Raw genomic sequence first — 71,664 nt, 5'->3', positions numbered from 1 at the left:
CCTAGTACAGACCATGGCGTACATCAAACTCCCTACTGCATTAGAGTACGGGACTCGAGACATGTACTCCTTCTCAACTTCGGATTTTCGGTGCAAGATCAGATGACAAATGAATGTTTGTGGCACTTGGAGTATCAATAGCCTTAGATGAAGACATGCCAAATCTTGACAAAATCTTCTCAATGTAGCTCTTCTGTGACAGAGAAAGCTTTTTCTTTTCTCTATCTCTAGAAATCTCCATGCCCAAAATTTTCTTCGCAACACCCAAATCCTTCATATCAAACTCAGCACTAAGCTGAGCTTTCAACTTCTGTACTTCAGACTTCGACTTCGCAGCTATGAGCATATCATCCACATATAGAATAAGATAGACCATAGAACTATCGTCAGCTTTGTTGTGATAGACACAACAATCATACGGACTCCTGCTGAATCTCAGCTTGATCATGTAACTGTCAAACCTCTTATACCACTGCCTCGGAGACTGCTTTAGTCCATACAAGGACTTCTTCAACTTGCACACATAATCCTCCTTGCCCAGAACCACAAATCCCTCTGGCTGAGTCATGTAGATATCTTCCTCAGCAATCCGTGTAGGAAAGCCATCTTCACGTCTAGTTGCTCAAGCTCCAAATCATAATGTGCAACTATCGCAAGTAACACTCTGATGGAAGTGTGTCTGACCACTGGTGAGAATATCTCATTATAGTCAACTCCCTCCTTTTGCGTGAACCCTCTTGCAACTAGACGAGCCTTGTATCTAATGCCCTCATCTGGTGTAGTGCCTTCCTTCTTCTTGAAAATCCATTTGCAAGTGACAATCTTTATCCCCTTAGGCCGTGGAACCAATTCCCAAGTCAGGTTCTTCAAAAGTGATTATATCTCTTCTTGCATTGCAGCGAGCCACTTGGCACGCTCACTGCCTGAAATAGCTTCCTTGTAGGTAGGTGGTTCATCTGCCGAAGGCTCATCTTCGACCTCATTGGCAACCTGCAATGCATATGCCATCATATCCTCAAAACCATACCTCAACGGAGGCTTCACATTTGTCCTCCTAGCTCTGTCAATAGCAATGCTTCTCTGACGAGCTTGTGGATGAACATCCGAACTAGAAGTATCGACGGCTTCAGCAGTAGTGTGTTGATCTTCTCCACCTTGGAGTAGTGATTCACTCACATCGTGAGTGACTTGCAGCTCCACCTGTTCATCAACACCATCCAAATCCTCTGTAGCAATAGACTTCATAGTAGAGTTAAGCATAGAATTTTCATCAAATACCACATTCCAACTGAGAATAATTCTAACCTCTGAAAATGGCCAAATTCTGTACCCCTTAACTCCATCTCCATAACCAACAAATACTCCCTTCTTAGCTCTTGGCTCCAATTTACCTTCACTCACATGATAGTAAACAGTACTCCCAAAAACTCTCAACATAGAGTAATCTGCAGGTGAATCAGACCATACCTCGTACGGTGTCTTGCAGTCAATGCCAGTGTGAGGTCCACGGTTGATCAAATAACAAGCCGTGTTTACTGCCTCTGCCCAAAACTTCCTAGTCAAACCGGCTTGGAAGAGCATGCATCTTGCTCTCTCCAATAACGTCTGATTCATGCGTTCTGCCACACCATTCTGATGTGGTGTATGTCTAACGGTGTGATGGCGAACGATCCCTTCACTCCTACAAAACTCATCGAACTCAGACGAACAAAATTCCAGACCGTTATTTGTTCTCAATCGCTTGATTTTCTTCCCAGTCTGGTTTTCAATTAGAGTCTTCCACTCTTTGAACTTCTTGAATGCCTCACCTTTATGCTTCATCATAAACACCCAAGTCATTCTTGAGTAGTCATCAATCATCGACACAAAATACTTGTGTCCTCCAATAGACTCAACACGTGAGGGACCCCAACAATCCATATGAATGTAGTCAAATGTCCCCTTCGTTCGATGAACACCCTTCTTTGGAAACTTGATGCGATGAAGCTTCCCCAACACACAGTGTTCGCAGAAATCAAGTTTCTGCACCTTATGGCCCGAAAGAAAATCACGATTCGACATGATTCTCATGCCACGTTCTCCCATATGACCGAGCCTCATATGCCACAGCTTGGTCATATCCTTGGTTGCAACCTCGGATGATGCAATATCAGCAGAATTTGCCACGATGGAACCTCTCAGAACATACAAGGTACCTCGTTTCAAAGCTGTCAGAACCACCTTCGAACCTTTCAAAATACGCATTACTCCACCTTCACATTTGAAACTGAACCCCTTACTATCAAATGTACTCAGGGATATCAGATTCTTCGTAATCTGTGGAACATGCCTAACATCGTTCAAGGTGCAGAAGACCCCATCATGAGTCCTAATCCTGATTGAGCCGATGCCAACCACCTTGCAGACAGCACTGTTGGCCATGGTAACGTTGCCCCCATCTATCTGCTCATAAGTGTTGAAATACTCCCTGTGAGGACAGAGATGATATGACGCTCCAGAATCCAAAATCCACACATCATTACAGTGTGGCTGTTCATCCGCAACCAAGGCCAATTCTTCTTCTGAATTTGTGTCATCAGCTTCTGCCACAGTCGCAGAACCGTTAGCATCTTCTTTCTTACCCAATTTCTTCTTTATCCTTGGACAATCAGCCTTCCAATGCCCTGGTTCTTTACAATATCTGCAGATGTCATCTGGCTTAGGGCCTTTAGGACCTTTTGAACCTTTTGAGTTCTGCTTCTTTTTGTCCGAATTTCTTCTTTCCTTTACCCGTAACAGATAATCCCGATGGCAGATCTTCTGTGGCTGAACTCGTTGCCTGTTGACGATCCTCTCTGATGTGGAGAGCAGATCGAACATCCTCCAACGAAAGAGTTTTCTTGCCAGTCATAAAAGACTCAACAAAATTTTCGTAGGATTCAGGCAGAGACACAAGCAAAATTAAAGCAGCATCCTCGTCTTCTACTTTAACTTCAACATTACGCAAATCTAGCAAAATTTTATTCAAATTTTCCAGATGATTCCGAAGGGGCGTACCTTCCTGCATGCGTAACCGAAACAAACGTTGCTTCAAGAGCAACTTGTTGGTTAGAGACTTCGTCATGTATAGACTCTCCAACTTCGCCCAAAGAGCAGCAGCCTTCTCCTGATCCGCAACTTCGATGATAACATCGTCAGACAGGCTCAATATGATGGTCGAGTGGGCCTTTTCGTCTAGGGTTGTCCACTCCTTATCATCCTCCGTAGCCTTATTTGTTTTGAGCGGCTCCCACAAACCCTGTTGCTTCAGCAGAGATCGCATCTTGATCTGCCATAAACCAAAACTATTTCTCCCGGTGAATTTGTCAACCTTCACGTTTAGAGCAAACATCTTCAATTTACCAGAAAACCCTTGCAGCGGAATTCAAAACCCTAATTCGAAAACCAAGGCTCTAGATACCAGTTTGTTATGACAAATAGGGCAATTGTGAATCGAGAAACAAAAGAACGTAAATAGACACAGAATTTACGTGGTTCACCAACGTTGTGTTGGCTACGTCCACGGGCAAAAACGGAGAACAAATTGTATTATGACTGCAGTTTTTAGATACAGATTTATGTGCTCTACTCCCATATATATAGACACACATTAGACAGACTGAGCCTAGAAAACATAATCCTATCCCAATCAGGAAACCTAATCCTATACAAATTCAAGGCATACTTAACATCATGGGTATCCTATAAATAGTTTATGACATAATTTAGTTAATTTTCCAAATTTTCTGATAACTGGCAGAAGAGTGTGCTATGATCATATGCTTAACTTGATACATAACCTGTTGTACAAATACTTGTTCCAGTTCAAGGAGGTTGTTTGATACTTACTCAATCTGCTTATGCCTTGTTTAATTAAAGACATAAATGATTATTACTGTCCTTACATCTTTATATAACCAAGTTAGATAATCATCTTCAAATCTTGAAACTCACTTGTGACATTTTCTCTGTGCCACCATATATGGCTGTAGACTTCTAGTTAACATGTTGTGAAGTTTACTTCTCTCCCTTTCCCTCTGAAAATTCCATACTTTTTAGGCACTTTGAGATGGAAATGGAATGTGTGGAGCCAGTGAAAAAGTTGGATCCAATATTGTTTGACACTGATTGAGTATGTATGAAGTGAGAAAAGTGGACAGTGTCAATAATGAAGCTCATCAGTTGCTTCAAATAAAAGGATCCAATCAAATAAAACAGTAGGGCAGCAATCATCTTGTGCTTTTGACCCATGGCCATCACCCTCTCTTTCACCAATTTCAATTCTTCCTAAAGCTTTAAAGAATGAAAGAAATTATATAGGGGCATTTATATTCATAGCTCTAATAGATGTACTCCATTACTTTACCTTATAATCCCCAAATTAATTTTTAATAAATGAATTATCATCAAGCAAGAAATTGTTATACTATAAAAATAAGAGTTTGAACAAGAGCAAATAAATTTATACTCTGTAGTTGATACTATTATTGAGGTCTAGTCATGATATATTGCTCATATGCTACTTAGTCTTAGATATAGGGTATGTAATATATTAACGCATGCCTGTACCAAAATAATATATTTAATAATATATCATACTAAGAAGAGCTGCTGTAGCCTGTAGGCGCTCTATTTCCTACGCACAACAACAGCGCTGTAACAATAATAATAATAATAATACTCTAAAAGTCTAAACCCTGTAATTAATGGCAGTTAATGGACGCTCGCCTACGCAAACATTTGTCTATTTAAATCATCTCCAAAAATATACTAAAACCTAAAATCGGATAAGTATTTAGCTACTATAGTACTTAAAAACCAATCTTATTTTTTGTTTTTAAGAAAAAAAATATCTATCTTTAGATTTACACTAAACCAATACCTAAAAGTTTTTCAAATTTTGTGAGTAAAAAAGGCATAATATAGAGAATATTCTTTTAAGTTTGAGTTTAGTGTAAATGATTGGAGTAAAATCAATATTTAGTGTGAGATTTACACTAAAATAAGTTTGAGTTTAGTGAAATGGCTGGAGATGCTCTTATGCAGTGAACCGTTCGCAATTACTAGGTACTACAGTTTATTGATATTAATTTAATAATTTAATAACAATATTTTTTATATAATTTCTAGGTAACAATAACATTACAAAGGGTGGTTGTACTAGTTGCAATTTCAATATTTCTATTTCTTTTTCCCCCTTTTTCTATCGTAGTGTAGAGCTATGGGGGCCATAAATTTATTACTAATATTTTAGCATTTTAAATGTAATATATAGTGAGTAAATAGGAATTATAAATATAATAATTTTTATAATTAAGAGAATGTGTGAGTGAAGGAAATAATCAAGGTTAATCAGAGTTTATTCAACAAAGAAAGAAATTAATTCAGATTAAAAAAATAATTTAAGTTAAAAGTTGCTTTTATACTTTCATTGTTAATGTATAATTGAACTCTAGACAAAGAGTTGGACTTAATAGAGTTGATGAACTTACAAGTCTTCCAGTTTTTTTTCATTAGTTTTTATAGTTTCTCCATTTTATTTTCTATCATGGTATTACAACATCTAACTATCCATAAATGATTGTTAATCATATACTTTTCTAATTGAAGGGGCTCATTACTTTGAGTAAAACTGCCTGATTGAAAATTGAAAATGATGAAAAATTGAAAATTGAAGTAATCCTTAATACTACGAGTTAAAACTGTCATCTAACGAATCTGTACAAGTTTATTGAAAAGAGTCTAAACTTTCAATAAAGAATGAAGAAGGCATGATACAAGCATAAATTATAATGAAAATTGAAGAGCTCCTAAATATGAGTATAAACTATTTATTAAATTGAAAATCGTTGCAAGTTAAATATTGAAACAATTGACAGTTAACTTGTGAAGAAGAATTGTTGAAATAAAAAGAATATATATGATTAAAAGAAATAACCAATGCTACAATTAGAGCATTTCAAGAAAGAAAGAAGTCAATTTTAGATCAGTCATAGATAATCAAGTCATAAGTAAATTATTTACTTCATTGTTGGAGTATAATATAGTTGAAAAACAACCAGTACGTAATACTATAATACACTAAACTTTACGCTTTTTCTAGTCTTTTATTTTGTGCATTAATTTTTTAGTTTCCTCATTTTATTTTCTATTTATCAACATATATATCTCTAAGGCTGAGATTTTTATTTTGATTTCCCAACTATTATCAAAAGCTACATTGTTTTTACAGTTGATGGTTCATGGAATCTCGGCCGGCCATATGAGCTTATGTTTATCGAACAAAAATTGAGGCTGTTAAATACTCACTCTGTTCCATGAAAAATGAAACGTTTTCCTTTTTTTGATTGTCCCATTAAAAATGAAATGTTTCCTAAAATGAAAATAACTATATTACTTTTTCATCTCTCTTACTTTATTCTCTCTTCATTAACTCACAAAACAACACTATATAAAATCTTGTGTCGATTCCCAAATGTTGCATTTTAAGTGGGACGGAGGGAGTAACTTATAAACTAAAATTTGTGGCATTATTACATTACATAGGTTTAACATTTGCATAATTTTGGTGCGCCTGCTATTTTGTCTCATTTATCGGCTTAACTCTTACAATTTGCACTCTAAATCCCTTTCATTAATAGTAGGACTATTTTATTATTAATAACCTTCTTATAAAAAAATATTACTACTATTTCATTTATTTATCGAAATCCTCTTGCGCCTGTAATGTCGTAAACACTTGTTGCACTGGGTTAATAATACAAGTGCTTTGTCAACTGCTGACCAAGGGCTCATTTAGTAGCTAGGTTTATAGAATTAGTTTGATAATATGAAAAAATTGAAAAAAATAGTGGAATATAAGACTTGTTTTTATATATTGATTTTGTAATAAAACATGAGTGAAAATTGTGAAATGAGTAAGTGCAATGTGAAATCTATTCACCATTTATAGTAAAAGTGAATCAGAACTCTTAATGGCGGATATACTACTAATAGATGAGGGAGAAATATTAAATTATTTAATTTTGGATGGTTATAATAATATTGATGGATACTAGGTAAGTAAGATAAGTAAATAATTTAACTTGTGTTTGGTACATAATTTAATTGTATTAAAGTGAAATTTAACTGTGTTTATATCCTTATCCGATTAATCCAAACACAATAACTAAAGATTAGATTTAGAAGACCTGTTAATAATTAATATTTTAATTATTTATTTATTATTTTGTTAAAGTTAAAATTACACTATCATTTTTTTATTTTTCATAGTTAGCTTAGGTTATTATGCCGGGTGTGTCATGTCAAATTCGTGTATTTATCGTGTTAACATGAATCAGATTTGGCCTTTGGAAAATTCATATCATATGCAGCTCATATCCGAGTTTGACTAAGTTGGGTTGTTATCATATTGATCCGATAACAACTCAACTCGCACAATTTGTCATTTCTAGATTTTGCTTTGACTTCATTAGGCTATTTGATTTGGAAAATTTAATTTAATTTTCTACGGTTAAAAAATGATCATATAGTATTTATTACTAGTATTTGATTATGGATAGTTGCACTGAATCTGAGTTACTTTAATTTTTTTGTGGAAATTTTTTATTAATCTTTTTATTTATTCGATTTGAGCTGAGCTACTGTGATATTTCTGTTGCAACTCGTTCAATTTCGAATTATTTGATTATGGATAGTTGTACTGATTTACTTTAGTTTTTTCGCTTCAAATTTCTGATTATAATACTATTATTTTTACCGATTGTCGTTCCTGCCAAGTAATTAAATAAATTAATTAAAATGTACTTTAAGTCATTATTGTATAAGTAGCGAGCAATAAACCATAGAACTTTATAGAGTTTGTGAAATGGTTGGCAATTACTACTACTTAATTTGTATTAGTTGGTGGAGCTAACTCACTACTAACCTCAACTATATTATCACCAATATAGATATAAACTCAAATTACTCCAAAAATTGGTCAACATTTGCTTTTCGTCACGTTTAAGATTTTAATGGTCAATGGAGTATTTGCATGGTGAAAATTTAAGTTCATAAATATTAAGTTTCTTGATATATATGCGAACCAAAATTGTACTTTTTCTCTGTAGTAAAGTTATGTTTCTTTTTGGATTGTCTCACTACAGTGTTAAAAAAAAAAATTATCTCACTCATCTCTTTAATTTTATACTCTTTCCATCTCTCAAGTTTATTATCTTTTCCACTTAATTCATTTAACACAATTTTCTTAAATCTCAAGTCTAAATGACTTTAAAAACGAAGGGAGTACATTTATTCTTTCAAGTTTATTATTTTTCCACTTTATTCTCTATTCACTCAACTCATTTAATACAATTTTTTAAAATGAAGGGAATATATTTACCTATGCTCAAGGTTTATTGGAGAACCAAATTATATCTTCACAATTTATGTATATTTAAGGTTCAACCGTCCATATTAATTATTAGGATATTTGTCATTACATCATATTAATTATATATAATACTAATATATGCACTTATTTCATTTTCCGTTTGCTTCTTGCTCATGAATCACTTTTGTGTCAGTAAGACTAATATATGTACTTATTTCATTTTCCTTTTGCTTCTTGATCATGAATCACTTTTGTACTTAATTCTGAAAAATTGAATACCAAAGAATTTGAATAGTGATAATGATCCCCTTGATTTGCATTTGACCGTGTACTTATATATAATGGAAAATGGATAAAATAGGTAAATACAAGAGTCAACAGTCATTTAAATCATAAAGTTTGGTGAAATTTTGGTTAGTCCCATGAATTTTGAAATCGAAATATTAAATAATGAAGTTTTAATTTTTCTCAATTGTTTTATTCATGCACAAAATGTCATTTTTTAACGAGAAAACGACATATTTCATTAAAACTAAGTATTTTTTTTTTTATTAAATTCCTTTATTTTTTTATTTTTTTCTATTAAGGGTTTATGTAGGTAAGACTAAAACTAAATTCCTTAATTTTTTTCTATTAAAACAAAATGTGAAGAATACTGAATGAGATGAAGGGTTTATGTAGGTAAGATTAAAACTAAGTATTTTTCTATTAAATTCCTTTATTAACGATATTATTATTTTTTTAAAATATTGTCATTTTTACCATCACCAAAGGACATCTATTTGTGCATAGACATGACATTGAGAAAAATTAAAATTTCATAATTTAATATTATAATTTCAAAGTTAATGAGTTAGACCAAACTTTAATCACAGTACATGACAATTATCCCAAAAATAAAAAGACAAAAAGGTAATCCACACACCATCGGAATGTTAATCACCAAAAATATCACGAGAAACGCCATACTGAAATTGCTTGTTTTAGAAATAGAAGATAACAATGCAACTTCCGTTTATCGAAGGTCAAATACGTCTTTGCAGAAGACAAACTACTTGTGCTGGCCCACCTACGGCTACGTTTCCAATAGTAACCGGCCACGTTGAAATCAGTGACAGCAAACTCCGACGTGGCGTCATTCTATTGGATCTTCCTTTCAAAATTGTCCACGTCAGGCATTTAGCTGTCTCGCTATTATGAACGAAAATCTTACCTACATAAACCCTTCATCTCATTCAGTTGTTCTTCACTATAGTAGCAATGGCGATATCAAGGGGAAGATCTCTGATCGCAGCTCCTCTCTCTCTATCTATCACTATTTCTCTCCTCCTAGCCGTCGCCTCGGCCGCCGTATTCTTCGAGGAGCGTTTCGATGGTATTATCGATTCCATCTCTGACTATATTTTGCAATCATTTCAGTTCACTCTGCTAGCATATTAGTTTTGAGATATGAGTAATCGTCTTTCACTTGTATGATTGTGCGAATCTCATTGTTTTGATCTGAGGATGTAGTGTAGCATAGGTTTAATCTGCATCCAATCGAGATCTATTTATTGTAGATCTGATGATAATGTCATTTCTCGCAGTCTTATTAGGGTAATTTGATGCTCGTACATGTTTGTTCTGTTCGTTGTAGTTTAGATTAAATCCGCATCTAATTGAGCTTATCTACTTTGGATCTGATTCATTAATCAATTTTATTCAGTTTTTTCTAATGTGTTAGTAAATTCTGGTTTCTGAGTTGAAAATGCACTTTAGTATAAACGGAAATGTCGGAAAGAATATGCTACCTATTCGATGAATTTTCGATGTGACCTTTTATGTAGTGGGAAATTGTTTGTCTACGCACCTGTAGGACGATTGTATAAGTTTGAAAATTGTGCTGTGATTTGGTGGCAGCTAGTGCCACGACAATTATAGGAAAAATCACTACAATCGGATGTCTGTATGTAATGCTGTATGCACATGGATTTGGACGATGTAAATGGGAATTTGTTGCTATTGGATGCTAAAAATATCAACCACAACGAGTCTGATAGAAAATTCATTTTAGTGATAAACCTTCTCTTCGTGTTGGTTTATTTGTTTGCGATAGGCACAATTGACAATTGTCTTGTTTATTAGACTTGACCTACACCTAACATTTTAATGATTTTCCATGCCAAAAATAATACTACTACATTTTAATACATTAATACAAGTACTATTGTTTTAAATGACAGTAGTTTCAATATCTTAGAGGGAAATTATTTTGTAAACTTGTGCAGAACAGACTGAAGTTCAATTGGGTTTGGCCAGACATGTCCTGGTGTCTTCTATTGTTATCCATGTTAATAAATCGTGTGTGAATGTGTGGGATGATGCATCTATATTTTATCCTTTTCCCTGAAAGAACTACACATTCCTATACTGAAAATGCCTTCTATTTTCTCAACAGAAAATCATTTGGCTCTAGAAATGAAAAACAATAATAGATTGTTAAGTTGTTTCTGCCTACATTGGTAGTCTGTCCTAATGTATTTGTTTGCTACACATTATAGATGGATGGGAGAGTCGGTGGGTCAAATCTGAGTGGAAGAAAGATGAGAACATGGCCGGTGAGTGGAATTACACCTCTGGAAAATGGAGCGGAGATGCCAATGACAAAGGTAATTAGTCTGTTTGTCTCCTCTGCAATTTGTGTGTAATGGAGTACAAACTTAAAGTCTTGACTTTTTTTTTTTTTTGCAGGTATCCAGACCAGTGAAGACTATAGGTTTTATGCTATCTCTGCTGAATTCCCTGAATTTAGCAACAAGGATAAAACCTTGGTTTTCCAATTTTCTGTCAAGCACGAACAGAAACTTGACTGTGGTGGTGGATATATGAAATTGCTCAGTGGTGACGTTGACCAGAAGAAATTTGGTGGTGACACTCCATACAGGTTTACACATCTCCCAACCTTCTTGATCGTTATTTTACTTAGTTTGTGTATTGAATGGTATTTGGGTTGATGCAGCATCATGTTTGGGCCAGATATCTGTGGTTACACCACCAAAAAGGTTCATGCTATTCTCACATACAATGACAAAAACAACTTGATCAAGAAGGATGTTCCATGTGAGACTGATCAACTCTCTCATGTATATACTTTCATCCTCCGACCTGATGCTACCTACAGCATCCTCATCGACAATGTGGAGAAGCAAACAGGGAGCTTGTATTCTGACTGGGACCTATTGCCTCCAAAGCAAATCAAGGACCCTGAAGCCAAGAAGGTGGATTTTCTACTTTTTTGTTAGATTGGTTTCCCATTTGCATATCCTGTTATTCTTGTGTTAAATTGACTTTGTTGATACCAATATCAGCCTGAAGATTGGGATGAAAAGGAATTCATTGCTGATCCTGAAGACAAAAAGCCAGAGGTAAATATACCTGTGATGTCTTTAATGATTTTGTCTTTTACTAGAAAGGGAGTAATGCAGAACTCCTGGTGTTGATTTAATGATATGCTAAGAGTAGTTGTCTTTGTTGACAGGGTTATGATGACATCCCCAAGGAGGTTGCTGACCCCGATGCCAAAAAGGTATTTTAATGACATATTTATGGTACCTTCTGCTACCAGAAACTAATATTTGAAATTTTGCTGATAAAAACATTTTGCATTTGCAGCCTGAGGACTGGGATGATGAGGAGGATGGTGAGTGGACTGCACCTACCATTCCCAACCCCGAGTACAAGGGACCATGGAAGGCAAAGGTTTGTTAAATATTCAGTTTGGCTTACTTATATGGCTTAGGAAGCAGACTATAATCTAAATAGCCCTTTTCTGTACCAGAAAATTAAGAACCCCAACTACAAGGGAAAGTGGAAGGCACCACTGATTGATAACCCAGGTTTTTATTGAATTTGACACATTATTTCTGAGCAGCTATTGCATTCTGTTAAGTTGGTTCTAGCTAATTTGGTTTTGGAATAATTGCAGAGTTCAAGGATGACCCAGAACTATATGTTTTCCCGAAGCTGAAGTATGTAGGCATTGAGTTGTGGCAGGTACATTTTCTTTTTTCTTTTAGTCACTTGTATGATTTTAATTTTCCCTCATTTGTGCTCAATGGATGATTCGGATGGTACTCAGCCACTATAACTATTTCGCAGGTGAAATCTGGAACCTTGTTTGACAATGTTCTTGTATCTGATGACCCTGAATATGCCAAGAAGGTAGCAGAAGAAACATGGGGAACGCAAAAGGATGTATGTGTGATTTGTTTCAATTATTTTTTTTCTTTCATCTTTTCCGTACTCAGTTATATTTTTAAAAGAGGATGACACCTGCTATCTATTTATAATTGCCAATGCTGCTGATAATGCAGGCTGAGAAGGCTGCTTTCGATGAGGCAGAAAAGAAGAGAGAAGAGGAGGTACAATTTTATGATTTGCAGAAAGATCCTTTCATTTTATCCATTTATTACTTTGTGTTTCTGTAATTGCTCTTTAAGTAAGCACGTTCTGAAAATTGTGTTTCGATGCTCAGGAATCAAAGAATGAGCCATCTGTTGATTCTGATGTAAGCTTCGTTTGCTTTTGAAAATAATACTCCTATATTTGCCTTACATATGTGTTTAAAGGAAGCTTGAATTCTCTTCACAGGCTGATGATGGAGCAGAGGATTCCGACGCTGAAGGTGAGGATGCTGAGGATGATTCCAAAGTAGACCCCAACGAAGACCCTGTAACTTCGGTTGATGATGATGTGCATGTAAGATCTTTGTTCTATACAATGTCGGTAGTCGCTAATTTTCTCAAGTCACCTACTCCTAGTTCTTATTTTTGTGCTCGTCTCTCTACAGGATGAACTGTAGGGTGTGAAGTGATGGAAAAAGCTGAATATCTCTTACTGACATTGTGCCATCCGGATTGGGTGTAGTGCCCCAAATTTTTCTTAATAGTTGTAGCGCTTTCGGTAGGAAACTTAAATGACAGTTGGACGCTACAAGAGAACGTATTTGTGGCTTGATTGCTTTAATTGAGTTTGCTGTCTGGACTCAAGATATAATCTGATTTTTTGTTTATCAACTTGTCTCAGAATCACTGTTATTCTGTTAAATCTAGAGATTGCAGTTTTCTGATTTGAATATTTTCTTCTTTTCATTAAAAGATTAATTTCCATTAACAACGTTTATATGTTAAACCTATGAAAGAGTCTAAATAAGAAACAGTCAGCTTATTCATCTGAACCAGATTAGCAAAAAAAAAATTAAGAAAACAGAATAAATTCAATCATGACGAGGCTGCTGCCTAAAACAGAGAGTATAAAAGTAGTAAGTGCCTAAATTAATCACCATGTCAAGAGATTTTGGGTGTGGTATAAATTTGAGAGTTGTTAGTATAGTGAATGAGGTCCAGGATATTTTGTATGGTCAATGGTTTGAGCAAATGGAAATCCACCCCTGCATCCATGGCCCGATTAACTTCATCAGGAGTTGAATATGCAGTCACAGCGTGTGGATTCCATAGGCTGCTTCTTCTTTTCTGATGAGTCTCGTAGCTTCAAATCCATCCATTAACGGCATCTAATCACGAAACCACAACGTAATATACAGATATAGCAACCCGGATGTTGTATCTCCATGTTACTCTGGAATGTAAACAAAGTACCTTACAGTTCATAAATATGTAATCAAAGGGAAGAGATGCCTTATTCTTCAAAGTTGTCTCGACTAGATCAAGTGCTTCTTTTCCATTTTCGCAAACATGGAGAGTTGCTCTGAGTTTGTAAAGTATCGTCTTTGCCAGCATGCACAGCGTCCTGTCATCTTCCACCAGGAGCACATTCTTCCCGTTCAATGCCTTATTGTCCCCCACTTGATCATTTTCACTAACCACCACCACCTCAATTTCATTCGCCACGCTCGTTGCTTCATGCTCGACTAGACTATCTTCATGCGAAGATTGAATCTCTTTATTTCTGGATGGTCTGAATTCATGAAGCAGTTGTAGAATGCGGTTTAGATGTGATCCATGCAGGTATTCTATTCTCCTCATCTATGTCTTCTGACTCCTTTGGTTTCATAGAATTTTCTACCCAAACAATTTCACACTGCAACTTATGAACGTCTTGTCCCAAATCACAAGATAGTTCTCAGATTGAGGCTGCATTTGCATCCAACACAATCAGGATAGAGTTGGATTGAGTGCCACTGGTTTCATTGTTGAACTCAGAAATCGTATCAATCACATTAAGAACATTGACAAGATCACTAATTGTTTTGACAATTGAGACTCTAAGACCCAACCTCCTCATCAGATTCTCAGTAGCTCACCTACGCTCGCTACTTGTGAGGAAGAGAATAACGTGGGATGCATATGATCTTGAGGCCAATGGCACCCCAAAACTACCTACTGGATATCCATCGTTGCTCGTCCCTTTACATGCAGTGAAGACTACATTGAATCTAAAGCAAGTGCCTCTTTCGCTACAATCTTGATTTTGCCTCCCATGAGATGAACCTGCAGCACAGAGGTTCAAAGACATTGATAAATCCCTAACAATAAAACATGAAAGAAATAACCGAGTAGTATTATTTAGCTTAACTCACCAAAGATCGGATGATTCCCAAACCCAAACCCGTTCCTTGTCCGAGGGCCGTCTCCTTCACCTGCACGAAGTTGTCAAAAACCAATGCTCGCATCTCTTTTGGGATTCCTTCTCCCATATCATCAACATCAAATATGTAATCCAATCCATCATTTTCTTCAACTCTTGTTATTTGGTTTCGTTTGCTGACCATAGCTCAAACTGAGATGTGGCTTTGTGATGTAAACTTGGTAGAGCATTGCTCAACGAGTTGCATAAAATCTGTTTGAGCTTCGCCCTATCCCCTTTAACGACACTATGCTTGAAGATTGAGCAGTCAGTGGGATCGAGCACAATATCCACGCCTTTCTTCAAGCTGAGGGGATAGAACAAATCCACAACATCTTCAGCAAGCTTTGCTACATTGAATTCCTCCTCTTCCAGTTGCATTTTCTCAGCTTCAATTTTGCTTGTGTCAAGAATAGAGTTTAGTATGCCTAACCATATAAGAATAATAATATTACTACATAAAGAGCCATTTTTAGTACTACAAGAAAAATGGAATTTGAGCATCTAAAAGATACCTAGAAGAAGAAGATCCATTGCACAACTAGTCATGTGGTCTAAGTTGGATGTCAATTCGGGTTCTGGTTTTGCAGTTGCACGACAAAGATCCATGAGGCTGGATATGGCAACAGAGCAGTTGATACGAGCGTTAACATTATTTAGTTAGTTAAATTCGTTTATTGGCTTCTCCAAAGTGAGAGAACCGTCTTGCTTGACGGGCGGGTCGGGCACTTGCCCGCGACAAATATTTATCGATGGCCGATCAGCCCAATAGGAGGTTTATCCTATCAGCGGCATGTATGTCGTGGCAGCCACAGACAAATGCAACACTCTTGTTCATACTCTCGAACTCCGCTTCCATTTGGTTAGCAAGAGCAGTACTAAGAACAAGTTCCACGATGAATGTGACGACTATAACAACAACAACAAACGCAATCACAAGAACAAAAGCTTTGATACCACATATACCTGAAAAATACTTGACATCCATTACTGTTGTATAAAGTATAAAATAAATTCAAAGAAATAAATGTAACTCTAAGGATATAGTATCATATATATACCGATTGAATTCCTCCAACTTCAAGAGTTGAGCAATAAAATATGCGTTGGCTTCCCCTAATCGTGAGGCGAAAACGAGTCAATTCTCCATCATCTGCCTTGTTGCAAGAATAGAAACCGGAATGTTCTTCCACATGGCCATCAACATCCACTGCTTCAACCGAGACAGAACCACTGAGCTTGGTCTCTACGAGAGGTCGACCATCCAGCATTTTGGAGGGCAAGATGAGCGAAGTGATGAGCAACCACTTCTGTGGGATAAGCTAGAGGACGAATTTGTAACACCTGCTTTTATTTTGATACACCTTAAAATTAAATAAAATACCGTCATTGTTTTGATTGGTTGATTTTGGAGATATTAAATGGTTGAATCGTGTGGTGTGGTGAAAGTAGTTGTCGAGGTTGATGTGAGTTTCAAAATTGGAGGTTCATTTATGAGTACTTGGAATAACATCACGGTACTAAAAATAAAATATTGCAATTTAATCAATGTTTTAAATTAAATATTTGGGCCCAGCATCTTATTTTATTTATTTTCGTTAGCCCAATTATCCTTATTTCAATTGGACTAGTGTTATTTTAGCTATTTATTTCAAATCCTTGGTCAACATAAATTCCCTCTCTCCCAAAACCCTTCTATACGATTATAGGAGTATATCCCATCAATATCTCCACTGCCTAAAATCTCTCCAACAAACCAATCAATCTTCACCAAAATCTCTCTCCCAAAACCCTTCTACACGATTATAGGAGTATATCCCATCAATATCTCCACTACCTAAAATCGCTCCAACAAACAAATCAATCTTCACCAAAATCGGATACATATACCTTCCCACCTCTTCAATCAGTTACCACGCAAATCATTCCAATCCCAGCTCAGTTTCTCTTTCTCCTTCTCTACGACGAAAGGTAACTTGTCTTCTATAGCATTTTTTTTCCCTTTATATGAAGGAGAACCGCTGTGATTTTTTATCAATACCTTCTGTTTGAGCAAATTTTGCTTCATCTCAAAGGTATATCCACCAATTACTGAAACTCTCTACATTCCATGACATACTTATCTTCATAGTAGTTCACGAATCAAGCTTCGATCTTTAATGCCATTAGAAGCAAATCTGACTTTCTGCTTTCTTTTAAATCTCAATTCTTTGTCTGCCCAACGTTTGAAATCAAACGATTAGAAATCTATAAAATTTTGGAATGGAATAATGGGAGGATTTTGTGCTTGTGTAGAAGGTGGCATAGAGAGAGAGACCGTGAATTACATGTACGTGTAGGAAGAGTATGGAATAGGAGTAATAGGTAAATACTCCATCCGTCCTTGAAAATTTATTACTGATTTCCTTTTTCATCTGTCTCTAAAAATTTGTCATATTTCACTTTTACCATTTGGCAGTGGATCCTACATTTCACTAACTCATTATCTCCCACATTTTATTTTAAAACTAATAAATAACTCATTTTCCCTCACATTTTATTTTAAAACTAATATATAAAAGTAGGATACACATGCCATCAATTTTTTCAACCCACTTTCTATTACATTTATTAAAATCTGTACTGAGTCAAATGGTGCCAAATTTTAAGGGACGAAGGGAGTAGTTTATTTGTTTGCGTGTGACTACAAGTGAAGTTGGGGAGTACATTCTTTAAATAAAGTAGAGTTGAGTTGGGAATGTGCTAATTTATAATGTGTGAATATATATATATATATATATATATATATATATATATATAGGGTTGTGATCAATGTCGAATCAATTTTAAAGACCGAATTAGAGACCAAATCTGAGCTATTAGATCTAGTTTTTTTGATGAGATGTGCTGCTGTGAAAAATTTTTTGGCTTTATTACAAACCCATTTTACTTCATTATATAGGTTTATTACTTCATTCTGTACTTCAAATGCTTCTACACATACTTCATTCCATCAATTTATTACATTATTCCATGTGTTTATTAAACCATATTAGCGTCATGGCGTTGGTGATAGGTATTGTAGAGAGAAAGAATGACACGCGACGGAGAAACCACATTTACGTACTGGAATGAAGTAAAAACCTACTAGAATGAAGTAATATATTCTGTAACGAAGTTAAATCTTCGTAACATGTTAGTATGACTTATTTACCTTCAGATGAATTAAAATAGGCTCGTGATGAAGGCGAAAATGATTTATAAATTTCTGTATCTTATCCATAAAAAACTAGATCTAAAAGCCCTAATTTGGTAGGGTTCGGTGGTTCGGTCTTTAAGAGTGGATTTGTGGATAATAGGAATATATATATATATATGGTGATGGTTGGGAGTATATTTATTTCTTTCCTTTTCGGTTTAAATGAGTGAACCATTTTAATTGTTTTGCAATGTGTTGGATAGGGAGTATATATGTGTAGTGATGTGGGAGTATTAAGTATATTTGTTGGTTTGACATTTCTTTTGGACTTAATTGTATGGCTAATTAATTAATAATGTTGGTCTATTATTTTGTTGAAAGTTTGTGTCTGATGGAATTAATTAGTAGATGGATATTTTGGTATTGGGCTGTTTTAGCTTATTAAATAATTGGAATTAGTGTTGAGTTAGAACAAGTGTTATGCTTATTATGATTTTCTAGCTGGGAATATATATATATCTTGTTACGGGATAAATTACTTAATGTTAGCAGATTACTCAGGTTTGAATCATAAAATACGAGATAAATTACTTAATGTTAGCAGATAAAATAAGCACACACGTAGGAGGCATGTTCTCTTTTAAACTAATTTATGTTGCTAAGTCTAATTTTGCACATCATATTATTTCGAAAAGGATGAATTTGTGCACGTTGGTTGCGGTTGGAATAGAAAGTGATTGAGGAGTTAAGCTTGGGAGGTGACCTTTCTTTTTAAACAAGGACTATGTCCTAATTACTTTTTATATGAAAGGAGGTGGAAAATATTTGTCTTGCCATATTTTGTGTTTGAATGAACCTGTCTGAAGTGGGTATGCCATGTATGTTTAATCAAATTCGGGTCCCAGTAGGGCTACAAACTTGGTTCTTGGCCACGTTTCTTGTCATGTATGTTCAAATATGGTGATAGTGGATGTGGATGAAAAATGGTTGCAACTGAATTTTATGTGAAATGTTTTTTAGTGTACTTGAGTTCTTTTAAATTAAAACCCCCAAGATTTTGACATGTATCCACTGAGTGCATCAAGTACTCAGCCATGCGTATTATTTTTCTTAATGTGCAGATTGAGCGGTGACGAACGTGTAGTATGTTGAGCAGTGTTCATGGTTAATTATGTCTTGTCTAGTATTGTTGGATATGTCGTGACACGCCCGCATTTTCTAAAGATAGAAAACACGGTTTATCGCGACTAGGGGAGGAATAAAGAAAGGGGGAAACATACATACTTGACCAAAATATTTAAATAACTTGGAAAACGACATAGTATCATCTCAGCGAAGTATCAACTCTAAAAAAACAAAGACTGGACGATAAACTAATTTGAAAGAGTTAGACTCTCAACGATAAAACAATTCTAAAAAAAGGCTCTTAGCGGAAGCGTTCAAGACACAGACAAAATGATGAGTTTGAAGACACAACATATTCAACAATACTAGACAAGACATAATAGTTTGTCAAGCCATAATCGAGTGACCTTGGGTTCTTTTAGTTAAAAAATACCTAAGTACACTAAAAATATATTTCACGTAAAGTTCGGTTGGCCAACCATTTTTCATCCACATCCACCATCACCATATCTGAACATATATGGCAAGGAACGTGGCCACAAACCAAGTCACTAGACCGACCAACTCTAAATAGATAGTGCACGATCTACGGGGTATACACTAACCTGCTCCTGAGCAGGCTTTGCGGCCCTACTGGAACCCGAATTCGATTAAATATATAAGGCATAGTCACTTCAGATAGGTTCATTCAAACTCAAAACATGGCAAGACAAACATTTTCCACCTCCTTTCACATAAAAAAGTAATTAGGACATAGTCCTTATTTAAAAGAAAGTCCACTTCACAAGCTTAACTCCTCAATCACTTCCTATTCTAACCGGAACTAACGTGTACAAGTTCATCCTTTTTGAAAAACATGATGTGCAAAATTAAACTTTGCAAAATAAATTAATTTAAAGACAATGCATGCATGCCAAGTCTATGCTCAAATTATCTTTTATCTTTTCTTAGAAAAATCTCATATCTCAAACTCGTTCCAAAGTCAACTCAAAAATTAAGGAATCAAACTCATCAATTAAGCAAAACACCATCAACACAAATTATACCCCCACCCGTCGGCATTAGTCTTACGTACAAGAGACCCTAATGAATTAAAAATAAAATAGCCCAAAACTAAACCCTTTTCTCAATTAAATTCCAATTAGCCCATAACAAATCATGGCCCAACAAAAGTATTAAAGTAAAGAAAAAGAAACATTAGCCTAATATACTTCCAACCCAACAAACGCCTATGTGTAAAAAGAAAAGAATAAGGATAAATAGTACTTATATAGGGTGTTCGGTTTGCAAGATTGTATTCGAGATTAAATTTAGTGTATTTGGTTCATGAGATTCAACCCACAACTCAATCCTAGATAAATAATCATGGGATAATTAGTCATAGCTAATAACACTACGACTAATATAATCTCACAACTCACGATCCTAAATTGTTTTTTGATATTATTTTATCTTAGAAACCGAACACCACTGTACTATACTCTCTGCCACCAATACGTATATACTCCTTGCATAACACATGTATACATACATATTACTCCCTCCGTCCCGCTTTAGCAGTCCCATTGACTTTTCTGTACTCGTTTTGTAAAAATGATAATAAATAGTTAAAGTGGAGAAATAATAAAGTAAAAATGAGAATAATGTAGATAAGACTTTTCTCTATATTATTCTCTTTTTTACTTTATTATTTCTCCACTTTAACTATTTATTATCATTTTTACAAAATGAGTGCAGAAAAGTCAATGGGACTGCTAAAGCGGGACGGAGGGAGTAGTATATTCCCAACTCAACACATTTGAAAAAAAAAAAGGAGAAATGTTAAAAATATACTCCTAGTCATCACCAACGCATCTGTCTCCACTCCCTCATGAAGACTATAAATTTATTAGATTTTCTTCTCCCTCATGTTAATTTATTAGTTTTATGTCCCGTATAGTAACTATATATTCAATAGATTTATGAAGCAAAATTTAATACTGATGTTATTTATGCCATGGCTAATGGGCCTTTCGGATGCCCGGCCCAAAGATATGCGTGACCAAGTAAGTGGATTTGTCAATACACATCTTTTGTGATTTGTCAATACACATCTTTATGTAATGTGTTTTGTAGTCTTTATGTATGGTGATTTGTCAACCTATAATTTTTGGACCCTTTGTCTCTTAACTTGAACACGTGCATTTTGAAATAAATTTTACTTACATAAGAAAACATAAAAAGTCATATAGGTGGCCCATTACCGAATCACTTGTCCAAATTTGATTTTAATATATATAAATGCAAAATAATATTATAGTGCTTGGCATTGCATAAAACGCTAGGTTTCCTAGTGGGGTAGTAATTTTCTACCATAATACTAGCAAACTCCTTAAAAAATAAAAGAGTAAAGGTTTATTGAATTTCAGGTATAACTACGAGCCGTCTTATTGAGGCCCATCTAAAGTTAAAACTAATTGTCCATAAGATTTTCATTAAAGCCATACAAGTCATCTTATTCTCAAGGCCCATGCCAAACTGAATTTATTTACAAAACTCTAAAAAAAAGGAAAAGTAGAAGATAGTTTACGAGTAAAAAATTGGTTCGGACATATTAACACGCGGTTTGTCCAGTCAATTACAATTACAAAAGATAAAGAAAGAGAGAGAAGAAACAGTGAGAAGGATAGTAACTTCTATGCTCATCCTCGTACTCAGTTAAAACACAATATCAATATTGCATAAAAATGAACTTGCATTAGTATTAAAAATCATAGATTCTTAATACCATTCAACATCACCAAATTTTGAAACTTTCAACATCTTAACCAGTACTCTCCCAAAATAATTAAAAATAATAATAATGCAATTTCCTACTCCATGAAATATTAATTAGGCAGAGGAGAAAGCTTCTATTTTTTGGGAAGCAATTTAGCTGAAATAAATAGATTTATACTAGTGAGTTTAACATATTTACTTTGTCTTATGAGTTGTCATTATACATGAGTTACAACATACACGTGGATTAACAAACGGAGAAGATGATTAGATATCAAATATTAAAATAAAATAAAAACTAACTAAAAACAAAATAACTATTCAAAAACTTGTTCGTAACGTAACAACTAAGATAAATAACAAGAATGACGTCGACTCACACAATCAACATTGTAAAGGAAAGCAAGAAAAACAGGAATAATATTTGGATGAGGAAAATCGTTTAGTTAACATATATAATTACTAATTAAATAACAAGTGTGAATTCATTGATTCCGAAATAACTTGAAGTAATATCTTTCTTGCACGTATTATTTTGTAATTTATAAGTATGAAAGCATATAGATTCGGGTATCATATCAAATAAATATCATTCAATTGGTTTTAATAAATTATTTCATGTTTATTACTTTGACCGTGTGAAATCGTTCCAAACATGACCATGGTTTGATAGATTCTTGTTGCATGCTTCAGGCCTCCTTGGTAATTCATTGTATATGTTTGTCACAAGCACATATTTAAATACTCTTTATTAATATTGTAATAGATATGTTTGTGGACAACCACAAACTTAAATAATGTGCATGAGCATAGACTAATGTCTTGTATATGTTTGTCACAAGCACAATTTAATTAATATTGTGTATGAGCATATATAGATTAATAAAAAAAATACTATATGGTATCTATTATCTACTAAATTGAATAAAAACTTGATAGTATATCCTAATGTTATTACTAATTTTTTCTACATATTATTAATATTAAACGACCCAATATCGATCAAATTTGCCGTATTGATTAATATGTAGAAGTGAAATGAAAAGTTTTGGTTTTTTTATTATATAATGAGTTTGAAGTAAATTTATATGAGAGGTGGATATTGGATACAGAGAAAATACAAGTTTCCAAAAATCGAAAATAAACCTTTCTTCTCTCTCATTTATTGTGACAAACAAAATTAGTAAAGCATGAGGACCAAATAATTTGTTATTATAAATGCGTGGGTCAGTGTGTGACTTGATATTTATATCTTTAAATCAATGTATAGTTAGGCCTGTATATGCTCCTCATGGTTGTTGATCCCATTCATATAGTACTATAATTACATATATATTCCTAATTTCATGTGAATTACATATCTGCTCATAATTTTATGTGAGTCATATTTATAATATGCCTCTTTTTATGATAATCATTAACATTCAAATTATGATCAACGATTCAGATTCAACTTTAGTTATGGGACTTTTTAAAATAAACATATTTAATATCCCTGGTATTATAAAATTAGTTTTTAGGATCAATAATTGAAAATAGAGGCAATAAGTGAGCAACGTTAGCGTGGTACAAAGTCATATACATCATCCTCTTATTTTATACACATACTATAAGTCAAGTAAGACAAATTCACTTAATTGAATCATGCTACTTTATTTGTTTGTTTTGCAAATTTGTTTTGCTATTTGCGTGTTTATACACCTTTTAGTTAGATTTTTCCTTGCTTTTCTAGAATAACTGATCTTATACTTTTTAGAGTAATTGAATATTTGCTTTAGCTTTTCAGAGTAGTTATTGTCTTTTAGTGTATCAGGGTGATTGCTTAGATTTTAATCATGTTTAGGTTACTATTCGTTCTCTGTGGATTTGAGCTTTTACAATTTTATCGAAACATATAGCAATCGATTGATGAAATTATGAGCATACAATTGGCATATATACACATTAGAGAAATTACAAAAATATTACTCCATTTTCTTTAGTCTCCCATTATGTATCCATGTTTAGGTTACTATTCGTTCTCTGTGGATTTGAGCTTTTACAATTTTATCGAAACATATAGCAATCGATTGATGAAATTATGAGCATACAATTGGCATATATACACATTAGAGAAATTATAAAAATATTACTCCATTTCTTAGTCTCCCATTATGTATCTCACTTTCTTTCGTTGCTTATCGAACAAAGCAATTCTTTACGACACAAGATTAAAACAAATGATGTTTAATTTAGTTAAGTAAAAAATAATAAAGTAAGAGGAAGAAAATTAGAGATAATAAAATATGAAAGAGAATAATTAAGAAAAATTAAAAGTGTTAATTTTTGTTAAAAATTAAATTGACTCACTTACTTGGACGTCCTCAAAATGTATATGAATCCCTAAACTAGAGATGAAGAGAATAATACAACGTGAGCGAAATGAATTAATGGAATGTGTGGTCTATTTACTAAAATAATAAAATTAAAATAAATAATTTAATAAGGAAATCATAAATAGAAGTGGAATATATCACGATGGAAGGTGGAGTAACTCATCAAAACTCATATCTTCATCGCAATCGCAATCACAATCTCAATAGCTTTTCGACTGAAAATAATAATGATGCAAAACAAATGTTTTACTTAAAAATCTCATAACCACCAAATGAAATTTGTATTTAACTTAGCACAAACAAACAGTTACACACCAATGGAATAAGAAATTCCTATAACAAGTCAAGATCTCGAACACTACCAAAACAAGTTATACACATCAACAATGCTATATATATTATAATATTATTAATAATAATACTATATAAATAATAAATTTATAACTATTTTATTATTATGTTTCACTTCTCACTAATGGTGCTGCAATATCCACCCCACCCCACCCCCATTCCCCCTCCCCATGGTCCCACAATTGCCATTAAATAGCCCCTTTGGAGGCATGAAATCTCCACAAACACAAACACAATAGTAAAGGGTAAGAGATATTAGAAAGAGAGCAATTGCCATAAACACCAAACCAAATACCTAAATTACAAAGATGGTTTGCCTAAAAGACCCTCTTGTTCTCAAAGTCCAGCAGCTCTATGAGAGCATCTCGAAGCTCGAGGATCTGAGCCCTTCGAAAGAGGTGGACGCGCTCTTCACAGAGCTCGTCCACGTCTGCATTCCCCCGCATCCAATCGACCCCACGAAGCTCTGTCCTGAGATCCAAGAGATGCGGGGGAAGCTCATCTCCCTCTGCGGCCACGCAGAGGGCCTCATGGAGAAGCACTTTTGCGCCCTCCTCACCTCCTTCGACCGCCCCCTCGACCACCTCTCCCTCTTCCCCTACCACTCCAACTACCTCAAGCTCAGCCGCCTCGAATTCGACCTCCTCTCCCACCACTCCCCTGCCCCGGCCCGCGTCGCCTTTGTGGGCTCTGGCCCCCTCCCCCTCACCACCATCGTCCTCGCGGCCAACCACCTCACATCCACTATATTCGACAACTTCGACATTGACCCCTCTGCCAACGCGATGGCGGCCAAGCTGGTGGCCCCGCACCCAGAGCTGGCCGGGCGGATGGCGTTCCACACGGCCGACATCATGGACGTGCCCGGGGCCGCCCTCAAGGAGTACGACGTGGTGTTCCTGGCGGCCCTGGTGGGGATGGACATCGAGGAGAAGATGCATGTTGTTCAACATTTGGCAAAGAGTATGGCCCCTGGGGCCATACTCATGCTCAGGAGTGCCCACGGGGCGAGGGCTTTCCTCTACCCTGTGGTCGACCCTCGCCAACTCAGGGGGTTTGAGATTCTCTCTGTCTACCACCCCATTGATGATGTCATCAATTCAGTTGTGGTGGCTAGGAGATGCCCAAGCCCCCTCCCCACCCCCACCGGGCCCCACGTGCTCTGCAGCAAGTGCTCTGAGGTGCAGCCTTTCAACCCTCTCTGCCAGATGAATGAGTTGGCCGTTGAAGAGCATCATTGCTAAGCGAATCGAATCGTTTCTGAATCTATCTATCTGTCTATCTATCTAGCAAATCGAATGTGTGCGTCGATCTTGTGTTGTTTTGGGATGAAATAACATTGAACAACTTCAAATTCAATCTTAATTTTGATGATGTAATAACATCTTTTAATTAATAATGAATTCCTATATTTTCTAGAGATGTTCGATGCAAGTAGCATTGGATTTTCCAATTGGATTGCGGCAAACCACTACTTTTTTTTATTGCTAGGGCAATCAAGATCAACCTTAATTTTGTCAATATGTGGGATAACACCACTAATTAAATACTATTATATGTGTGTATGAATTATTGTTAAAAACAATGACTGAAACAAACAAAATAGAATTTCATTGGTGCCATATTTATGGCCACACATGTTGAAGCAATGCTGCTGTCCTCATCAAATCATTTCTTTGCAGATGGTTACAGTGAGCTTAGATTCGCCGGAAAAAAACCAATTAAAATGATTAGTTAAGGATAAATTAGATGATGTTAACTAAAACTGGAAAAAGACTACTAATTTGTCAACTCCAAACATATATTATCATATACTCCAATAATCTAAAGGATTAATTTAACATTGACTATGAGCTAAATCAATCTATTCACGGACGACCAAGAAATTAAGGGAACCGAAGTTGATCAGAATGAAGATGGAAAATTTTATGTTGGCTGTTCCCTTCATTAGGGTTTGCAATTGGACCATTTTTTTAGGTATATATATTTAAAATGCTCTAACCCAAAATAGGGTCTCGCAACAATTAGTTTAGGTAGTAACAAAACTTCATCGGTTACTGCTCCTTCTACTTTTTCTCTTAGTTATATCTCCAATTAAGAGTACTAAACGCATCACAAAATTAATCTTTTAATGACACAAAAATTGAGACGCATTACTTAATTTATGGAAAATTTTCAAAAATAGCAATAAATTTTTAAGACGCAAAAGAAAGCATTCCTAAATTAAGGATAAATTAACTTAACTTTTTGGTTTATAAGAACGCTTTCATTTGCGTCCTCTGGGACACCAACAATAATGACGCTTTTTGAAGTGTTGGTGGTATATTTAAAAACACAAGTAAGTGTTCTTGATTGCATTAAAAAAAATACCCTTTAAAGTTTTTTTTTTTTTAAGTGACAGGGCCAATCAATTGGAGAAGATATGCATAATCTATATATTAAATTTTGTTAACCGACCTAAATTAGAAGATATGCAAAACCTATATACTCCGTATGTGTTTGTTAACCAAGACACTACAGCAATTACTAACATTTAATATATCTGGGTAAATCTTTTTCAATTTTTTACATAAAATTTGGTGGCAAACTAAAGTGCACGATAGCATTAGCATGTTGACATCCTATGACATTTCCAATAAACTTTATAGTTATGGGTGAGCAGTGCAGTGCTGCCCCTCTAACCAAAAATCATTGTGTAAATATTAGTGCTACACATTGGAATCGTAAATGGTGTGGTGGCAAGAGGATCAAAGATCCCAATATATTCTTTTATAATTATATTTTGCGGAATCGATCAAGCAATTAATAGATATACTAATATTGAAAAGCAAAAACACACAAGGGGTTTTACATGGATCACAGTGTCAAATTCTGCATGATCATTGCTGGAGAGTTCAAGCATTATCTAATCAGAAGCTTGCATGTGACCCGATTTTAATTTCTTGTTTTTTATAATTTAAATCAAATTTTTTAAAACAAAGAAAGGAATTGACTTTGGTTATCAGTGATACTACTACATATAAACATGTCTACATGGCCTTTATGTATTTTTTATTTAAAATTATGTAAAATGTTATTTCTAATTCTGTAATTTTTTTTGTCTATTTTCAATTAGAGAATTTTGTTATTTATAATAAATGTCAGTATTTTTTGTTCACTCATAAATTAAATTTTGAAATATATATATATATATATATATATATATATATAAGAAATTAAAATTATGCGGGATTCATAAATATTGTAAATGCTCAACCTTTTAGTACTCGCTCAGAGTAAAAATTTTATGGTCCTTCCACACCATGGTAGCATAATGATTTGGTGTGCCTCACCAATAACTCTTTGACAATTGAAATAAAAAGGGTCCACATGCCACATCAGTTTAATATAAATTAGGAAACTTATAGGTAAATTTGGATACATCCATTTAATCATTTTATGGAAAGTATAATAATATTTAATATAGAAATTATACTTATATGAAAAATGAGTTGACGTTAATATACTAGTAATATTCTATCTCATAATATAATAGAACTAATATACAAGACATCTATTTTATAAAATAATAATATTTTCAAATTATATTAATATTTAATTTTTTAATTTTTATTTTCTTGTGTTAAAAATTATTGATTTTGTCTCATGCTAATAAATCTAATGAAAATTATAATAGTACTAATATACTACAAGACATCTCTTTAATAAAATAATAATATTTTCAAATTATATTTATATTTCATTTATATTTTTTATTTTTTTGTTAAAAAATCTTGATTTTTACATACTAATAAATATAACAAAAATTATAATATATTATTTACAAAATAAAACTTACAGTCATAATTTTTATTTAATTTTTATTTATGTGAATTTTTTCTTCTATATATAAATAGTAAAACAATTAAAAGGGATCTCATCCATAATAACTTTATTATGATTTTTTTTCTTATATATATAAATACTAAAACAATTACTTTTTATGTGTATAATACTATTATATTATGATATCAATATGCATATATAAATTGTACTAGTATATTAACGTCAATAAATAGTTTATATGATATAATTTCTATATTTAATTTATTACACTTTCCAAAAATGATTAAAATGGATGTCTCCAATTTAGATATAAGGTTGCCAAATTTATATCTAGTGATGTGGCATGTGGACCATTTTCATTTACAATTGTCAAAGAGTTATTGGTAAGGCACACCAAATCATTATGCCACCATAGTGTAGAAGGACCATGAAATTTTTACTCGATCAAGTGTTGTGGATACCATCAAAAGCACTAGTTAAGTATTTAACATCTTTACGTTCAACAACCAACATTCATTTTGAATGACCTTAATTTAGTAATTACAAATGCATTTATTTTTTAGGGCCCGTGATTGAGAATGTAAAATTAAGAAAAAGAATTAACATACATATTGTGAAAATAGTACCTTCAGCTCGGGTATAAATAAAAGAGTAAAGGTCAAAACTGGTCCTGAAAATATGTTCATTTTACGATTTTGGTCATATACTGTATCTTTTGAATTTTTGCATTCTGAACATTTCAACTCAGATCACAATTGGTCTCACACTAACAATTCCGTTAATTTTTAAACGGTTTAAACCCGATTTTGATGGTTTTAACAGTCCCATTCGGGTTTAAACCGTTTAAAAATTGACGGAATTGTTAGTGTATGACCAATTGTGATCTGAGTTGAAATGTTCAGGATGCAAAAATTCAAAAGATAAAGTATAAGACCAAAATCATAAAATGAGCATATGTTCAGGGCCAGTTTTGGCCTTTACTCTAAATAAAACTAAGCATTACAATCGTGGTATTGATTATCTTTAATTTGTATGACCAAAACCACAAAAATAAGAATCTCGCTACGCAGAGGCGGACCTAAAGAAGGACATGGGGACCCATGAAACCCCAAACTATTTTGTGAGTAGCATATATAATTGATATTAATGACAATGTTAACTTCAGTAGCACAGTTGGCTTCCTTCACAACCATCACAATGATATGTGCGAGTGCGATTCCCAGCAACACCATAGTTTGGTGTTTATTTACTTTTTCTTACTGATTCTTCTTGCAACTTTGTTTTTCCCTATTTTATTATTTACAGTTAGACTTTGAGTTTTTTTTTTTTTTAATTATACTTTAATATAACAGAAATTACTAAATTTTTTCTTACATTTTACATTGAATTTTGTATTTTATATTTTATGTGCTCATATTTATAATATCACTTTTTTTGTTCTATATGTTACATTGCTATGGTCTAAAATTCAATTAAGTCTTTCCTTTTTCTTAATAATTTATGTTTTATTTTATTTATTTTTTAAAACTCACTTTTCCGACAATGTTTTTTTTTATGTTGGCATTGCATCTATCAACAATAACCTTACACATATCTCTATCTTTTATAATTGATGCTCTAATTCGTCAGCGCTAAAAATTACCGCAGTACTAGGAACACTGATTTGGACCCCCCACCATCAAATTTCTGCGTCCGCCACTGTGGCTACGCACTTAATTGCATAAAAGTAAGATCTAAATGTTGTAGAAATATGAACTTAAATCAGGGTGTTTGATCAGTCGTATGAGATGATTTTTTTTTTCATCTCCCTCCATTCAACTAGCAATTCATTGTATATATTTTTGGAATGTCCTAGTTGATTCAATTTTTTCAGTGAAATAGTATAACACAATTACTCTTTCCTATTTTATTCTTTTTCGTACTTTATTCACCACTCAACTCTCTAAATATAATACCATCGCATTGTTAAATCTCATGTACAAAATAAATGTTTTGATTTTTGTAAAACGGGGAGTAATACGACCTTGCGTTTTTGATTCCTTAAGTTGTTGATTGTTAATATAAAGACTTGAATGATAACTTACACATTTGTACTATTTTAAAACTAGAGATACTTACGTACAAGTAACTCCTTTTTTGTTTTATTATTTCACCAACTGCAAGGATTAATATACAACTATGATTCTAAATAGTTATTTTCACTGTGATGGGACCGAAACTAGGTACTATAGTATTTTAGTTCATGCGGATAATTTTTTTTATTATGTTTGGACTTTGGAGAGAACAAGATATTTTTTTTTTTACTGTCCTTCTGTTATAATGCAATTTAAAAAGAAAATAAAAAGGCAAGTCAAATACCCCAATTGAAACCCTTATTAAAGATTTATATTGCATACATATATATCAATAATGCTATATTAACATATCAAAATAAAATGTCGGACCTCTTTAACAGTGATAGAAACATGCATATATAAAAGAGCAATGGCCTTTCTTTAGTCTTTTGGTATATTATAATTAAGATATGTTGGCCTTGTGTAATTTGAATGGCCATTATCACAGTTAGTTACATATGTTGACATCTCACATCATGAACAGAATGTTCATCTTTTATTTTTTTCAACTTGTTCGATGCTTTGTGACCCTTTCTCTTTTCTTTCCTTCAACAATTTCAATGGCTCTTATCACAGTCTTCCTCCCCTTTTACCCTTTTCTATGCTAGTGCTCATCATTGATTGGATCATAGCATCTTTCTCCAATTTTATTTCTAATTAATTATTTCACTTATGTGTATCAAATTTTTGGTTCAAAAATAGTGCCCAACAATAACCACAATCAACACAACATAAACTTAGAAGACCACAAATCATGTAGAGTTTAGTCTTAGAAGCCAGAGAGTTCCAGTGATATGCTAAATATGATAAGCATAAATACTTATATGTGTGATTTAATCAACACATCATGTATGAAATAGTATATGTGTAAGATTATGATTAAATTAAAGGAGCCAATTTTAAATCTCCCACCCTTTGCATTGACCTTTTTATAATAGAGAAGCAAAAGTAATGCGACTACTCGACGAGGATGAAAAAGCATATAATAGCATAAACACACACTTTATAATATTTGGTCTATTTTCAAGAAAGGCATAGGTCCTTTGGAGAACAATAATGAAGACAAGTATGAGTGGGGTTGCTTATAACGACATCACATTTGTTTTGCCAACTTTATTTAATCACTGGTTAATCCTTTTCCAATAGCCTTCTCTAAAACAAGCCCTAATTTGGTTCACCTTAGGATTAATCTTGTTAAACATGGTACTGCATCCTAGGAGCAAACTTAGCTTCATTCAGCCTTCAAACATATTTCAGAACTTAACCATAATCGGTATGTCAGTGCACAAGTACATCAACTAAGTTTTTTTACGCGTGTGTTCTACTCGAGTTGGGAACTTCTAGCGCACATATATTACACCAACTCATTGATTTTGCAACACGTAACAGTTGAACCCACCATTTTCAACAAAACAACATGTACAGTTGTTCAACAACAGCAGATTTAAGCAAGATTTTTTATGCTATGAGGAAATTGCAAGTACACTGTTACTGGTGATGTATTATTGTGAGAAATCTATAAGAGACCATCATCTTGGGGCCTATCTGTCTGTCCCATTTTGGCTGGCCGTGGATTAAGTCAAGCCCATGGCCGGCTCACGATAAATGCGTGCTAACCACAAGAAAAGACATGAGCATACCTGATATGTCCCCACTGATTAAGACCTTTTTTTCTGTAGTCTTTATCTTCAATCAACATTGCTACCACATCTGCAACTTGACATATGGTAACAAAAGCACATATCAATTAAAAGTTTGCGTTTTCTTTCATCTTTCCTATTTCAAAAATTGATCTCATTCAGGGCAATAAATGCTCGCATCATTGCCTCTCATAACAGAAATTGCACAGTTCATAAATAACAAAGACAAAAGGCCTTTTCATCTATTCTGACTGTCAAGTGAGCTTCAAAAGTATGCTTAAATGGCACTGCCTGTTTTCGGCTACATGACAAAATATTACCATTAACAATGCAACTATAACATTAGCAAGAAGCATTAATTTTGAGGCAGCACCAAACATAATTTAACCAACTAAAATCTGCTGGGAGGCCAGCAAATTTTTGAAGAGGAAACAAAGGGATCTGAAATAAGAATTCAGAATAAGAAATTATGGAAGTCTTGTCAGGATAGAAATCCAATTCACATATATATCATTAACTCTGACTTTGATCTGGAAGTAGCAACACTGTAATCAAGTTCATTTCCTGTTCGACCTAGAATAGTGTCAATTTTGTGGCTCAATGTCATGGATCATCTCTTCATCTATGTTTGTCGCACCTAAAGTGCGCAAACTGTACTGAAACTTTAAGCCAGAATTTGTTTCGATGTTCTTGAAGTTCAGTTGGTTTCGGTGTTTTACAGTGTAAAACCCAAACCTACAAGTATAATTATATATGTGCATACATTAGTTTTATGTTTGATAATTTTGATGCTGCTCACCGAGTGAGAAGTGTTGAAAATTTGAATATTAGCTTTTTCTTATTCTTTACTGAAATCAAGCCTAGGAGAAAACAGGGGGGAAATTGTAAAAAAAAAACCTGGATATAACCTAATACCAAACTGACCAAATCGAAAAACAATGGTTGGATTTGATTCAAATTTAGGTGAGAATCATGGTTCAGTTTGGTTTTCATTTTCCTAACAAGTTTGGTTTTTTTGTTTAAAACCAAACTCACATGAACATCATAGCATATACATAGATGAATAAAATCAAAAGATTGCTAGATTAAGATTTACAAAAGTTTTTTTCGATGATTTAATACTACTCAGTAATTGCTAAACATGAATAAATACTTTAGCTAATTTTTTTGTTTCATTAACATGAGCATGTTGGGAGTTTTATGATTTCAATGGACATCACAAAAGTCTATTCTAATTATCTTCAGATGGCAATTCAGACAAAGATGAGCTCAAAGACTATTGAAACTCTTTAGTTTCTTATGAATATGTGTTCCTAAAAAGCCTCAAGGAAATTAACTACATATAAGATAATTTCATAATCTAAACTCAAAGAAACAAGAATGAAAGTTCTAGTACAGAATAAGCTGCCATAATAAATTTACAACATCTATCTCATGATTTATATTTCATAAAGCATTCAAGTAAATGACTTCATTTGACCTGATTATAATTCTTCATGGGCATCAAAGCTCATATCTTCAGGGGTCTCAGAGTTGTTGTACTCCTCGGAACTAGAACTCTGTGTAGAATCAAAGTTCTCATCCACAGGGGACTCATTGTTACTGGGCTCATCAGCTGGAGTCTCAATATTATTAGGCTCATCGGAGACACCACCGAATGTTGATCCTTGCAGATAGGAATCTTCGGCCTCAATGGATTTTCCATCATCAGGCTGAAAAAATTTATCATTTGAAGAATCTTCATAACCTTGGGTATCTGCCTGTTGGAACTGCATCATGTAATGAATTCCATTGACCACATCATACACCATCAGCCCAATCCTTCCACCCACCCAACTGCCCAGATGACTTCCAACTAAGTAACCGAACCTCCCAAACCTTTCCTCTCCAATAAAACCAAAATAATATGTGCCAAACAAGGTACCTGTGCCTCGAAGGAAACCCTCTGTTACTGTACCCCCATAGTACACTGCTTCAAAAAAATCCCATCCAGAAGATATTATTGGGCCAATAATACGCTTAGCTTTTCTTGTTGCCAGTTTTGCTGCCTTTGCTCCTTCTTTCTGGGCTACTTTAGCCGCATCTTTTGCAGCCATGCCTTGTGCAACTGCATCAGCCAGAGCAGCCTCAATTGCTTCATTCCTTCTATTTTCCACATGATGAGACCGGATATTATAGAAATAAAGTTTTACACCCTCTTTAACTGCACATGCTAGGGTTCCAGAACTTCCATCAAAACAATTTAAGAAAGTAAACTGCCCACTTTTTGATGCAGCTTCTTTACCAACCCACTGCCTACATTTTTCAGCTGTGTAACAAGAGATTATAAAGTAAGATATAGTACTAATATATTCATATAGAAAGAATGAAAGATGCACATAAGCAAAATGAGTTTAAGAAAGTAGTGATCAGTTTGATTGCAATATGAAAAAGTGGATTAATTTAATCATAGTTTATAAATCATATAATTAAGATAGATCTGATCCTCACATTGATGCAAGGCAATAGAGAGTGATTAGGAGTAGTTTAATTAATTGTTATTTTAGTTGTTATGGCCTTTACTTATTTATCCCTTTTGCTTTAGTTTACGGGCTTGGTTAGTCTATATATAGGAGATTTTTTAATGTATTCTCAAGTTGAATTTTGATTAATATAAAGCTAGGTTCATTTTCCTTTCTCTGTTCATCCGGTATTCAAGAGAGAATCGACAGAATTTCACTCTATTTGCGTTATTTTCCGGTATTTCGTTAATCTTAATCAACTTTATACGCTTCCAAGCATCACAAGCTGTTCGACCATCATACTAGTACAGAAGCTGCTGTTTATTGGGATGTCTAGCCATGTAATCATTTCAGGCAAGTTGCATAATAAGTCAACAGAGATACGAAACATGAGCAGTTTATTGGAACCTCAATAGAATGACTTGTACAGATCTCAATAGAAGTATAGAACCTCAAGATGTGCGACAATCATACTAGTACAGGAGCTACTGTTAATTGGGATGTCTAGCCATGTATGATCATTTCAGGAAAGTTACATGAAACGTCTACAGAGATACGAACATGAGCAATTGACAAGAAAGGCTAACCTATGTTTACACAAAGGCAAGAACTCTAAGTTGCTTAGATCTTAATCTTTCTAAAACTCTTTATAATTTAACACATAAGCAAACCTTAATCCAGAAATTCAGAAAATTAGGGAAGGTGGAGGGAGAACGTTAATAGCATCTTAGATGGATGAAGAGGGATTCTTAATAGAATGATAGTAATATCAACTTATCAATAGGTTATTAAAATGCACATGCTCATAATTGCGTTATGAATAAATAAAACTAAGCATGATCCAAGTTTTGATGACAAATCCAGCTCAATGATGATGAAACGATTAAGTATGAGGAATCTTGATCAGTGGCTAACAGGATGCTGTAGGTCAATGGAGGATATACCAAAATAACCAAGGATAAAATCATTACAGCATTCTCTTTAACAGAAATTAAGAATAAAAGAAATTGGTAAAAAAAAGATTTATATGGCTACCGGGGAAACATGAAGCCAAAAAGTGCAAAGTGAAGCGGGGGGGAGGTGGAATGAAAGGGAGACGACAGAAATTCAAATTTCTGATCAAAAAAGGTAATATATGCTTTGATGTTCAGGCAAATACAAAAGGACTCAAAGGAGTAGGTGTAGAATTTTGGTGGTTAGCAATGAGATGGAGAAACAAACTGAACAAAGAAGTGGCTGACTGAAACTTGTAACTTGGCATACATAAAAACAGTCAAAGGTTTGAAAAAATCTAATTTGTAGGACAATGCATAAGTTTGCTGGGATATATTGAAGGAAACGAAAAGTCAAAACTTTAAGCCAACCTATAGGAACAAAGGCCCTGAAAACTGAGACCTACAAAGGTATTTAGACAGACACCTTGAAGTGGTTTGAGAGTATTAACTGGTAGCTGACTTTTGCTCTCAATAAGATGTTATGACTTATGAGTTTCTCAAATTAGCGTCTATGAAACAGAAGTTAAGTTCATTGTCTGAGGCGTTATCTTTTTATGAACCCTATGCCACATATTTAGCAACTAATTTTGGTTAAACCGACTTAGCGTAACATAACAAACACGAAATACTTTAGTAAAAAATCTGCGGCTGCAGCAGTTTAAGAAGTTTTTCCAACTATTCATGCTTGGGACTTACCATATTATTGGGCATGACAGAATTTGTATTAAAGGATGAATTTTTATCAATGAACTGAATATCAATAAATACGGATTAATGTCTTTAAGAATGAGAAGCACCGATTTATCGTCAAAAGTGATCTTATGCTATCTGGAACGTTCGAATATTACAGCTGTTAAATCTGGAGCAGCTAGTACTAGATTGTCCAAAGATTACATATGCTTTTTGATACTACTGTACACATACAAAGCTACTTGAATGATTGAATCTAAGCATGATAGAACATTTATGATTCAATCTTCAAAACACTATTTCTCATGCTTACTGCTGTTAATAAATAGAGTCCCTTGTGCTATTAGTGTGATAAATGGTTGCATCTCATGAAATCTCCAGGCAAGCAAAACTTAGAGGATGTTTGTGTTGAGATTTTGGTGTATATGGAATTCCGGAATCATGACAATTTACCATCGTTTGTTTAAAACCGTGGGAAACAATTTTCGCTGTAAATGTCAAACTAATCATGGCAGAATTATTTTCCAAATTCTCTAATCAAAGAGATCTCAGAACTAGTTCATAAAAAGTGCAAGCACTCGAAATTTCCAATCTTAGAGTAGGTTTATAATGGTCGATGAGCTCCAGAAATATCAACTCTGTTACCTTAATCGGGACCCCTAAAGAGAGTGCATCAACACTAATTTGGAATCCTAAATAAGAGCGTCACTTCCACAATGCGTGGACAACAACTTTCAATCAGCACTCAGATTGAGCAATTAAAGCATGAGAGCAACTACTATAGCAAATCGAACAGTAGAAAGTATAATCTCGAAATCACAGAATAGACCAAAAAATTAGGGGGCGACGGAATAAAAATCACGGAAATAAGTAAAGAAATAGATTACCAGTGATGCTGAGAGCAATGACGCCAATAACAAACAGCAGGAAGTGAACTCTCTTCTTCAGCAGAATCGTCATAATTGCAGAGATGATCCAACAGTAATTGTGGAGAACCTAACCCCAAAATTCTAATACTAGTTCATCGCGATTGTTTGACTAGTTTTACCATGGATTTGATAGGAAACGTAGAAAATGAGAAATTAGCGAAGAAGAAAAGGATCTGCAGTTTTGATGATGGGAGAATTGAAATTTGGGGGGCGTGTAGCAGTTAACTGCCAATGTTGAATAACGATGAGTCGTTATCCTCTTGCCTAATTTATGAAGGATTTAACTATACACAAATTTATTGTAGTAGGAGTACTATAAAATAGATATTCACCCTTAATTTCTAAAGGATTTAACTATACACAAATTTATTGTAGTACAATAAAATAGATATTGACCCTTAATATCATGAAGTTTTTTTAAAAATTTTGTTTTTTTTTTCTTATAAATTTTTAACTTGGCAAATAACATCACAAATTTTATTTATGGTTGTTATTCCCACCGCAACGGATTCCGACTACATTAAAATGACATGGATGTTGAGTTGAGTTCGTGATTCAGGATTCAGGATTTCGTTATTATAGATGTACACGAACTCATCATTTATGTCATGTAGCTGGAATCTGTTGCTGGTGGGAAATAACAACCACGGATAAAGTTCGTGATATTATTATTTACCAATTTAAAAGTTTGTACGAAAAAAACATTTTTTTTTTAATTTCGAGGGCAATAGTCATTTTTAAGATGTAGAAAGAAAAAGTGATTGATGTATTATTAGTGGAAAATAAGATGGGATCCACCTAATAAGTTGAAAAGATTTACCAAAAATAGAAATGAGTTATTTTTGTAAGACGAATCAAAATGAAAAATAAGATTATTTTTATGGGACATGTGGCTTATAGTATAACTATAAGCTTGCTGAATCTATTTCTCAATTAATTGTTGGTTCACTTCGAAGATATGATAATCAAACTCTTAACACTTGTTTCAATTTACAGACTCGGAAAAGTTTATCGTGAATTTATGGATTTTAAGGGTCTGTTCACTTTCTTTGAGATGAATTTATTTGTTCATAATGAGACTTGTTGAGAATTGTGGCAGACTAGCCCACATAATTAAAAACTGAAGGCTGTGTTCAGCGACTAAGGCAATGTTTGTTTCGACAGTTTCCTGGAAATTCCCATTTTCAGTTTCCTGGAATTAGACCTAAGTATGAATTTGACTTATATTTAGAGGAAAATGGGAATTTCCAGGAAACTGAGAATTAGGTTGATATCCAAAATCCAAATTGTAGAGAAATGAGGAATAAGATACGTTGGCTCATGTTGAAAATCTTACGGTATGGTTAATTTAAAAAATGAATAATATAAATTGATAGTATTATTTTGGATACATAACTTCGAAACAAAGAAAATATGAGAGAAATAAAACTGGGAGATGAAAATCTATAAATATATATAAAGGGAATTTTGAAAATATTTATAAAACTGTCATTATAAATATTATAATAAAATAAAATAAAATAAAGACTTCAAAATTATAAATCATAAATTATATGTAATTGCTATGTAATTGGTTTAGTGGAGTAGTAGAGCACATGAAATCTTCCTATAAGTATTTCCTACATTGGGTAAAAGGGAAGAAGAAAAGCTCTGAAAATGAAAAGAAGTTGAAGAAGGATGAAGAAAAGACTCAGGCAAACTTATTATTCGATCCTATTTTCCAATAGTAAATATGATTTTCGTATATATTTCCAATGAAGCAGGGAGTATATAATAATATGAAAATCATAGATGAATCCTATTTTCATACTCCCTCCATCCCAAGATAAGTGACTTGTATTCCTTTTTGGGGTGTCCCAATATAAGTGACCTATTTTCATTTTTAGCAAAAAGTCATCTCTATTATTTTATTCTCCACCTACTTTATTCTCTCTTCTCTCCTCTACTTTTCCCTCTCTCATACTTTACTCTCTCCGCTTTAACTTATTTAAATATCATTTCTTAAATCTCGTGTCCAAAAGAGGTAGGTCACTTATCTTGGGACGGGAGGAGTATATAATAAAAACCCAATTTAGATGATAAAATCATACATTCTTCTTCATTAATCGCTATTTTCATACTCCTAAGCCAGCTGCTGACAATCAATCGCCATCGTTAAAGGTAGCAATAAAATAGAATAAAATCATTTTCCAATCAACTCCATTTTCAATTCTCGTTGCTCTGTTATTTCTCTTTCCACTTTACCAAACCTAATCCTCTTCCACGACTCCAATTCAAAATCAAAATTCCAAACCTCATCCTCTTCCACGACTCCAATTCAAAATCAAAATCCCACTTTATTTTATGCTTTTTTGATTGGGGAAAGTAGCGAAAATGGTGGTGCGGAAGGTGGGGAAGTATGAGGTGGGGCGGACGATTGGGGAAGGGACATTTGCGAAGGTGAAGTTCGCACAGAACGCGGAGACTCGGGATAGCTTGTGTATGAAAATGCTCCAACGAAGGTTAAATCGGGCTTAAATGCACAAAACGACGCCGTTGCCCAATCATTTTTACGGTGTCCACGTTGGACAATTTCGTGCCAGAATTTAAGTGGAAATTGAGTATTCAGGTCGGGTTGGCAAATCGCATACGAATCGAAAGTTGATGGTTTTAAAAACAAATTTGAAAGTTCATGCGAAAAAAATAGAATTCGGGAAAAGTTTATGGTTTTTAAGACCAAAAACCTTTGTTTAAAAGGGTGACACCAGACTGATGATGGTTGGCAGCACCATGCCCAACACAACCTCAACCGTGGCTTTACCCACTTTGATCTCTGGTTTGTCTATCTGACTTGAAATTCGCACGGTGCTTGAAAATCGCACGATGCTAAAAATTCGATCTATTATTACTGCTGATGCGTTACTATGGTCATCATTGTTGAGACCAAACTTGAGTTCATACATTGTGTGCTTTTAGCAGATGGACGATAGATTTTGGCCATCTGACATTGTTTAGGAGGCGAAAAATACAATTCAGGGGACGACTGATTTTGGATTTTGTGCATCTGACTTGAAATCCGCACGGTGTTTGAAATTCAAAATCAAAGTCATTGATGAACGATAGATTTTGGCCATTTGACATTGTTAGGAGGCGAAAAATACAATTTAGGGAACGACAGATTATTGGATTTTGTCCATCTGATTTGAAATTTGCACAGTGCTTGAAATTGGATTGATTGTTACTGCTGATGCGTTATGATGCTCATCATTGTTGACACCAAACTTGAGTTCATATATTGTGTGATTTTAGCAGATGGTTGACCTTCTTTGCGTGAGTCCAAAGCTTGTTAAAAATCTATCTATCCTAATCTAAAGTGACAGTTTGGTAAAAATACCATACTGCCCTTTTAGACGGGAAATATGAAGCTGATGTGTAATTATCTCTTTTCTGTATTTAATTATTTGTGTTTACGTATAGATTACTTTTGTGTTTTGTGGTCTGCAACATCTAGGTTTGTATAGGCTTTAGGTAAAGAAAATTATTCTATACTCCCTCCGTCCCAGATGAAGAGTCACTTTTTACCATAAAAGTCCGTCTCAGTTTAAGAGTCAATTTTAGAATTTTTTATATTTGGTCATACAATTTTACCCCATTCTTCATCAAAATTACATAAAAATGTCATTATCTACATTAAAATAAATCAAAACAAAAATCAAAAGTCAAAAGGGACCCACCTTCAACCAACTCCACCATCTCACTTCATTTATTACACACTTTAACTCTTTCTTAAAATCTGAGCCATAAAAATAAGTGACTCCAAATGTGGGACGGAGGGAGTACAATATTTTGACAAAGCACTTGCAGATCAATAAATCAGTTTCCAATGCCCTTGTCCCTGAAAAAAAAATTATTATATATTACTTCGTCCCACTTAAGATGACACGTTTTTCTTTTTAGTTTGTCCCAACTAAGATGACACACTTTTTTGGAAACTTTCTCTATCCAATTAATACACTTAACCACTTTTTCTCACCTCTATTAAAATATTCATCTTTATTTTTCTCTCTATTTTAATACTTCCACCCATTTTTTCTCTCTCCAATTAAACACATTAATCAATAACTCCTAAAATCCCGTGCCGGCTAATGAATGTGTCATCTTAGCCGGGACGGAGGGAGTAGCATTCATGTTTAAAAGCTTTGATGACTATTAATACAAATTATCTATAACGAAATTGATCTTACATTCATAATTTTCAATCCTATTTTCCCTGGAAAAAAATTGTTCATATGTTAATAATGATTATTAAAACCTAACATGTTTATAAACATAAAAAGAAAATCTATAAAATTAAGACTAAAGCATGCGTTTATTGTGCGTGACTTGATTACACAATAATCAAGAGCTTTCCCATGTTACCAATGCATGTATTTATTTATATATTGCAGTTATTCCTTTCTTTTATTCCTTTCCACCTACATTAAATTCCTTTATACATCACATTTATATAACTTTGTAAGTATCCAATTAAATTAAAAACTGGGATGTGTGTTACTGTGAATATGCATTGTATAATTATTTGGCACACATTATATCCATAAGTGAAGCTATTTCACGTTATTCCCTAATCAATATCGTGTCTGTAACTAATGATTCAATATTAGACCATCTCCAAAGGTACACTAAAACTTAAAATGAGATAGGTATTTAGCTCTAATAGTACTCAAAAACCAATCCCATTTTTGGTTTTTGAGAAAAAAATACCTATCTTTAAGTTTACACTAAACTTAAACCCAATTTTTTTTCAAATTTTATGACTAAAAAAGGTATAATAGAGAGAATATTCTTTTAAGTTTGAATTTACTATAAATGGTTGGAGTAAAATCATATTTGATGTGACATTTACACTAAAATGAATTTAGATTTAGTGTAAATGGTTGGAAATGCTCCTGGCATACAAGGTGACTAAATCTAAAGGGCAATATAGAGAATAAATAAGTTTTTAATAGGGCGGCAATACACCCAAATCACCGATATTCATTACTCTTCCACGCTTATTTTTCTTTTTTTTTTTCCCTTTCCAATGATCTACAACAGCAAAAAGAAATCCCTTGTCTAGACTCTAGACATATCAAATTGCAAATTCATTCTATGGATTGAAGTGTCTAGCTAATAATTTTTTAATAAATACTCCATGATTATATGTATAAAATAAAAATTAAATATACTTAAACATTCATTAAAATTTTGAGCAATGATTAAGAAACTGAGAGAGGATGCTCTTGGAAAGGGAAATATGGTAAGTACATTGCCCAAGATTAATTCTTCGTCTTGCAGATTCTGGTTTGGTGGTGATATTTAGGATCAATCAGAAATCGATGAAAAGGATATCAATTTCACCTCAATTTTCGAATTCAATGGGACATCAAGAAGAGTCCTCATAAGTATTAAAATGCTTTCAGTGGCTATTAAATTTAATAAGACTTACACATACTCCATCTTAAACCTAGAATTTGATATGTTTGTATATTTACATAACATGACAAAAATCTTAGTGCTATGGTATTTGAGGAGCATCAAAGGGAAAATGAGTTGAGCAAAACTAATTTCATTCAAATCATCTTGCTCACTATTGGTAAAGCCAATGCACCAGGTTATAGAGATCATATAGGTTGATCTCTATGTACATTGTAATAGACATTAATTCAGAGTTGTTAAAATAAAGTAGTGCTTTTTGAGGTTGTTCTCATGCATATTGAGCAATGAAAAGTAATGTCATAGTGCAATACATTTAACATCCGTGTTTTATTTGAAACAGATCTTTGAAAATATGGAACGAAGTAAGTATTTAGTAAAGCGAGTACAGAGTATGCTAAGATGCTTAGTAAATCGTGCCCAAAATACGGCATAAGACAATGATGACCTTTTCGAATTCAAGTCTAAACTCCACCATCTCATTGGAACTTTAATTCAATTTTAGAAGGTTTGGTTCCCATTTGTTGTTGATAGCGTTAGAGTAGAATGAATAATGTGATTCCAATTAATGCATATATTAAACTGATTTTGTTGATGTGTACGGCTGAGCTCTCATGGTACAAACCGTACAGTTATACCGAGTAGGGATGTCAATTCAACTCTAATTGACTAATTCTATAGAAATTTGAAAACTCTCTCTTTGTAAACAAAGAAAGTTATCTTGAATGTGGAGTTATTATTGTAGGCCCCTACCATACGATGAGGCAAGTAATAGTTCAATAACTTTGCCTTATCTTTAGACCTCATTAAGTACAAAATGAGCAAATTATTGAGAAACAAGAAGAAACTAATAGTGCGTATCTATGTGAGTTGGCCTTGCAGTAGTGTGGTAATAATGTCTGCAGCGTTCAGTTCTATTTTTGCAAACAAAATTGTTTTAATGGCTGTATATTAACTGTTGTCTGTCTATTTGATTTTTTTTTTCAGATTTTCAAAGCCTGGTTTTTAACTAATAGTAATACACATACATATTCAATAAACTAATTAATAGAAGCGACCAAAGTTTGGTTTCAAACCACCATATCATATTACAACAAAAATTTGGATTGTTACTTTACAATCTAACTACCATTTTCATATCTCCATAAATTGGAGATATTTACAATCCTGTGGAATAGTACACATCGAGAAGAGCATCCAAAGTTTCTTCTAACAAATAAATGGGAATTACAGACTTTCATAGTCTCGTAGATGTAAATATGTTTGTGTGTGAAGATGTGATGAGAGAGAGAGAACAAAAATGGAGGATCAAGTATAAAAGACGAGAGGCAATCAAGAGTGCAGAAGACAAAATGGAAGGAAAGAATTCATAGGCGGTCGATTGGGGTAAAATCAATGGATTTTGATTTGGAAACCAATAAATAACCGACAAAGATGGAGACGGCTAATGCAACAACAGAAATCACAAAAGCAAAGGCACTGGCTCCATCCCAAGATCCTACTTCCTTATGTGTGGAATAGCCCCGAACCACGTCCATCGCCACCCAATCACAGCTTACTGTATAGTGAGCTTCACCATGCCATGGATTTCCTTCACCTGGGTACCACAGTGCAGCCGAGAATTTGCTTGACTGTCCAATACTGAATTGGGCATCCTGCACTCACACCAAAAAACACATAACTCTTGCTTCTAATAAATACCAGCACTGTGACTCAAATAAAGTACAGATTTAACTGGAGAGATGAGACAAACCTGTTGAAGAAGATCCATGGTTCGCAAAGGCCGAGAGAATTCAAAGTAATATGTGCCTTTCTGACCAGATGATCCATAAGGACTATCAACCTCAATATATCCTGTCAGTTGACGTATCATGCGTGTTATAAGAAACATGTCATCTTTAGTAGAGAAACTTCGTTGATGTTTTCAGTCTTCTTCGCTATATTACCAGAAGAATAATGTCTTATATTTTCTCAAAACTAATAAGTAAAAAGCAATACCAAAAGAAGATATAAAGTAATATGCAGATCCAAACAAATAGGAATTAAACGGAAATCATTAATGCAACATAAAAGTATATATATGAAACACTTAACTTTAGATATAAACCAACAAACAAATGAACAACAATGGTGGGAGTATGAACCAAAAGTATCTTTTTACAATAAATTGACTGCAAAAAAACGTTGCATTTTTTCTGGAGTTACCTCCACTCCATGAAGTGGGCCTGAAAGAAAACAAAAGAATATAATCTTTGCATATTTGAGAAATACTAACCCGTATTGGTCGAAAAACTGCTGTGCCACCATGCACCTCTCCAGTCGTTCTGTGCAGCAGAACTATTTCCTGTCAAGTGAATCAAAATGAAAACTTGTGTCAAATGACTCTACAAATAAACCCTATAAAGTTGCTCAATTGATTAATTAGGAAAATATATACAAAGCTCATGAAAAAGAAGGAAACTGGAAGCTCCAAATGCTACATATATATTGATATCATGTAAGTGTATGTAAATTATATACCTGAAGGACCACTACCATCTATGTTTCGACAGTGTGGATTCCAGGAAAACATATCAACCAGACCTACACTGTAAAAGACAAATCAAGAAATAGCCTTTGGTTAATTATCGTAGTGATAAAATGGGGCCCTGTATAGAAGATTAGAAGGGGAATGCTATTGACTCTACCTGTCTTCTTTACCCTCTTCATTTATGGAATTGCCACCATACAATCTTCCTGGAATAGAGTTTCCAATAGAGAAGTGCATGATGTCAACTTCATGGCCACGGCAATTCGTGTAGTTGCATGTATTGGGTGATTCCTTGCATCCACCCATCTTGTTTCAAAAATATTAACACATGTCAGATAAAAGATGAGAAAAAAAACATTTAGGGTAGATGAAAACTGGTATACAAGTATACAACGTACATTATGATAAGTAGCACTCTCTCCAACTTGAAACATCAAAGCTACTGATGGGCACATATGGTCATCACTGCATGATTGATAATCCAACAGAAATGGGAAGAGGCATTCAGTTTTCAGTAATAAGTCACTATCACTAGATCAAATTACTAAGACGGAAGTAAGAGCAACATAAAGTAATACTTAAATAATAATATTAGGCTTTTTTCCTTTCTAGCAAAACTCAGCTAATGACATCAACTACAGAAAAGTTTCAGATCATGTGTCTGTATAGCATTTGGATGGATTTTTAAAGGCCATTGAACTTCGTTTCCGGATTTCCGCAGAAATTAACATAAACCATATTGAATATAATAACAGAACCAAAAACAGGGGATACAAAACTACTTTTCCAAAAGTTCTTGCCGCAATCCGAGCTCTAAAAAAGACAGTAAACTCAGTTACTCAAACGCACATCAAGCCGCTGTAGGATCATGAATGGAGAAAGGCAACTCACCCTTTGGAGTATACATAATCTCCAGGAACTTGCAACATGAAGTAAACATCCGCTCCATCATGCAAAGCCTATATACAATTATCAACCTATAAATATCACATCTCAAAAGAAACATAAAAACATCTATGCTTCGTCATTTCCAACCATACATAACTGAAATCCAAAAATCGATACGCAACTTGGTAAAACAGATTCGTTGTGTATGATCATTCACAAAGACGGACAATGCAAATATTTTTGGTAACAAAATCAACAAAAGAGGTATTGTTTGCACATGAAAGTTCTATTGGTCAACATTGAAATTACCAGTTGAGTAAATCTGAAACAAGAAATCCCATCTATTTGAGCTGGCCAACAAGCTCGTAACTATTAGAGGCCTCCAAATTCAACTTCAATTTAACTTCAAACAAAAATCAGAACTCAGATGCTAAGATTTTTTATTTTTCCCAAACGTCACATTTCCAACCACCAAAAGCTGTAGATCCATCTATGCATAAAACGGAAAAACCTCGATTCCATTCCAATTGCAACTATAGATTCCCATCTAAAACAGTTTCTGCAATCACAACTAATACGAAAATAAGTTCATATGTTGGAAGTTAAGAAACAATTACCAAATTTGAGTGAGTGTTTTACCTTAACGGTCAATTTTCCCGCTTTGTACTGTTTATCTTGATCAGGATCAAGCGCTGGGCGCAGCGGGAAGTCGAAACCGTCGACGTCGGCCCAGTCGTCGGCGCGGCCGTCGATAGTGACGATCCCGGGCCTGAAGTGGGCGGAGATTCGGGCCTCGTCGTCGGGCTCGCAGGTCCACTCACCAGATTCTTGGTGAGAAGCCGCCAAGACTAATAGGCAGCCGATTAGGAGGTGACGAAGAAACAACATATTGAGTAGAGTAGCCTGGAAATTCTGGTTTACGGAGTTTCCAATCTTGACTTGCCTCCCATTAATAAATCTTCAAATTCACCTTGTCCCACTGTTTATATTGTTAATTCTACTATGATATAATTTAATGTTAAAGTGCATACACGATGGCTTTAGGCTAGTCATAGGCCGGCTATAGGCTAGCCACAGACTCCTCCTGCCACTTTATTATTAGCACTAAAATTCCTCTTGCCACATCATCAGGACAAGCAATAGGCTAGCCACAACAATCAAAATTATAAAACAACTAAATTTACGGAATTAAACACAAAATACAGAATTAAATTTACGATACATATACGGGAAAATGCAATAATTTCATTTAAATTAAAAAAAGTGCGTCCTAAAAAAATTTACATAAATTAAAAAAAAAATACATAAAACAAAAAAACTATCGCCGTGCAGTCTTCCGCGCCCACAACTCTTCAATGAAATCCTTTTGGAGTTGAATATGAGCATCCACTTGGCGCATGTCGGCATGTGCCTGGAGGCGGCCGGTTTCATCGTGAGGTACCCTCCGTCGTACGTTGGCGGCGGCCACACCGTGGTATGGACCGGCTTCATTATCGTCGTTGGCCCAACTAGTCAGTTGTACACCTTCATCTTCGACAATTATGTTGTGCATAATAATACATGCGTACATTATATCAGCAATGCAGTTGACATGCCACAAACGCGTTGGACCCCTAATTGCCGCCCATCGAGCCTGGAGCACCTCAAATGCGCGTTGCACGTCCTTACCCGCGTACTCCTGCCGTTCCGTAAAGTAGGTCTTCATGTCCTCATTTGCGCATCTGATCGTCTTCACAAAGATGGGTCACCTAGGGTATATCTCATCGGCCAAATAGTAGCCCATATCATGCCGGTTGCCGTTGGCGACAAAACTGATGGCCGGACCGACGCCCTGGCACTACTCGTTGAAAAGGGGCGACGAGTTGAGGACGTTGAGGTCGTTGTTCGACACGGCTACCCCAAAATATGCATGCCAAATCCATAGCTGATAATCAGCTACGGCCTCGAATATCATCGTGGGATTCTTTCCCTTGTAGCCGGTGGTGTAGAACCCCTTCCAGGCAGCGGGACAGTTTTTCCACTCCCAATGCATACAATCTATGCTGCCTAACATGTTGGGATTTGTATACTAAAAGATGCTTCGAGCGTACATGCCTTTGTACAGTCAGCTTGTGCATGTATACGAGAAACGCCACGTCCACTTGTTTACCTATTTATGAGAATAAATAATATAATATAATGGTTTATTATTGAAATATAATAAACAAGTCTAAGGCTTTTTACTAAGAAGGTCAAGTAGGGAAATGCGATGAATCTCCTCATGAGTTTTCCAGTAGGGGACTTGGCAAGATCTAGTAAGAAGAAAAACGTATTCACAACCTAGATAGGCATTAGCTACCTATTGGTATGGTTGCGGTGTTTGTGATAATTCTCTCTTACCTAAGAAGAGATTAGTAACACCGGTGTGGTAAAGCACTGAAAGGATCTAATCCGAAATGTATTCTTTATTGCTATCTACTGAAAGAATATATTTCAGAAAGTTTAGTATTTTCTAGTTTATGATATTAATATCAATATTGTTTATTCAATCAAACACCACTTTGACTTATCAATATGTGAGAGTTTGTACGTAACTCAAGTTCATGATATCTTGGGTGGTAGTAATTGAATAACATGAAGGTATTGGAATATTATTTCATAGAATTCGCGTGCTCAGTGTGGTATGATTAAATCCCTAAAAGGGTGATCCCCAATGAGGTGTTTGAAAGAGGAATTTATTATTCAGAAATCTGCGCAGTTGGAATTTATTCCACGAATAATAAATAAAGTTTCAAACTAGAAAAACTCTTTGGAGAATTAATTTAATTCTAGTCACATAGCAGACAAAAGAATTAAATTGATGGATCAAGATAATCTTAAACGCGGGAAATATTATAAAATAAAATGGACCCAAATTATTTGTAATTTGGTGATTTAAGTGGGAGTGCAATATTATTCTTTAGTGGAATAAAATAATATTCCATTGATAATATATTAAATCATGGGTCATTTGATTTAATTAGTAATTTATCTAATGGGTGAGCCCAACACTTAAGTCATTTCATGGATACCCTTACTAGCCCAATAAGGTCCACTATAAATAATGAATGAAAGGAAAATCCTAGCACACAATCCAAGACAACACAAAACCCTAACCCTAGTGCCTAGAAATCGGCGCCTCCTTCCTCTTCCTCTTGGTCTCGATTTTCGAGCCATAGTAGTGGGAGAATTAAGGTTTTGATTATTGTTCTTGATCTATCCTAATTCATAGGATTAGATCTAGACAATTTGGTGTTTGTATTGGGTTTCCCTAGATTCATTCAAAGTTATTTAATTGGTTTTCTAAGATTCGCCCACACGGATGGAGAATCAAGGACGAGGGAATAGTACGGAAGATTCGTGGTCGATAAACCAAGGATCTCCGGGTGGTGCAGCTAGCAACGTCAATCCAATGATGGATTATGAGGTAACAATCGAATCTACATCGAATATGCATGATTATGTGTTTATTTGATGTTATATCTATAGATCTATGTAAATTGCATGAAATTGGAGTCGAATGCATAATCACCTAAATAGATCCGTTCTAGGACCTGTTTGGTTTCCGTGTCTTCCGCTGCGGTAGTCCCAACATAACATCCCCGGGAACCCATGCTTCTCCCCGTGCATCTACAACAGATCCTGACAGTCTTCGGGGGTAGGGTTTCGAAGATACTGCTCACCGAATATTTCAACGACGCCCTGACAGAAATACTTCAGACAATGCAGGGCAGTCGTCTCACCAATGTGGAGGTACTCGTCCCACATGTCTGCCGCGCCTCCGTAGGCCAACTGTCTGATTGCCGCAGTGCACTTTTGAATAGCTGAGTGGCCGGGTCTGCCAGCCCCATCGTGCCTGAAGTGGAAACACAGATATCGACGCTCCAAAGCGTCAACGATACGCATAAACACCTCCATGTGTATCCTAAAACGCCGCCTGAACAGGTTGTCCCCAAACCGCGGCTGCTCTGTGAAGTAGTCGTCATATAGCCGTTGATGTTCAGCTACGTGCTCCCGATCAATCACTGCTTGGCGGTGGACAACGGGTCGAGGTACCGGCGGCGGCGGCTGCAAGGCCCTTTCTAACAGCCGCTCTGCCTCGTGGATCGTATAGGCCTCTAACTCTTCCAACACTTGCCATTCGAACTCCTCCTCAGCATCCCCACCACTATCACCCGCGTTACTCATTTCGCTTATTGCTCTTGTACAGAAATTCAGAGAGAGAGAATACTCGTTAAAACAAGCGGTGCAAATGAAAAATGACGTTCAAATCGCGTATATATAGTGTTTCGGAAATTAAATAATAATAAAAAGAAAAGTCGCTCACCGATCGCCAGCCTACAATGGCGGTGAGCCAATCGGCGAGCGCATCGGCCAACGCTCGCCTATTTTTTCGCCGATTTGGCGCTCGCCGCCTACAATGGTTCGGCGAGCAGACTGCACAGCACCGGGAATCAGCTAGCCGCCCCGCTCGCCACCATTGTGGATGCTCTTATTTCTATCCTATTATACATAAAATATTTATATTTTCCATTATTCCCTTTTATTTTACTTTTTCTTCATTTTCATTAATTCATTTATTATTATTTTTTCAAAACACATAAAAATATATTTTATATTTAGTGAAACGGAGCTAGTATATTAATAAAATTGAGGAATCGATCTAAATGATACTGTAGAACAAAATCAAGTATTATAAAAATGACGAGACAGAATTGCCTAAACTACCCTAGCCAAAACCCAACTAACCTAGCTCAGAAATTGTTTGTCCGATTAATTGAATTTTTTCTTGTTTTTTTACTTCCCGTTCCCAATAAATATTTCATTTTATTTTTTAGTACTTTGGTAAATAGATTATACTCCACATTTTATTAACTTATTATACCTACAATTATTATAAAATTAATAGATAATGACAAGATATTAACTTATTATACCTACAATTATTATAAAATTAATAGATAAAAACAAGATATTGACTTTTTTTCATTTACTTCTTTTTCATAAATTCAAATAATTTTTTATAATTTGCACCGTTAAATATGTACTCCCTCCATCCGCGAATAGGAGTCTCATTTTTTCCATTTTAGTTCATTTGCGAATAGGGGATCCGGTTCACTTTACCATAAATGATAAATAAGTTCCCACGTTCCACTAACTTCCATTCACATTTCATTTAAAACTAATATATATAAGTGAGACTCATATTCCACTAATTTTTTTCCACCCACTTTTCTTAACCTTTCTTAAAACTCGTATCACCGAGAAATGAGACTTCTAATAGCGGACATAGTGAGTAATATCTATTGAAGACAGAAAGGAGTACTCCCTCCATCCCTTATAAGTCACCATTTGATTCGGTATGGTTTTTAAGAAATGAAATAAAAAGTGGATTGAAAAAATTAGTGACACGTGGGTTCTACTTTTATATATTTTTAGTTTTGTAATAAAATATGAGTGAGAATGAGTTAGTGAAATGTATGATCCACTATAAGAAAATGCTAAAAGCGAAAGGTGATAAATTTCTAGAAACGGATGAAAATAGAAATAAATGACTGAAAAAGTAATCCTTTATCGGTTGATATCAAATGCATTTAATAAGTTAGTACGAAAGTAATCCAAAAGTCGAGTAAGTTGGCTGATCTATTGATATCTACTGGATCAAATTTGATGAGGTTTGAATTGTAGTAGTACTCCATTTTCGTACGAACAGAGTGTTGTACAATTGATAAGATAGTGGAACTCCCATAATGTTGTACTACTACGTACTTCATAGCACGGTTAACGTGTCCAGGATTATACCCACATCATCAAACTTTTCCGGTACATGGTTAACTCCCATAATCAATAGATTTTTGCATTATTACTCACATCATCAAACTAGCAGTCAACTTTCATTCATATACATGTAACTCTACCGAAAATAAGATTATACCCAGAAATATAGATTCGTGAGAAAAATAAATTTATACACACTCTAATTCGTGGTGGTTCCAAAACATAACGAGCAACCAAAAAATATACTATCTCTCTCCAAATACAAAAAAAGAGATGATGAATTACCTGTTCGATGGCTTGCTTTGCCATCAAGAATAAGATGTGATGATCTTTACAAAGTGTTATTAGCATGTATTTACAACTATTGATTGAGTGTGTGAATAATTTAATGGTTGCTACATTATTAAAGTGGCAGGGGAAGCGTAGTGTACCTCCTCGCCTTCCTGCTTGCTCCATTGCACCTTCGCACCTTCATTTACACAATTCCAAATATTCAAACTACATTTTACGTATAACACTACTATTACCAAGGAACAATCAAATACTCCGTCCACACCGGCTCCATGGTTTCAAAGGAATTAAGTAGTTCAAATTTGTTACTATGAGATTGTTAGCTACGGACCAAAAGGTGAGTGGTCCGTAAATTCTTGATAATATGTCAGCATAACTGCATAAGTAGCATGACACCAAATCCGTAATTACTTGGCTGAAAACAATTATGACGAAACTAAGCGAGTACATGGAAAACTTATTTCAACAAAAGGGAAAGCCCTCTTTCCTACAAGAAAAACCCCAGTTAACAATGATAGCATACTCAAGATATATCTCAATACATAATATTATCTGCCCAAAAGAAATAGTTTTTGCGATGGACGACGCGAATTTTAATGCAAAATTGGTATAGTGAATTAGTGTTAAATGAGAACTATACTTCATTAGAGAGAAAAACTTTCTAAAACTAGACATAGACTAATTTTGTAAAAAACTTTTATGAGTGGAGGTGGTGCATATCTTTATACCTCAGAACATTATACGAGAAAAGAAGGGAGCCGGTGCGGGTGGGTCCCGAGCCGGTTCGCGACGTCGTTCGATTGGGACGAGGGCTTGAGGTAGAGGATGGAAACAGTTCATACACACTCTCAATACATAGATTACATTCAACAGTCCATTGACTCCACACATACATTATTAAAACATCAACTTATTCATAAACAAATATCATACTCATATTCTTGAATTGCTTGCACTAAGCAGGAGAATCTCTTTATCCTGTCGGAAAAATTGCATGTCCGATTCTTGCAAATACACCCACGCTTCGATACCGTCGTTGCTTCTGTTGTTTAGCATCACTGTTGAATATTGATGGTCTACTTTTAGTTGGACCTTAAGTATTTAATCTTGCATTGGGCCTGACCCAATTGATTAAATGTTGTGGCCCAATGTTTTTGTAATGGTGGCCCAACCCGGCTTGATCCATGACTTACCTTGACTGCACCGATGTCTGCCACGTGTATCTCTCACCTGGATCCAGCTTTGTGGCCGTTGATTCTGTGATGTGTTTGTTAAGTGAGAGGCCGACCTCTCACTTACTCAGATTTAGTCTTTCTCCTCTCACACACCAGAACTTTCTCTCCGTCACTGCTTTCTCTCTCTTGTTTTCAGGCGACTTCGCCGGTGAACTCCTCATATCTTTGGGTTACACCGATTGGTCCTTGTTTTAGTGGATCTTATCGGTTTAGATCTTGAGTTTGGAGACTTTCTCGGTTTCCAACAGAGTGCTTGAAGGATTCTCACCTAGGGTTAGAATCTGGTGAAGAGCAGTGGTCAAGAAGTGAGTACATGAGAGGATCTTGTGAGTTGCTGGTGATTGTGGAGTGTTTGATAGTCTGGGTGACATTCGGTGTAGCTAGGGTTTTCTGACCTAGTATTCAAAGGTTTCTCATCGTGTGACTTGTGGTAGAAGCGTGTGGGGAGGTCCTTGGCCTAGTGTAGTCACTGTTGTGACCTGAGCCATATCCTTACTATTCTGTCTTTGTTGCATTTGTTTGTTTCTACTAAGATCCGAAAGGATCTTGTGTTGGTTTACTGATATATCTCCTTGAGTGTGCAGGTACTAATTGGGCAAGGACTTGGATTCAAGATTGGTTGAAATCTTGGAAGTGTTAGGGCCTCAATTAGGGTTTGATACCTGTAATTGTTAGATATCTCAGTGGGTTAGATTACTTGTAATCTTGTATCACCGTTTGTACTTGGCTTGTAATTTCTGAGATTAGCCATCTTAGAGATCAATCAATAAAGAGGTCCCGGTAATTAGCGAATCCCGAGTGATCTGATCCCTACAGTGGTATCAGAGCCACGGGGGGATCACTTGGGCGCGCCGGGTCGCAAAATAAGGAGGTGGGCTCGTCAGAGTAAGGCTCAGCCTCCGGTACAGGCTCTGAGGTAAGTCGGATTCTCCTTAACGAAGGGTTTCCGCTCAGGTAAATTGGCTGAATCTCTAAAACTTTTACAGCTTTCTAGTTTTAGGGGTGGGTAGTTGTTGCTGGTAGTTGCCACTGGTCGTGGCTTAGGCTCTCTGTTCTCCTACTTGTTTTGCATGTTCTAGTTGCTCTTTACAGCTTTCTTGCTTCCGCTGCTATTTTCTTTGAGTGTCTCTTTAATCTCAAAGTGTGTATCCCAGAGCTTGAATCTGTGTCCTTGAGTGAATTACCTGTCCACCATGTGCCTTAACCGCCTTGAGTGACCCCCTGCGCCCCCATACATTGGGTGATTGTGAACTGGGAAATCCTCTTACCGGGGTACACGTGACAGATAGGGAGGAACTCCTTTTGGACTTGAATCTTGAGTCTGAGATCACTTTGAGGTGACTCCTGTGCGTGTGCGCCTTTGCTGTATAAGTGCTTCTGTGTTTCTTGCATGAGAAACCCCTGCATATCTGTTCTAAGTGGTCTACTTGACTGTTGTGTGTTTAAGACCACTCTCTGTGAAAGCAGGGTTGCTTGCTGTGCTCTCTGGGTTACTGGTACTTTTGTGTGTGTTAAAATCTTTCTCAAAATGTCCCAGCCAGTTGGCATTGTCCCCTTTAATGAGAAAAATGATTTTGTGATTTGGAAACAGAAAATGAAGTGTGTTTTAATTCAGCATAAAGTTTTCAAATCTGTTGAGGGATTAGTCCCTGACACTGAGTCTGCAGATAAGGCTGCAGAAATGAATGAATTAGCTAGGTCTATTATTATACTCAACCTAATGGACTCTGTGATCAGGAAGGTTGGTACCATTGAGTCTGCCTCTGAGCTGTGGGAAAAGCTAGATACTCTGTATACTGAAACCTCAATGTCATCAAGAATGTATTTGCTGGAAAAACTCTTTAAGTTTAAACTTGATCTTTCAAAGGGCATTGAGGATAATATTGACATTTTTCAAAAGCTTGTTCAAGACATTAAAAGGTCTGGTGACAAAACCATTGATGAGTATACTAGCATTGCCCTAATGAATGCTATCCCTGATTCTTATAATGATGTTAAAGCTGCCATTAAGTATGGTAGGGATTCTGCCCCCCTTGATTTAATCATTAGTTCTTTAAAATCCAAAGAAATTGAGCTTAAGGAAAATCAAGCTTTTAAAACTGCTCAGTCAAAGGCTTTAAATGTTAGGGGCAGATCTAAAAATAGAGGGGGTAATGAGGACGGTAACTCTAATGGGAATGGTAAAAAGAAGGGCAAGAGTAGGTCCAGGTCTAAGAGCAGGAATCCTAAGTCTAATAGAAAATGTTTTAACTGTGGTGAGGTTGGTCACTATAAAAAGGAGTGCCCTAATCCTAAAAAGCAGAAAAATAATAATAATCAACTGGATTCCATGGCTAACCTGGCTAAGGATAGTGATTCTGAAGGTGTTTGCTTCATGACTCATGATATTCTTTCTGTTAACTCTACTCTTGGCTGTTCTTTTTCCATTAATGACTGGCTAATTGATTCTGGATGCACCTATCATATCTCTCCTTTCAAAAATGTGTTTTCTGATTTCAAACCTGTGGAAAATACCTTTGTTTCTATGGCAAATGACAAAAAATGTCAGATTCTTGGCATTGGTACAGTGTGTTTGAAATTCAGTAATGGCTATGTGCTTAATTTGAAGAATGTGAGATATGTGCCTGATTTGTGTTACAACCTGCTCTCCTGTACATGTTTAGAACAAGAAGGTTTTGAGGGTAAGTGGGGGCAGGGTGTTATGAAAATCTGTAAGGGTGCTATGTGTTTGTTTAAAGCTGAGAAGAAGTGTAATCTCTATGTGTGTTCTGCTCAATCTGTGGCCTGTGTGAGTAATCTTGCTAATGTGGTTAGGGTTGATAAGGCCATGTTGTGGCATAATAGACTTGGTCATATGAGTGAAAAGGGTCTTAATATTTTGAAGAAAAATGAGTTGTTATCTGAAAATGATTTTCAAAATAGTCTCCCCTTTTGTGACACTTGTGTGTTGGGCAAACAACACAGAGTTACCTTCCCCACTCCTATGACTGACAATGTCAGTAAGAGTGTTCTTGAGTATCTCCACATGGATGTGTGGGGACCAGCCTCTGTTTCTTCTCATTCAGGGTCTGTGTATTTTCTGTCCATAATTGATGATTTCTCCAGGAAAGTTTGGTGTTTTTTAATGAAAAATAAGTCTGAAGTCTTTGAAAAATTTTTGACTTAGAAAAATCTTGTTGAAAATTAAATTGGAAAAACCATTAAAGTCATTAGGACAGATAATGGTCTTGAGTTTTGTAATTCCCAAATGGATGCTTTGTGCTCCAAGTTTGGAATTAAAAGACACAAGACCACTCCTTATACCCCTCAGCAAAATGGAGTTGCTGAAAGGATGAACAGAACCCTTTTGGAAAAAGTTAGGTGTCTTTTGTCTAAAAGTGGTTTTTCTAAAAAATTTTGGGGTGAAGCCCTTCTGACTTCAGCATACCTGGTGAATAGGTCCCCCTCAGTCCCTTTAAAGGGTAAATATCCTGAGTCTATATTCACTGGGAGGAAAATCTCTTTATCCCATTTAAAAGTTTTTGGATGTAGTGCTTTCATTCACTCTAAAACTGATAAGCTGGATCCCAGATCCAAGAAAGGGGTATTTCTTGGATATCCAGAAGGTGTTAAGGGTTATAGGATTTGGAATAGAGGTAAACCAGGTTTTAGGGTCATAATAAGTAGGGATGTGGTCTTTAATGAGGATGAGTTCCCCTGTCTTAAGCCTGACCCTGATACCTCTCCTATAAGTGCTGACAATGAGCCTCTTAGTGAGGTGGAGTCCACTGACACTCTCACTGAGGTGGAGCCATCTAATGATGCTCCAAGTGAGGTGGAGCACTTCTGGAATACAAATCCTATAGCCCCTGACCCTGAACCAGAACCTGAGCTTGAGCCTCAGCTTGAGCCTGAACCCCAAAATGTGACTCTTCATGATGACCAAGTTGTTGAGCCTGAACATGTTCCTAACCCTGGTCCAGATTTGAAGGATTACCTCCTGTCTAGAGATAGAGTCAGAAGGAATCCTAATCCCCCTGTTAGGTATTTAGGCCTTGTTAACTTGGTTAATCTTGCTTTTAATGTTTTTTAGTCTGATGGAAATGAGCCCCAATCTTATAAGCAGGCTCAGAAGTCCAAGTTTTGGGACATGTGGTTCAAAGCTATGACAAAAGAAATCCACTCCTTGGATGTTAATAAAACCTGGATTCTTGTGCCTCTGCCCCCTGGTGCCTCTGTGGTTGACTGCAGGTGGCTATTTAAGTTGAAAGATGAGATTGAGGGATTGAGGTACAAGGCTAGGTTGGTTGCAAATGGTTTTACACAGCAAGAGGGGGTAGACTATACAGAAATTTTTGCTCCTGTGGTTAAGTTTACTACTGTGAGAGTGATGCTTGCCTTATGTGCTCATTTTAATTGGGAATTAAAGCAAATGGATGTCAAAACTACTTTTCTTCATGGTGACTTGGATAAACCCATTTACATGAAACAACCAGAGGGTTTTGTGGATCCAAACTTTCCCAATCATGTGTGTTTACTTAAGAAAGCTTTGTATGGTCTTAAACAATCTCCAAGGCAGTGGAATATTAAGTTCAATACTTGCATGCAGAAGTTAGGCTTTGTTAGGAGCTCATTTGATGCTTGTTTGTATGTGAAAGATTTTGATAAAGTGCCTGTGTTCTTGCTGCTGTATGTGGATGATATGCTTATTATAGGTCCTTGCATGAAGTCTGTTAAACATGTGCAATCTGCTCTCTGTGATAATTTTGACATGAAAGACCTTGGTGATGCCAAAAAGATTTTGGGGATCAATATCCTAAGGGATAGGAAGTCCTCATCTCTGATTCTTCATCAGGAGCCTTATGTGCAAAAAATTCTTGAAAAGTTTAATATGCTTGGTGCTAAAACTGCTTCTGTTCCTCTAGCTGCTCATTTCTTGCTAAGTAAGGACTTGTGTCCTAAGTCTGAGTCTGATGTGAAAGCTATGAAGAAGGTCCCTTATTCTAATGCTATAGGCTCTGTCATGTATCTCATGGTTAGTACTAGGCCTGATATTGCCTATGTTGTTTCTTGCTTAAGTAGATACATGTCTAATCCAGGACTTGTGCATTGGGAGGCTCTTAAATGGTTGCTTAGGTATTTGAAACATACTTCAAAGTATGGTCTGTGTTTTTCTAAGTGTGATGATGGTGTTGAGCTATGTGGTTTTGTTGATTCTAACTATGCTAATGACAAGGACAAGAGAAAGTCCACTACTTCTTATGTGTTTACTGTGTGTAGGTCTTGTATTAGTTGGAAATCACAATTGCAGCACATAGTTGCCCTCTCCACTACTGAGTCAGAATATATAGCCATCACAGAGGCTATGAAGGAGGCTATTTGGTTAAAGGGAGTTCTCTCTGAACTCAAATTCTTGCATAATACTCCTGCTGTTTATTCTGATAGCCAGTCTGCTATCCAATTGTGCAAAAATCTTGTTTTTCATGATAGAACTAAACATATAGATGTTAGGTTCCATTTCATTAGAGATGTTGTTGAAAAATGTGAGGTTTTGTTGCATAAAGTGCATACTGATAAAAACCCTGCAGACATGGGCACTAAGTGCTTACCTGTGGAGAAATTGCTTTCTTGCATTAAAAGGCTGCATTTTGATTGTGGTTAGCATGTGCATATGCATGTCCCGGGGGAAAGACCTTGATGATTCATTAAGTCTTGGCTTAGCTGAAATCACAAGGCAGTAAAAGTCCTATAAGACTAATTGGCTTGCCATCTGGTGTCTTATTAGGCAACCTGGTCTTATCTCTTGACTAATGAGCTTCAAAACTCTCTGGTGTCTTGAGGAAGGCCTTGTAGGCTGTGATGAAGCAACAGTAGACTTAGGCTCTCCCCATATGCTCCCAAAGTAATCCAAGGTGGAGAATGTTGAATATTGATGGTCTACTTTTAGTTGGACCTTAAGTATTTAATCTTGCATTGGGCCTGACCCAATTGATTAAATGTTGTGGCCCAATGTTTGTGTAATGGTGGCCCAACCCGGCTTGATCCATGACTTACCTTGACTGCACCGATGTCTGCCACGTGTATCTCTCACCTGGATCCAGCTTTGTGGCCGTTGATTCTGTGATGTGTTTGTTAAGTGAGAGGCCGACCTCTCACTTACTCAGATTTAGTCTTTCTCCTCTCACACACCAGAACTTTCTCTCCGTCTTCTCTCTGCTTTCTCTCTCTTGTTTTCAGGCGACTTCGCCGGTGAACTCCTCAGATCTTTGGGTTACACCGATTGGTCCTTGTTTTAGTGGATCTTATCGGTTTAGATCTTGAGTTTGGAGACTTTCTCGGTTTCCAACAGAGTGCTTGAAGGATTCTCACCTAGGGTTAGAATCTGGTGAAGAGCAGTGGTCAAGAAGTGAGTACATGAGAGGATCTTGTGAGTTGCTGGTGATTGTGGAGTGTTTGATAGTCTGGGTGACATTCGGTGTAGCTAGGGTTTTCTGACCTAGTATTCAAAGGTTTCTCATCGTGTGACTTGTGGTAGAAGCGTGTGGGGAGGTCCTTGGCCTAGTGTAGTCACTGTTGTGACCTGAGCCATATCCTTACTATTCTGTCTTTGTTGCATTTGTTTGTTTCTACTAAGATCCGAAAGGATCTTGTGTTGGTTTACTGATATATCTCCTTGAGTGTGCAGGTACTAATTGGGCAAGGACTTGGATTCAAGATTGGTTGAAATCTTGGAAGTGTTAGGGCCTCAATTAGGGTTTGATACCTGTAATTGTTAGATATCTCAGTGGGTTAGATTACTTGTAATCTTGTATCACCGTTTGTACTTGGCTTGTAATTTCTGAGATTAGCCATCTCAGAGATCAATCAATAAAGAGGTCCCGGTAATTAGCGAATCCCGAGTGATCTGATCCCTACAATCACTATATGATCCTTCAGCTCCGACACCATCGTTTGCGTTGGGAGGCTGAGTGAGTCCGGCTTTCTGAACCCAAAATCCAGCTCGTAATCGCCGAATTTCGAAAAATCCGTCAACCATATCATCTTACAATCGTGGGTCTTGGCTCTCTTGTTGGCATCCAAGAAATTGTCAACCATCAATTTCCGACCAAACTCTTTGTCCGCGAGCAGTCGCGGACTCCCTGTACCATGGCGTGGCGGATCCTTGACGCCAAGGCGGGAAAATTTTTCCCTTGAGCGTCTTCTGCGGCTATGTCAAGGAAAGAACCGGAATCCACGTGCCAAAAGCGTTCTTGGGCACGTGTGGGATGGTTCTTTCTCAAATACTGATGAGCTGCCCGATGATGGCGGCTCGGGGTTCCCCGCGACGCGCGATGTCTGCGCAGAGGATGGCTTGTGCTAGGAAGGTAGAGACGGTGACCACCCTCGACGGAGGGGGCTCGGACGTCAGCCGCTGGCGGAGTTTCTTTATGGCTTTGTTGTCGAAGAGGTAGCGCTCGGTGATGATGTTTTCATGAGGCTCGTTGTCGTAGGGAGGAAGATTCTCGGCGGGGAAGTAGGAGCTGCGGTGGTCGAAGTAGGGTTGAATAAGTAGTTTTCCGGTGGTGCATGCGGCCATGGCCCAGGCCGCGAGGAATGAGGAGAAGGAGGCGGTATCAACGACCCTGTTGTTCACAAAATATAACAATAGGATACTATTAGGATGATAATTATCTTAAATTGATAACTGAACACCAAGAACTAATAGGATACTATTAGGTTGACATACAAATTTCTTCGTTACTCACTTCGTCCTTAAAAATTTGTCACTTATTTCCATTTCTGTTCATCCCTAAAAATTTGTCACATTTCACTTTACCAACATTCCACTAACTCATTCTCACTCACATTTTATTATAATACTAATATATAAAAAAGTAGGACCCACAAGTCACTAACTTTTTTAGTCTACTTTCTATTGCATTTTTTAAAATCCATCCAGACCAAATGGTGACAAATTATTAGGGATGGATGGAGTCAGTTTAAGAAAGTTATCAACTGATCATATACATATAAGTTATATTCCACATCATTGTATAAAGAAACCTAAAAACGTTATGTAAGTCTCATGGATCACTTTGAAACCATTAGTATGACCTGTGCGACACGCATGCAACGATGGCCAAACCCCCGCATTGAAACCTGTTGATTTGGACGGCGAGGATTGCATGAGTGGGCCCATCGACATCAGCCAAGTCGACTGGGAAGAGCTGGTTCAACTGCTGGGGATCCACGTGGCTCCTCAAGGTGACAGAGAGATCCACACCGACTTGAGCAGTCAAAAAGAGAGCGCCTTGGTCGTCGCAATCCACTTGTTGTTTCTCCTTATTGTACCTTCCTGCAGCGGGTAGAAGTTGGATAGAATTTGAGCCAAAGATTCTTCCAACAAAACAAATTTCGATTCTCCATCATCACATGAATAATAAAGGATTCGAGTGTGATTGGCAGCCGGGTTGATCTGGTCTAAAAGAGAGATTTTGTAGCGGCTGAGATGCGGCGGAGTAGCCTTGCATGGTTTCACAAGCTTCTGTGTCACCACCTTCACCTTCATCTTCATCTTCACCGCACAAAAATAAGAGCAAATTGTAAGTGTTGTGTGTGGTGAGGAGGCTCGGCTCAATGCTTGCTCTATTAATGTAAATCGCTACACACACTCCCCCTCACATTATGGATGTAAATAGGGTTCAGTAATATTTAAAATGCTGAAAGTTGGGGCTTAACTTGGGACAGGTTGTATTGTAATTTTTGTGGCAAATTTTAAAAATTGACATGACTAAAAGTGGCAAATTATTAAAATAATAATTGACATGACTAAAACACGACTACAAAGTGGCAAATTAAAAAAGAAAAGAACTCACATGATTAAAAGATGAGTTTGTGGCTGAATTTCTGCCCAAAACCTTTATGTAAAGGAGAGACATGCATTAAGATAATAGACTAAATAATTATGCTCCATTATTAATTTTCGTGGGGTCAACCCAATAAATATACAGTAAATATGTAAATATAAATTTCTTGATTGATACAACCACTCATTCACGATCCTGCTTATTTAATGGTGTAGATCAAATTTATGCTTCTGTTATTTAAGAAAAAAAATTACGAAATTAAATATGAAAGGGTCGAATCGTATTTTATAGTTCTCCCTCTGTCTTAGTATTAAATATAAAATAATTATTTATCGACGAAAGATTTTATACATAGTTGTCTTGTAAGTTAACAAAGAAAAAAGAAAAAGTAGACATGTTGTTTTCATTTTAAAAATATTTTATTTTTAATAGGATAATTAAAAAAACTCATTTTATTTTTAATTGTACAGAGGGAGCATGATTTTTAGGAATGCAATTTACTCATAAAACTAAATTGATATGGAAAAATAGGTATAAAAATTATGAAACCAAAATACATTTTAATCATGTTAGTGGAGAATGGGATCCACTTCAATAGAGAGAAAAAAGTGATTCAAAGTATTATTAGACCATCTTCAATCATACATAAAAAATGAGTTTCGGTGTAGAAATCTTCTCCAACCATACACCAAACTTAAACCCATTTTTTAGTTTTTTTTGTGAAACAACACCATATTTGGTGTTACTGCGAAAGTTTTGTGAAACAAAATCTCATAAATGGTGTAAATCTTAATTTTGGTGTAAATGGTTGGAGTAAAATTATTTTTTGGTATGACATATGCTCAAAGATGAGTTTAAATTTGGTGTAAATGATCAGAGATGGTCTTATAGACGTCGCATAAGACAATTTTTAAGCATACCAATTAAAAACAACATAATTAATATTCCATCCGCCAATAAAATATAGATCCATATGTAGATATTATGAATTTTAATGAGAAATTAGTAAAGTGAGAAAAAATGAGCAAAAATGGATAATGTATGAGATAAAAACTTTTTTCATTTTTGAAAATAGAACTATTTTTCGCAGACACTCTCAAATAAAAAATAAAACTATTTTTTATTTGTGGATAGAGAGACTATCATATGCGGACAAAAGTAAACATTATCATTGTGCTTGCATTCTTAAAAGTAGCTCGGGAATCATTGGTTCAATTAGTTGAACTTTTTCTTGATCTTCGTTGAACTAATAGCATCAGTAATGGAAGACCCTTTCATTTTTAATTATTTCCAAGCTAGCATTTTACTCAAGAGCGTATCTCTTACTGCAACAAAGGATCCTATCTCAGGCCTATCCCACTTTCCATTTCATTTCTATATTATTATTTATTTATTTTAATTTTTTTGCACTTCTATATTTAATATGTTAATCCCTCCGTCTATGAAAATTTGTCACTTATTTCCATTTTTATCTATTCCTAAAAATTTATCACCTTTCATTTTTACCATTTTTTCAGTGGACCTCATATTCCACTAATCCATTCTCACTCACATTTTTTATAAAACTAATATATAAAGTATGAATCACATGTCATTAACTTTTTCAACTCACTTTCCATTAAATTTCTTAAAACTCGTGCTTGGTCAAATGATGACAAATTATAAGGGACGAGGGAAGTATCAAATTAAATAATTTAAAATGCAAAAATATTATTACATTCGTCCCACAATAAGAGTCAAATTTTCGCATTTTGGTCACTCCCACAATAAGAGTAACATTTCACTTTTACTATAAATGGCAAGTAAACCCCACATTCCACCAACTTATTTCACCCACATTTTATTATAAAACTAATATATATAAGTGGGACTCATAGTCCATTAACTTATCCAACCCACTTTTCTTTACAATTCTTAAAACTCGTGCCAACAACAAATGTGACTCCTATTATGGGACAGAGGTAGTAATACGCAAATCTTCATTGTATTGCAATATTGGAAAAATTGTCTTCCCTCCATCCCACAACAGATGTCACATTTCATTTTTTGCACTCGTTTTTAAAATATGGGACTAATAAATAGTTATAGTGGAGAGAAAGTAAAGTAAAAGAAGATAATATTCTATCTTTTACTTTACTTTTTCTCCACTTTAACGATTTATTACTATCATTGTTCCAAAATGAGTGCAAAAATAAAGTATGACATCTGTTATAGAACGGAGGACGTAGAAACATAAGAGAAGATAAAGATGTTGATGTGAGAAATGGGAAAAATGGGATGAGATATTTATAGCAGAAAATATGAAATAAAACATTAAAAATATACTGTATATATAAGGGCCGATGATCGGCCCTATCCAGACAATGGGTGACCGGTCATCAGTCAATGGAGATCGGCCAAGGCTGCCGATCGGCATATGGGAGGGGCCTTTGATCGGCTCTTTCCCCGCAATTCAAGGCCTCTCGATCGGCCCTTCCATCGTCAATGCTTTAATAAGATTTTGACGGTTGAAAATGCATTTTGATGGCCGTTGATCTTATCATCAAATTCAAGAAAAAGTTAAATTAATTTGGCAATTGTTTAATTTTCATCAAATTGAAGAAAATGTAAGAGAGAGAGATCTCTATTGGTGTTTGAGTTGTACCACTACATCTTCGTACGAAGCGTAATATAGTGTGTGTTGTACAATTCGAGAGTACAATTGATAGATTAGTGGAAATCCCATAATATTGGAGTACAATTCAAAAATAAATCCTCTTCCTTATACACCAAAAATGATGATGAATTACCAGCCCATGGCTTTGCCATCAAGAATGAGATGTGATGATCTTTAAAAAATGTTAGCATGTATTTACAGATATTAGGTGTGAATAATTTATGAGATATCATTTGTGCAGAATGGTTGAGACATTATCAAAGCGGCAGGGGAAGTGTAGTGTACCTCCTCGCCTTCCTGCTTGCTCCATTGCACCTTTGCACCTTCATTTACACAATTTCAAACATTCAACTACATTTTACGAAATCAAATAATCAAGCCAAATTCTCTTTGCTTACATTGTGAGGGTAATGGCTCGAAAGAAAATAGCCTTCTTTGGGCATCGGTGGGACTCTTCAACCATCTGCAGTACAAAGATGCTGCTCCAACCACCGATGCAAGTGACAGCAATGCCAGATAACCAAAATGGGAAGCGTCGTTAGCAAGTATTGCGACCCCTAGCATCACCGACTCAGACAAACTAGCTACCGCCACCTCTGTTGTCCCAATAAGATTCACTTTAGATGCAGGGATCCCCGTTTGCAGAATCTGTGCCCCTACAACGTTATATGACATGTGCCCCAATCTAGACAAAACCTGTGGATCAAAATGTCGAATTTCAAGAGTCAAATGAAGAGCAAACGTAACAAGTTATCATGATAATATGACTGAGTAGTAAGAAATTGAAATAGTCAAATGAAGAACAAGCATAACAAGTTATCATGATAACTCTAAGAGTGATTTAGAATTTCAAAAGAAATCAACAATAATAAAATGAGAGCAGAAAATGACTCACAATCAAACATAAGAAGAATACAACTGGAATTTTCTGAGACACAGATCCACTCCAGTAAACACCAACTGCAAGGGTAAGAAGAGCAGCATGAAAAATAAGGCCAGCTGCTCCAGCCTAGAATCCGAAAATAATGATTATTAGCGAAAAAGTCAATAAACTCTTAGCAAAAAGAAAAACTAATAGATTAAGATCAACTGGTTTTTAAAACATTACCTTAAGCATCCCAAGTCGCTCAACCATTTTTGTGGAAATGAATGTTGCTGCAACACCCATAAGTGCACAGAGTCCAGTGAACCCTCCAATAATAGTAGGATTTAGACCTGAAACAATCACATTTACATCAACATAAATACCTGGTTTATCACTAGGGAGGAAATAGTTTTTGCGTACAAACACCCAATCTCTCATGAATCAATACGAATGAATTTCCATAACAAACTTCTTGTTCTCAATCTTAATTAAATTATACATAGATGATTACAGTGTCCCAAACACCCCAAATCATTATTTCCATTATCATTTTCATTGTGTTATCTCTCTTTTTTCTCCCCTCCGACTCTACTCGTCCCTGCTCAGTTCTCAAACTCCATAACTAGAGTACCACTGCCGTAATCGTGCCAGTGATGCTCAAATTCAGACTGAAGATCTGACAGGTCAATGCTTAAAAGTCAGACCTACCTTGTATGCTTGAAATGTATAAGTCAAGGAAGAAGGCAGGACAGACTGTTCGTGTCAGGGGATTAGTGGGAGAGGAATCAGTAGCCATGAATATAAGTGAAGAGCAAGGAGTTAGGTTGCAGGTATGTGGGCGAAGTCTGTTGGTGCTGGCAGTAATGGCTGTACTGGGGGAATCAGAGACGGGTGGAGATGAGGGGACAATTAGCATCGGAAGGGGAAAATATAAGGAAAGGAAGAGAGGGCAAAATGGGTGGCAGCAGGAGCAGAACAAATAATAAAGTGGCAGAAATGAAAGAAAAAGAACAAAACAGCAGCAAATTTGAGAATCATAGGCTAAAAGAATATCAACTGTACTGGGTCTTTCCGGCAACCAAATCTTATAAGAGATTTCATGTTTTTAAGAAAAGCATAACGAAACTTGTAGTTTAATAAATTGACATACCAGAGTTATCATGCATTAACCTATTCGTTTAAGTTTAAGGTTCAAGACAATACCGTGTTGCGTTAAAAATGCAGTCATCATGCCTCCAGGAGTAAGAACAACATTAAAATAGAGTAGCACATAAGCAAGGCTTGCAGGCAAAACAGGCTGCTGAATGTATTCTGACCACCCATGCTTGATTGCTTCTACACTTGTGGCCACTATGCAAAAAAAAGGCATCATTAGCTCAAACAATAAGCAGAACCAGAATCAACACAAATAAAAGTTAGTCACCATATAAAGATAAAAAACAATATATAAACACATGTCTAGACATAAAAACCGTTATATTACATAAATTTGCGGTATTTGGAGTGGATTCTACTGATGAATTGGCAGAACAAGTTTGTGGACATTTGGCACGGTCCAGAACTCCAGCAGAAAGCTTGTTGGTTAACCAGGTAAGAACAACCTACGTCGTGCGAGAGAAAGTCAGAATTTAAAGGAAGCTAGTAAACGAAGAACCAGGGAAAGACCAACACATATTACCACAATAGGTAAAGACCATATCATCAAACTAGCTGCCAGTTTTAAGCATTTCACTGGTTCATATTTAGATAAGAAGATGCCAAATAAAGATGCTCCTGCAATCTGCATTTGCAAATAATGAATATCAGCACTAAAAATCCAATAAAAAGCAGGAATTACAAAGGGATCTTAATTTTCAGTCATTACCTCACATATGAGATCAATTCTACTCAAAGTTGCATTTGCTTGAGCAAGAGCAATTGGTCTATTTGTTCCTGCCAACTGTTGAGAAATACACAAACAATATAAAAATACTGCACAGCATTAGCAGGCTAAATAGTGGTTATGGAAAAGGAACTGATGAACTAGATAAACGTGTTACCAAAACAACCCAATCACGCTCCATTGCAACCCCTAGAGCCAACCCAGAGAGCCTTTCAACAGCCAAAGCAATAACGAGTACAGCAAACCAAGGTTGGAGAAGAACAGAAGATGCAGCTGTTTGGTTGACTCTGTGGGCTTGGATAATCATTCCAACAGATAACAGCTGAGCAGCTGCCTGAAAGAAGAAGAACAAAAGATTAATTTTTTATAGACAGGTTTACCTTCTTCCAGGCAAGAAAATAGAAGTTACCTGAACAACAGTCAAACAATTATATGCAGGTACTCTTGGAAAATGATCCATTAGCTTCCCTACCAAAGGTCCTCCAACAATTACTGCAAGCTGTTAAAGCAATCACATGATTGTACGGTTATCCAGCTGCCTCCAATTGAAAGCCTTTGTTATCTATGTGCACCAATACCTTTGCAAAGAAGCCCATGACCGCCACAGGAAGAAGACTAGGATGAATCAACGCAATGGCAGCAGGCCAAGCAAAATTCCACAGCTGTTCGACCAAATTCCCAGCCAAGCAGCTACCATATAAAGCTAATTGAACATGCGATCATCATTAGAAGTTTAGAACATAGCACAGCTAGAATTTTGTACCACTGTAAATACATGAATTTGAATATGTGGATTAACAGATAAAATATGCCCCGTTATCTCTTTAGATGAAACTGAAGAATCAGATATAGAACAAGCTAGTATGTATTGGCACAATTATAGATGATTATGAAGCATATGAAGGCATTTTGATTCGACAATAGAGACAGAGAGCATAAACAGTGATCAGATCAAGTCTGTGGAAACCTTATGTTCCACTCAAGAAGATTTCACGGTGCCACTATATCTTGCAGCACCTTTAAAGTCAAATTCTTCACATTTTTTTTACACAAAGGCATCATCTGGTCAGCTGTTTAGGCAATAATACTCCAGGATATACCAAAGAAGACAGAAAAGACAAGGTGTTAATATTACAATTTGTTAATCACAAGTCTATGTGCTGCAAGGAAAAGGGATGGGGCAAACATAGGCTCGGCCTTTACTTCTTGTTTCATCATTTTAATTGCAGTTAGGTATTTTAGTCTGCCTGTGGGCTCCTTTCGTGGGTTTAGCAGGCTAAAGTGGATAAAAGAAGTTTCTCTCTTTTTAGAAGATTTTTCTAGGAAGCTAATAAAATAAGTCTCTCCCTTCCTGAGGAGGACTATCTAGGATTTTACCTTTGATCATAGGTTTATCTTCTAATAGTTCTCGTTATTAGAACCTTATTTGATACTCCGTTCCACGGGAAGTGAGTCGTATTCCTTTTTGGGCCGTACCAACTAACTTGATGCATTCTCTTTATTGGCAAAAAGCAATACTCTATCCCTCTCTTACTTTATCTTCTCTCCTACTTTTTTCTCTCTATTTTTTTCACACTCCTACTTTATTCTCTATTTATTTGACCACTACCTAAAATCCTGGTGGGACGGAGGGAGTACTTTGTTTAGTTATCACTCATGTTGAGACGGATACCAAGGCAGTTGCTTCTCTTTAATCTCAATATAATTGTATGTCATTTCTGGAAATGAAATGTTTTTGGGAAGTATATCAATGTAGTGAAGAAACTAACTCAATTACTTCAGCAATCTTCTTCTTTTTTTTACACCGTCTATCTTTTCTTGTTGTTTGCAAACTCTTTTTGTAAAAAATTCTAAAATAGTTAAATATGAATAGGAGAAAGCTAACCATATAGTCCGGTTGGATGAGCAGGAGTGGCAGCAATTGCATTCTGCTCTTCCTCTGATAAGACCTACATAATCCAAATAGATAAAGATAGCCAACAATCTAGATTTGCAGAAACATATAGTTTCACACTTGAGAAAATGCCAAGAAATGGAGAAATATGCATCTGAAAAAAACTCACAGGCAGTGCTGTCAAAATTGTGTCTACATAGGTGCCACCACCAACTAGTAACTCAAGTCCATCTGTCTCTAAGGGATCAGATTTTATATGAACAACCGGGATTGAAGAATTCGAGTCAAGACATGCACTATCCTCAGTTGCTACAGGTTCCAAGACTTCCGTGTTGATCAATGAACACCTTAAGTTAAAGGGCCTAAGCCTGCACATCAGCGTTCGAACCTTTTGTGATAAGCAAAGTTACAATGAAATTGGATATTTACACAAACACTGCAATTATCGAATTATTCAGCTTATCCAAACAGTGGCAACAATATACTCACACAACCAAATCAAAATCATGAGAACAAAGAGGATAAAATTCAGCTGCCTAAAATTGAATACCTGGTGGGGACAGAATGAAGAGTCAATAATCGTGGAGTGTGAGAGAGGATTGGTTGACGTAATCGAAGATAAGAGGGCGGAGGAGACAAGGCAGAATAAGCTTGGAGGAGGCGAAGGGCGGGGGAAGGGTGAGAGTGAGGAGTGACGACGATACCCATGGGTGCGCCGTCAATATCTCCACCGATCAGCGGCGGCGCTAATGCTTCGGATTCCGAGGCGTCGTGTTGAACAATGATGCATTACAGCGAAAACCTACTGAGCGCAGGTTGCTCAATGCAAGAGAGAGTGGAATTGGAGAAGGAGAGAGAGCAAGAAATCCAATTCCAAGTGGGATGAAATGGTTTAGAGGCCATAAATTAGTCTGACGTGTACGGAACTCTACCCACATTCCAATCAAATGCATTTCCTTCTCTTAGTAACGGGAATTAAAAGACCACGAAGCAGTTTTAATATCCGTCGGATAGTTTGTTGCCTTATCTTCTGGTGCTCAACAAGTAAGCAAGAGGATTAAGCACTAGTTCAAATTGTTTGGCAATTAATACTAAAAAATATTCATTTTTTTTTTAGTATTCAAAGCATCCGACGACAGTTAAAATGACCCCCTATGCGTCAAAGAATGAAGGACACCCATCGGTGGTGGGAGGCTTTAAAGGGCCGAAATTGTGTAATACACGATGGCAGAAGATGGATTTCGCCCCTTTCACCCTAAGATTAGGGTGTTTTTATCAATATAATTATTATACGGGGTAGAATTATTATAACATTTTATTTAACTTATCATACATAATTGAACCAAACAACTATTTAGTGGACAAATTTTGTAACCACAAAACCTTAAAACAGCATTATCAGCTAAACCTTGTTAATGGCTAAATGTGAACCAAACATAGCCTAAGGAAATTTTTAAATCATTGGACCAACTATCAAATCCTAAGGTCCTATAAATTAGCAAGGGACTCGGTTACAATGATTTCTAGTGGATGTCTTGATTCATTAAGTACCCGATCCAAACAAAATTGAAATTTTAAATTTGGTCTCGTTTTTTGAAATTTCGGTTTAGTTTGATTTGATTCAGATATTCGGAAAATTTCAATTTCAGTTCGATAATATAACAACCAAAAGCTGAATTTATTTTTGATATTAGCATACTTAAACCAAACACTGTCTTGATTCAAAATATTGATTGATTAATTTTGTGGTTGTTGGTAACGATGAATTTCTGTTGTTTTCTATAAGCATATGTTGTTGGTGTCGTTTAGTTGATGTTGTCGTGGATGAATTTTTGTTGTCGTTTGTTTGATG

General features: G+C 35.6%; 5 protein-coding genes, 2 long non-coding RNA genes and 1 pseudogene across 11 annotated transcripts; 3 read left to right on the top strand and 5 right to left on the bottom strand.

Annotated features, from left to right (window-relative positions):
- Window positions 1-9,609: 9,609 nt before the first annotated feature.
- Window positions 9,610-13,505, top strand: LOC125222140 (calreticulin-like). Its single transcript, XM_048124616.2, has 14 exons — window positions 9,610-9,767; window positions 10,933-11,040; window positions 11,123-11,315; window positions 11,391-11,649; window positions 11,740-11,796; window positions 11,910-11,957; window positions 12,044-12,130; window positions 12,210-12,267; window positions 12,357-12,424; window positions 12,530-12,625; window positions 12,745-12,792; window positions 12,906-12,938; window positions 13,022-13,129; window positions 13,221-13,505. Exons 1-14 carry the CDS (start codon window positions 9,653-9,655, stop codon window positions 13,230-13,232), a joined length of 1,290 nt encoding a protein of 429 aa, XP_047980573.1. The 5' UTR covers window positions 9,610-9,652; the 3' UTR covers window positions 13,233-13,505.
- A 468-nt stretch (window positions 13,506-13,973) lies between these two features.
- Window positions 13,974-16,362, bottom strand: LOC125222141 (uncharacterized). 3 transcript variants are annotated; one of them, XR_007176481.2, is made up of 4 exons: window positions 16,078-16,362; window positions 15,532-15,982; window positions 14,970-15,444; window positions 13,974-14,880 (listed from the first exon to the last, which is right to left on the bottom strand). It is a non-coding gene; the product is annotated as an uncharacterized LOC125222141 (long non-coding RNA). The 3 variants fall into 3 exon arrangements; XR_007176480.2 differs by having other exon boundaries at window positions 14,970-15,416; window positions 15,532-16,348; XR_007176479.2 differs by having other exon boundaries at window positions 15,532-16,347.
- Window positions 16,363-16,775: 413 nt separating this feature from the next.
- On the top strand, window positions 16,776-21,405 carry LOC148934044 (uncharacterized). Its single transcript, XR_016135471.1, has 3 exons — window positions 16,776-16,987; window positions 17,312-17,380; window positions 21,057-21,405. It is a non-coding gene; the product is annotated as an uncharacterized LOC148934044 (long non-coding RNA).
- A 3,615-nt stretch (window positions 21,406-25,020) lies between these two features.
- LOC125219049 (nicotianamine synthase-like) lies at window positions 25,021-26,222 on the top strand. Its single transcript, XM_048120907.2, has one exon. The coding sequence runs from the start codon at window positions 25,111-25,113 to the stop codon at window positions 26,044-26,046; it is 936 nt and encodes a 311-aa protein (XP_047976864.2). The 5' UTR covers window positions 25,021-25,110; the 3' UTR covers window positions 26,047-26,222.
- A 5,890-nt stretch (window positions 26,223-32,112) lies between these two features.
- On the bottom strand, window positions 32,113-37,769 carry LOC125217521 (uncharacterized). Of its 2 annotated transcripts, XM_048119036.2 has the most exons (3): window positions 37,455-37,769; window positions 33,862-34,689; window positions 32,113-32,451 (listed from the first exon to the last, which is right to left on the bottom strand). In XM_048119036.2, exons 1-2 carry the CDS (start codon window positions 37,525-37,527, stop codon window positions 33,866-33,868), a joined length of 897 nt encoding a protein of 298 aa, XP_047974993.2. In that variant the 5' UTR covers window positions 37,528-37,769; the 3' UTR covers window positions 32,113-32,451; window positions 33,862-33,865. The 2 variants fall into 2 exon arrangements, with proteins under 2 accessions (XP_047974993.2, XP_047974992.2); XM_048119035.2 differs by lacking the exon at window positions 32,113-32,451 and having other exon boundaries at window positions 33,714-34,689.
- A 6,244-nt stretch (window positions 37,770-44,013) lies between these two features.
- On the bottom strand, window positions 44,014-47,338 carry LOC125185474 (uncharacterized). The gene is made up of 8 exons (XM_048082004.2): window positions 47,008-47,338; window positions 46,372-46,439; window positions 45,879-45,945; window positions 45,638-45,786; window positions 45,471-45,538; window positions 45,226-45,294; window positions 44,704-44,804; window positions 44,014-44,605 (listed from the first exon to the last, which is right to left on the bottom strand). Exons 1-8 carry the CDS (start codon window positions 47,254-47,256, stop codon window positions 44,318-44,320), a joined length of 1,059 nt encoding a protein of 352 aa, XP_047937961.1. The 5' UTR covers window positions 47,257-47,338; the 3' UTR covers window positions 44,014-44,317.
- Window positions 47,339-59,987: 12,649 nt separating this feature from the next.
- On the bottom strand, window positions 59,988-62,374 carry LOC125220460 (stemmadenine O-acetyltransferase-like; annotated as a pseudogene). The gene is made up of 2 exons (XR_016134399.1): window positions 61,764-62,374; window positions 59,988-61,291 (listed from the first exon to the last, which is right to left on the bottom strand). The product of XR_016134399.1 is annotated as a stemmadenine O-acetyltransferase-like (transcript).
- A 2,819-nt stretch (window positions 62,375-65,193) lies between these two features.
- On the bottom strand, window positions 65,194-70,779 carry LOC125217581 (solute carrier family 40 member 3, chloroplastic-like). Its single transcript, XM_048119098.2, has 14 exons — window positions 70,363-70,779; window positions 69,982-70,180; window positions 69,804-69,867; window positions 68,497-68,621; window positions 68,328-68,417; window positions 68,076-68,252; window positions 67,901-67,975; window positions 67,715-67,816; window positions 67,520-67,637; window positions 67,240-67,386; window positions 66,280-66,386; window positions 66,067-66,180; window positions 65,570-65,867; window positions 65,194-65,494 (listed from the first exon to the last, which is right to left on the bottom strand). The coding sequence occupies exons 1-14, from the start codon at window positions 70,518-70,520 to the stop codon at window positions 65,391-65,393; spliced, it is 1,878 nt and encodes a 625-aa protein (XP_047975055.1). The 5' UTR covers window positions 70,521-70,779; the 3' UTR covers window positions 65,194-65,390.
- Window positions 70,780-71,664: the final 885 nt, after the last annotated feature.

Source organism: Salvia hispanica, chromosome 1 (genome assembly GCF_029641045.1).
Source record: "Salvia hispanica isolate PSC_SH4W2 chromosome 1, Shi_PSC_v1, whole genome shotgun sequence".
Lineage (NCBI taxonomy): Eukaryota > Viridiplantae > Streptophyta > Magnoliopsida > Lamiales > Lamiaceae > Salvia > Salvia hispanica.
The sequence above is the reverse complement of the archived record's forward strand: the minus strand, read 5'-3'. Positions and strand labels throughout refer to the sequence as shown.

What these genes read in the sequence shown, in the direction of transcription:
- LOC125222140 (XM_048124616.2), top strand. Translation starts at nt 9,653, where the DNA reads ATGGCGATATCAAGGGGAAGATCTCTGATCGCAGCTCCTCTCTCTCTA. An exon ending in CTTCGAGGAGCGTTTCGATG is followed by an intron (nt 9,768 to 10,932) that starts GTATTATCGATT and finishes TACACATTATAG; the next exon opens with ATGGATGGGAGAGTCGGTGG. An exon ending in ACCACTGATTGATAACCCAG is followed by an intron (nt 12,268 to 12,356) that starts GTTTTTATTGAA and finishes GAATAATTGCAG; the next exon opens with AGTTCAAGGATGACCCAGAA.
- LOC125219049 (XM_048120907.2), top strand. Translation starts at nt 25,111, where the DNA reads ATGGTTTGCCTAAAAGACCCTCTTGTTCTCAAAGTCCAGCAGCTCTAT.
- LOC125217521 (XM_048119036.2), bottom strand. Translation starts at nt 37,527, where the DNA reads ATGACGATTCTGCTGAAGAAGAGAGTTCACTTCCTGCTGTTTGTTATT. An exon ending in CATTGCTCTCAGCATCACTG is followed by an intron (nt 34,690 to 37,454) that starts GTAATCTATTTC and finishes CTTGTTACACAG; the next exon opens with CTGAAAAATGTAGGCAGTGG.
- LOC125185474 (XM_048082004.2), bottom strand. Translation starts at nt 47,256, where the DNA reads ATGTTGTTTCTTCGTCACCTCCTAATCGGCTGCCTATTAGTCTTGGCG. An exon ending in AGAGTGCTACTTATCATAAT is followed by an intron (nt 45,787 to 45,878) that starts GTACGTTGTATA and finishes TTTTGAAACAAG; the next exon opens with ATGGGTGGATGCAAGGAATC. An exon ending in AGATGGTAGTGGTCCTTCAG is followed by an intron (nt 45,295 to 45,470) that starts GTATATAATTTA and finishes TTCACTTGACAG; the next exon opens with GAAATAGTTCTGCTGCACAG.
- LOC125217581 (XM_048119098.2), bottom strand. Translation starts at nt 70,520, where the DNA reads ATGGGTATCGTCGTCACTCCTCACTCTCACCCTTCCCCCGCCCTTCGC. An exon ending in TCATCCAACCGGACTATATG is followed by an intron (nt 68,622 to 69,803) that starts GTTAGCTTTCTC and finishes ATGTTCAATTAG; the next exon opens with CTTTATATGGTAGCTGCTTG. An exon ending in TCATGGGCTTCTTTGCAAAG is followed by an intron (nt 68,418 to 68,496) that starts GTATTGGTGCAC and finishes TTGCTTTAACAG; the next exon opens with CTTGCAGTAATTGTTGGAGG.